At 42.4% G+C, this 72,089-nt stretch overlaps 1 protein-coding gene across 2 annotated transcripts; it reads left to right on the top strand.

Moving 5' to 3' along the window:
* Positions 1–32,972: 32,972 nt before the first annotated feature.
* Positions 32,973–39,911, top strand: irx6a (iroquois homeobox 6a). Of its 2 annotated transcripts, XM_086106809.1 has the most exons (7): positions 32,973–33,337; positions 34,175–34,480; positions 35,342–35,451; positions 35,676–35,971; positions 38,061–38,708; positions 38,798–38,900; positions 39,485–39,911. In XM_086106809.1, the coding sequence occupies exons 1-7, from the start codon at positions 33,272–33,274 to the stop codon at positions 39,486–39,488; spliced, it is 1,533 nt and encodes a 510-aa protein (XP_085962935.1). In that variant the 5' UTR covers positions 32,973–33,271; the 3' UTR covers positions 39,489–39,911. The 2 variants fall into 2 exon arrangements, with proteins under 2 accessions (XP_085962935.1, XP_085962936.1); XM_086106810.1 differs by lacking the exon at positions 39,485–39,911 and having other exon boundaries at positions 38,798–38,904.
* Positions 39,912–72,089: the final 32,178 nt, after the last annotated feature.

The raw sequence follows: 72,089 nt of genomic DNA, 5'->3' as shown, positions 1-72,089 counted from the left end.
ATAAGATAAGAAAACTTTTATTAGTCTCGCAATGGAGAAATTTCCAATTCACAGCAGCAAAGTTATGAAAGGAAGAAGTAGAACAACAAAATACAGGAGCTGCTGGAAAGGCAGCCACCCTCGCGGCGCCAGTTTGAAGTCAAAATAACAAAAATAACACAACACAACACATAGGGCACAGACAGTTGTGCAATCTTCACCACTTTCCTGCATACACTTGTCCCACGTAATCCGCTTCAAACTCCAAGCCGCGACTCCCAGTTCCAAATCCGCATCGGCGCTCCGTGCTAACGCTCCTTTCTTCACCACTTTTCTGCATACACTTTGTTGTCTGAAGCAGTTATAGATGAAAGAGGAGAGGATCAAAGTGTCCTTTCACCGGTGGATCAGAGACATCATGCTGAAAATGTGCACACACAGACAGTCGTGCAATCTTCACCACTTTTCTGCATACACTTTGTTGTCTTATATGGGTAATGATAATATTAAGCCGAAGAGGAAAAGCTCATTTACAATAACAGTCTGTTATGGACATGAGAATAAACAATCTGATCCAGATTTAGATTTCTTTCGACTTTGGTGGGGCCACTGTGCTTTGAGGCTGTATAGGAGTGTACATCGTGCTGATACAGAATGCCCCTTTGGCATGTTAAACATGCCATCCAGGTGTCATCGAGCACACGCCACAATGCTTTGCTACAGTAAAAGCCCCGGTGATGCTCGGGATTCACGGGCGACTTAAAGGGCCAGTCAAGGAGCTGGGGATAAGTGGGAGCGGTGAGGAGGCCAACGACAGCGTGGGTACCGGGGCGTGAGGATCACAAGGGGAGCTAGGTTAAGCCAGTTAAGGGCATTAGACCTCCAAGCTGATGAAAGGGGACCCTCGCAGATAAAATTGAAGTAAATCTAGCCTAAATCCTGGCAACAAAGGGAGTTTAGAGTTTGCCATTGTGGAGGCCAGAGTAAACAGGGAGGTCCTTGGGTAAGCCTTCCTTCACGGGGCTAACAAAGGCAGGGTTGACGAACTGATTTTAGCCCAGTAGGCCAATGTTAGCACACAGATCACAGGGTTAGACACACTCAAACCGATCAGCTGCGTCACAATGTGCTCGCAAGCTTAAAAGAAGCCCCAGTGGTCGTGACACTTGCTTTCGAGCGCATTTTGCGTCCGAGCAGAAGTAAAAGCAAAGCGACATATCTTGCGGGGTGCTTGCCTCTTTCGCTGAACAGTATCACGCATCCTGACATGTTGCTTTCAAAGGCTAAATGGATTGAGATTGCATTGTGGCACGGGGAGAGATGACGAATGGAGCCTCCGTTTTCTTCAAAGTATGAGAACATTTTCACACATGGCCATTGGGTGCTTGAACAACAGGATCCGATCAGGCGGGGATGAAAAAAAAAACTCTTCCTTGTTGACTTTGAGCGCAATCATCTTGTTAATGGTTCTAATTGAGGCCTCATCATAGCCGTCACACTCCAGCTGAACCTAGCATAATAAATGAGTGTTCAATTAAAAGCCGTCAAGTGCTCACAGCCACAGCAAAAACAAAGAACTCCCTCCCCACCCAGCCTTACCAGGCCCATGGGCCTTGTTTAATTCACCTGGCAATCATATTAAGATGCTCTCATTTCTGACCTGCTTCAAATTATCTCAGGGAGAACAAAAGCCTACACCTCAGCATTTGTGCCAAGATGATTGTTCTTCCTCTGCAGAGCCAAAAACTTTGTCTTTGGTGCTTGAGAGCTACTAAAACAAGTGTCAGGAACTATTACAGTCAAGTTCCAAAAAGGTTAGAGGCCCAGGAGGATATTTGTGTCAAGTCCTAAAACAACATTGCTTTGGCAATTATCAGCCGAGGAACCCATAATAGTGTTCACACAACAGAAGAATGCGAAAACAGAGCAAGCTGTTCACAGGCAGTAACACCAGAGCTGCTCTCATAGTGACCACCACCGTCATGCGGGCTGACACGAGCAGCTGAACAAAATGAAAGATAACCACCGCAGGCTACCAGGTGCTGCTTCCTTGCGCGTATGAAGCAATAAAAGACCACTGTTGGCTTTGGCTACTCTTTAAAAAAAATAAAAATAAACATGCATTTTGTCCACCTAATTATGTTGTGTAATTTGGTGATCTGGGGATAAGGTGCTGACTCCACATGTAAAAATACATTGCCGCTAATTTCAGCAAGGCAAAAATGTTTTTGTACAACGTACTGTAATTTTTAATATTTGGCTATTAGGCCAGGCAAAACAGCTTTATTTACATAATACATTTCATACAGAAGGCAACTCGGTATGCTTAGACACACCAGGACTGTATTAAATTGTGAAAAAAAAAATACAGAATAGAGCAGGGGTCACCAAACTTTTTGAAACTGAACTAATGATTAATGCGAACGGCTACCAGTTTGACATACTCTTCTGAAATGACAGATTTGCTCACATAAGCTTAATATCTTATTTATCATTAATCATAGTCATTTATGTGAATCTTACCTTGAAATGCAAGTGATTTTGTTACACAAGGCAAAAGTTTTCATCCTAGCTGGAGAGAAAATCACTTTTATCCACCCTTTTTCATTCAGTCGCAAACTACTGGAGACAGAATGAGCAGATATTTGTTGATTTGCACATCACTGGAATAGCTCAGTAAACATGCTTGGAGTGAGGGGAAACTGTAAGCTTTTGGGCTTTCGGGACTTATGACAAATCCACGTGTCAGCGTACACAGTGCACACAGACTTGAGCTCCAAATGAGCGAGAGCACAGTAGAATGGCTATAGGAGATGATAAATAATCCAGCTGTAGTCGGCCATAGGCAGAGTTTGCCTGTCAGTCCTGCTGGCCCAGAACAGCCTGGGGTTATCGTGATATACTGGCACATTTGGTCCGAGTGTTTGACTGCTTCACCTCCTAATCGTGCCTCCTCTGGGCAGCGCTCTCTGGGGAGAACCACCATCCTTTCCTCTTCCTGTGCTGCGCTCTTGCAGCACACTGCTATGTTGTACTGAGTAAACACGCACGTGTGGATAGAGGGCATTTGTTTAGTGAAAAGTTTGTCTTAAAACAAAATGCGGTACAGCAAAAAATCCTGATGTAGGCACCAGGGATGTTTATTTTCAGCTGCAGAGAGCACTGGGTTTAAGGGTGAGACTTAGGGAAGCCATATGGATGGATTTGCATTTTCTTGACCAAACACATGAATGTAAAATTATGTTCTTATAGCATTTCAAGTTGCCAACCTCAGCCTAAGGTGTCACGATCCTGTCTGGGTGGGTGTTTCCTCACGAGCCGCACCGAACACAAATCTGGCCTCATTACCTACTGCTTTTAAAAAGTGATGCCACGCCGACTACTGCTGTCGGAAAATTTGCCTTGCTCATGACTCTGTATCCCAAGCGCTCAAATTCTCTATACGCTTCATGTTCATGCCTCGCAGTTTCTCGCCATGTATTTTCTTTGTTCCAAGTAAGTAGTATTTTGGTTGAAAATTATAGTCCCGGGTTGTATCATAGGTGCTTTAGGTCTTTTATATTTGTCCTTGCCTTTTGCAAGTTTTTTTTTTTAATTTACTAGTTTATTGTGACCAGCGTCCTTTGTTGTACTTTGTCAATCCATATCTGAGTCTTCATTTGAAGAATCCAAGGGCTCAGCTTGTGAATGTCACACAACCAGAAAACAGATAAACTGGGACAGTGAGGAAGTATTGTTTGGGAAATCAAATAACACTTGGCTGAAAATTTTGCTTGTAAACCACGTTGCTTGTGAATGAGAATCCACAAGGTTCTCGCTTAATTGTTTATTTTTTCCATTTTACTGGAAGCTGTGGAGAGCATGAAGCTCACTGCTAACTCAATTCATTGCTAGCAAGTTAAGGCAAAAATACATTAATAAATAAATAAAAAAATCATCTGGCCAACGGCTCACATCAAACTCAGCTTAATCCTAGCCATTTGTAAATCAAGGTACCTTTGTACAGTATAATCTGCCGTGCTTCTGAAAGTGTCCTCGCAGCTTTATTTCCACACTGAAGCTTACTGACACGGTATTTCATGGCAGTCAGGCTGCCTTGAAGTGGCCCATACAGGCCACATCTTCCTCTGTGGCTTGTCGTTTCTAAACCCGCCCATTTATTTTGGTTTGTGTCTTAAAATATATATTGTCTTATTTCTCTGACAAGTGGGATGCGGTGTAAAGAACAAAGACTGAAAAGTCTTTCTAAAACAGCCAAAATAATCACAGAAATCCTACTGTTTGTGTATATGTAATGTAAGAAAAGACATGGAAGTTGTAACTGCAAGACGTTTGCCTGACAAGCTCAGAAGAACTGTGCAGACATTACAGGAAGCAAAAACCACAAAAAAACAGAAATGTAACTAACTTTAAGTTATTTGGTTTTCTCTCCAAGACAATACGTAAATGTTTAGCTCACACAAAAATGAAAATGTGTATTTCGTTTTGGCAAGGGTGTAGCCAGAAATTGTTTTCAGTGGAGTGGGCAGAGTGACCATATGCGCACGCACCATCATTTACATTCATGGAAAGCGAGAAGTCATTGTTTATCATAGCATCCACAGTCAGGGTTTCATGAAATAAAACGCACACATACACAGAAACTTGACCAACACACTTACAGTAAAATCTGGAACAAGTCTCAGTAAAAAGCAACATTTCGCTGATGTTATTTTCATTGATAATGAGTGTTCCAATAACAGCGGCCCGGTGGTCCAGTGGTTAGTGCGTCGACCTCACAGTGCAGAGGTACCGGGTTCAATTCCAGCTCTGGCCTCCCTGTGTGGAGTTTGCATGTTCTCCCCGGGCCCACGTGGGTTTTCTCCAGGTACTCTGGTTTCCTCCCACATTCCAAAAACATTCATGGCAGGCTGATTGAACACTCTAAATCATAGGTGTCAAACTCAGGTCCTGGAGGGCCGCTGCCCTGCTTGTTTTCCAAGTCTCCCTGTTCCAACACACCTGATTCAAATGATCAGATCATCAGCAAGCTCTGCACAAGCCTGACATTGAACCTGTTAATTTGAATCAGGTGTGTTGCAACAGGGAGACTTGGAAAACATGCAGGGCAGCGGCCCTCCAGGACCTGAGTTTGACACCTATGCTCTAAATTGTCCCCAGGTGTGAGTGTGGATGCTTGTTCGTCTGTGTGTGCCCTGCGACTGGCTGGCCACCAGTTCAGGGTGTCCCCCCCCTACTACCTGAAGACAGCTAGGATAGGCTCCAGCGCCCCCCGTAACCCTTGTGAGGATAAAGCGGATCGGAAAATGGATGGATGGATGTTCCATTCACCTTTCATGCACTTTTTATGGAATGTGGGTTGAAACCAGAGTAACTCATGAGACCTTAGTTCCAAACATCGTTAAGTGATGCACATATGCATTATTATTTGGCTTTTTTTCAACATATACAGAATATGGTCATTCAAAAATCTCCTGTGTAGATAGTGAAGGTTTTATGATGGCTACAAATTATTACCTGGGGGGAAATCCTGAAAAAAAAAAAAATCAAAGGTTGGCCAGCATCCTGGAATGGATTGCGCTTGACTTTAAAATAGTTTTTTTCAAGTTCGGAACAATGTTTCCTTTGAGTACATACTGTTGCAACAAAAATGAAGATGTGTTGAGTTTCAAAGGACTGTGCTGCTCACCTCTATTGTATTGCCTGTCTATGGAAGGATCTGTCTGCTTTTATGAAGTTGATCTGAGGCGAGGGCCGCCTAGATTCTTGCCGCTGGTAAAAGAAGCATGCAGGCTCAAAGAAAAGACACTGTTGTCCACCTACACAAACTTTCCTCTGAGAGCCCAAAAAAATTGACAGCTCTACTCGAGAAAGCATCGCGTAGCCAATACGAGGGAGCCACAACGAGAACTCAGAGACTTAAATCATGCAGGAGGGTGGGCAGCTACTCAGGGGGATGAATCAGAATTTCTCAGTGCATGGGTATACACTCTAAATATGAATTATTAAGGGGCTATCATACCCTCATAGTATGAAAATAAATCTAAGGATGGATGGAATGAGAAGGGTTCAAGTTGTGGACTGGAATACTGATGTGGGGAGAGCTCCCTGAGGAGGTAAAGGTACTAAAAGACCAGTAGAATGCATGCTTAGATCTCTTGCACTATTTACTTGATTGTGTCTTTTAACATGTGCATCTCAGGATCCTCACAACAGTGATGTGACAATGCACTTTCAAACTGGAATCATTAAGCAGAAACAAAATGTATCATTTGATAGCCCACCTGAGGCTCATGGCAAAATTGCTCAATCCAGAAGTCTGCAAACAACCTTTTCCCAACTGTCTGTCACAGTGGAAATAGTGATAGTCACTTGGAAAAACCGAAAAATGGATTTAATAACTGCACATTCATAGAATAGATAGTTGGACGTGTTCCGAAGGTGAACAACAACCATTTTGATACATAAACGGTACACAAATAATGAAGGCAGACTCACTTATTGTTAAAATAAGTCTGCATTTTCTCACCGTGCCTGTGTGGGTTTTCTCCGGGTACAGTACTCTGATTTCCTCCCACAGTCCAAAAATCATGCAGGGCAAACATACAAACAACAACCATTCACACTCACAGGGGCAATTTACAGCGTTCAGTCAATACACCATGCATGTTTTTGAAATGAGGGAGGGAACTAAAGTACCCAGAGAAAACCCACACCCATGCAGGCACAGGGAAAACATGCAAACACCTCACAAGAAGGCCAGAACCTGGAATTGAACCCTGGACCTCTGCACTGATGTGTGTGCGTGTGTGTGTGTGTGTGTGCCATACAAACATCGTCTCTATATTTCACTCGTATATGTGATATACTGGATGGGATTTTACGGTTGCTGCTTTTATTTCCACATAAAAGAATCTCATATAAGCCTGTTAAGAGAATAACCAGGAGCATCTTACAAGCTCAGTCCCAAAGCATTCTCACAACACAAAACAAAAGCCTGTACTGCTGCCCATGCCTGCCTGCCTGCCTATCTACTTTCACGTTCCTTGTCAGGCTCCACTTTCCTCTTTCACTTCAACCAACAAATGAGGACGCAATGCAAGAGGGGTTTTCTTTTTCACCCATCCTTTATCAACTGTATATCAACAAAGCAGAATGAGGTATGAGGCTTCGAGGAGACAAGCAGTATGAAGTTCAAAAAGACATTGATTTAGGGGAAAAATAAAGAAAAAGTGATAAGTTGACTGAAGTTGACTTCTGTTGTGATGTATTTTACCAGAATATCCTCATGTATACTCTGTGAAGGTATCACAAGAATCTTCAAAATCCAAATACAGAAATGGTTGCATAACTTACTTCAGCAACCAGAGTAAAGCATTCTCCAGTGGGTGGAGAGATCATCAGACCCTTACGAAAGCCAGGAGTTTTCTTTTGCTACTGTTCTGTATAAACTGACATACAAAATGGTGGGATGAATGTGTGTAAAACAGGCTACAGATTGGCTGCCTGGTTATGTGGAGAGAAAATGGGATTTGCCGTGGTGGACAATGGTGTATGTGCCATCCAGACTAAAACATACTGATCAGCTCCATTTACCAGAAGTTTGATTAAAATGAATGCAACGTGATTGCTTTCAGTGTTGTTTGTTTGGTCAATTGTGAAAAATATTTCTCAAATCTGGGTGCCAATCAAACAAGAGGTGCAAATATTTGAGTTCTTTTCACCTAATACATCACAACTACTGTGATTTTGAATCTACTTTTTCCTCCGTCACTTTTGGTCCAATGGAAAAAAAAAATAGCCGTGAACTGGACCAAACGAGCTCGCTGTGCATCTTTCTGTTTTACATTGGTCTGGATCAGAGTAGTGCCCTGTACGAGAATGCCGCCTGAGAGAACAAGCCATCGCAATTATCCTGGTCAGGTTTGATTTTTACCTCATTCCAGATGATCCAAGGCAAACAAGTCATGTTGAGGATGAATCCCTGAAAAACGTGGTCTTCAGAAAAGATGTAAATTGAGATCAACCTCCCGGATGGGAGCCCTTAATCAGCCGCCTGACTTAGGCTGTCTCGGAAGAGGGCTGAAGGCCCCTCATTGGAGGAGAGTTTAACATCATTGCGTGTGATTGACTGAACTCTGAAACATTGGGTGTTAAGGGGGCTCCTGGGGTTAGCCTGGTCAGACAGAACAAGTGTGAGCGAGAGAACGGCAGAGAGGAAGATGAACAGTAAATAGGTGGTCCGGAGAGAATAGGATGTTGGTCTAATGGGGCTTCATCACAGACTGCCTGTCATTCTGGTGAAATGAGGTCGAACGGGGTTGTAATGAAGAAAGTTTCACACCAGGGAAGATAAAATGCCGAAAGACTTAACTCATGAAAATTCACGAACAATGACATCAATCTGCTTGAAAACTAAGAATTGGCTTGTCTTCTTGAAAAGCACTTGTATCACCTTTAACCCTTTCATGCACCCTGTAACCTGATCACATAATAAGCTGTCCACTGTAGTGACCGCTGTCCCTGAAAGGGTGACACAGGAAAGCGGTAGAAATGAGCGCCAAGAATGCATAGGTATAACAATATAAAAGGTAGTGGTTCAAAAAAAGAGGTCGTAATTATTTGGGGTAGGGCGCCCACATAAAGCAAGCACAAAGTCACATGAACCTTAAATGTGAAATTTGTGGTCCCGCAAGATCATCTTTTATACTGTGCAGGGAAACATTGCTGTTTTAAGTCTTCACATTTTAAATTGTCCGCGTACCGCATGTGCTTCTGTTTTCGTTAGCAGTATTAACTGCGGAGAATGAATAACGGGAAAAGGTAGCCATTTATTTCAGGGGGACACTAGTCTCAAGGCTAACTCAGCCATAAGTGGAGTCCAATTTACATAATCACTGAAACTATTTAATGTCACGTTTGTGTGGTGGTGGTGGACCCCAAAAAGCAGGCAGGAGAGAGGAGCAGGGTGAACTTGAATAAGTGTGTTGATAAAACACAGAAAACTAAATCCAAAACAAACAAAGTGATAACAACCAAAACTAATCTAAAGTAGCAAAACAAAACCATGACTGCAGGAAAAAACTAACAGGAACAGAACCATGACAGCAACAAACATGACAGCAGCAAAGGGACAGCAAACAAACGAACATGACAGTAGCAAGAGCAAACAATGACCCGACAATGAGTGGTCGGGCTGGGAGTCCTTTTAAAGCACTAATTACCTAATGACCAACAGGTGTGCAGCTGCAGGGGGAGCCCTACAGTGCCACCTGTTGGTCCCAAACCGAATCATGACATTTAATGATTGGGTATTCATAAAAAGACCAACAAAAAAAAAAACACAATTGCGCAAACTACTAAAACAGTGTTTCAAAGCAGACAATTCGTCATGGCAACAAAAAGGCCAGTCAAGTCATTCCTACCCTTGCCTTGATGCATGCTGAATTTGATTCAAAAGCCATCACAAAATTCAGGAAATGCTTTTCGGTTGAGCCGGGAACAGGAGATGAAAATTCAGCAGCCAGCCATCCTCTCTGTCCATCCCAGCCCAGTAGCATTGCCTCGGGACACAGCCTCTGGGTGGGACCTCACCACAACTTGGCCTGCCATCTCCACGGTAAGTGCTTTGTCACAAGAACTGCCAGGGGGCTTTGCATATGCCACCAAGTCCCGGGTGTCTGCACATGTGCACTGTTAATGGAGGCAAGATTCCTGAACAAACTTTACAGTATATTTGTCTTCGAGTTTTAGTTTACCTAAACCAGGGATGTCAAACTCAGTTCCTGGGGAGCCGCTGTCCTGCATGTTTTCACAAGTCTCCCTGTTGCAACACACCTGATTCAAATGATCAAATCATCAGCAAGCTCTACGGAAGCTTGACATTGAACCTGTTCATTTGAATCAGGTGTGTTGCAACAGGGAGACTTGGAAAAAACATGCAGGAGAGCGGCACTCCAGAAACTGAGTTTGACACCCCTTACCTAAACTCTTCATCTCCACCAAAGGGCTTCATAGCCGAAGGAGGCCAAACTATTTCATTCACGACAGAAGATATGCAAAAATATATTGGGTTTCACTCTGTCCAGAGCAATGTTTGCGTTGGTTGGTTTTACACGTCAAAAGAGCACCGCCTGCGTATTCTAAGCAACAATCATCCCATTTTGAATGTATGGATGATAATGGCAGTGTCCAATATCTACTTCTTGGCACATGGCCACAATAACGAGCCAATCATGAGCTGTGATGTTGTCATGTGATGTTGTCACTGGGGTGGAATGTGCTGCCGTCAATCACAAACCTCCACTAACAGAGTAATTAAGTAATACTGTATTTTTCTACCTTTTCTGCTTGGCTCTCGACGAAGGCGGACGCTTTCTGCACAGCTCCCTGCCCTCCCACCTTTTATTTTCCCTGCTCGCCACTTAGTCTTTTTGTGCTGTCTTTTGTCTAACTTTTTTTTTCTCCCTAGCCTCCTACCGTGTTTTCATCCGAAGAACTAACCATGGAATTAGTTGGCTGGTCTCTCGATGTAATCGACAAAATTTTTTCGACGAAAAGAGCGGGCAGTGGGGAGCCTGCTTGCCCTCCGGGGACACTTGCTGCCGGATACGCCCTGGATCCATGGAGAAAGTGGAGACCAGTGTGCCTGACAGTACTGTCCATGGAGGATGTGGAAGACATCTACATTATTGGACTTTTGATAACAAGTATGCTGCTGTTTGGTGTTGGCAGCTTGCTGTTCTATCGCAAAATTCAACCGACGGGAGCGGCTCTATTGGAAGTGAAGAAGCTGCCGGTCACTCTGGATGGCTTGGCGCGAATGTCCAACACTCAGACTCAAGCGGTGACTGAGCTCAATCGCAATATTGTTGTGATTTTGGAGCGACTCCGCGCGATCGATAATACCATGGAGACGTTGGAATCCACGCTGCGGAATGAATTTCTGGATCAGACTGATCGGCGCCACTGAGGAGATACAGACCAAGGACTCAAGGCTGTCTGGAATTGTTGGCGGCCGTCTCTCCAAAACAAACAACGCTATCTGGCCTTTCCCCTGGATGGAAATACGCACGGAGTCTAGGGCCCCCACCACCACCCCCCTCCTTCTCGGCCATGGACTGATAAGCCGGGACCGTCTTCATGATGAGCAGACCTCGACGATGCAGCTATGACCTGTACACGCATACACATACACAACTGGACAACCACACGCGCATACACATCCTTGTTATCACCGTCTTCATCGCTCCGATTCTTTTTCCCCCGTGACGTGGTTCGATAATGCGGAGCGCAACGTGGACCGTGCGGCTGGTCATTTCGGCTGCGTCGCGGTTACCTCCCTCCCCCCCCCCCCCTTCCCATTCATCCTCCCCCTTATTACATGTTATGTCTTGTGACTTGTTGTAACTGTCATATGCTTATTTTATGTGCTAGGGTCTTTTTTTATCCTGGACTTAAATTATCCTCGGAAGAGGATAGTTCGAGCGTGGTTTTTTTCCCCCTCTCCCTACTCAGCGTTTTTCCTTTTTGAATTCTGATTGTAATTTCCCCATTGCGGGACAAATAAAGGATATCTTATCTTTTCATTTATTTTTTATTTTTTTTGCATGAAAAAACTCTTCTAGCTCATAGATATACAATAATCAAATCCCAAATAATAATTACGGCAGTAACTGAGCCTGCCTTCTTGGCCACATATTCGTATACTGCTGCGCAAACTACATGATTGAGCTAATGTAAACATGAAATGTCGTATGTTTTCACAGAAATAAACAGAGGACCCCCTGTCGTACAATTCTTTGTTGTGTGGACTTCAATTTTACAGTGATGCTGAATTTGTGAGGCTTGGAATCCTGACTGACAAGGTACTTGTAAAGGTACCTATTTAGTGTCTGTTTTTGACAATGTGGTATTATCAAAAGATTACTTTTTTTTCCCCCCACTCAATAAAAATCGGCATTTCTATATAAGAATTGGGGCAAGTTTAATTTAGCATGAATACTTTCATATATCAGTGACCAACCAATGGCTAAAATAATCACAACCACGTGTTATCTGTTCTTTACTCGGTTAGCTATACCGATAAAACAGCATCAGGAAATATTCATTTTGTTGGCTATCATACAGACCAGTCATATACGTAAAGTTTGCAAGCAACCATGACTTCGTCTGGTTCGTGGTTGCAACAGAAGTGTGTTCCCCAAATGCTACGAATCAATACACGTACATGTGTTTTCTCTATTCTAACACCAGTCTTGGGTTGGTCATAAACACACAAAGAAGAGGAAATCCTAGGCTGGAAGCCCCTGCAGCTTCCCAGAGAGCATTCATAATTGATAAGTTCAGAAATCGATTAGATAGTGTATAACTAGTCATGAAATATTGAAATCAGCTCCAGGGTTGTGTGTTAACACGTTGATTTGTCTGACCAATGGCGGCACGTAGGAACCATTTTAAATCAGACAATGTATCCACAGTATTACTGTACTAACATTCTCAGTAGCCTTGCTCACGAATGCAGTTACCCTGAAAAGATGTAAAAGAAAATGTCATATAGACTGGACACAAGGCCAGTGTAATAAAGATGAATCAGAAAATAAAGTAAAGGCCATAATATATGGGAGTGCGTGCGTGTGGGGTAGAGGGTGGTAGTGCCCATGTTGGTGTTATCAAGAGATCTGAAAGAAGCTATCATCTTGGGTTCGTGAAACAGAGCGGTTTGATTTCTTCATCTTTTGCTTTTATTCCTTTGAAAGAGCACTTGAAAGCCGTCCTGAGGTGAGGGGTATGGAGAAGCGGGGGTTAGGAATAGCCAGGGGAGTGTGAAATGGCTACCTCTTGGAAGACTGAGAGGTCCAAACGCGCAGTGGTCCACAGCGACTGTACAACCAAACATCTCTCAGGATCCTTCGGTTAGAAAGAGAAGAAACCGATGATGGCATCAAAACGCAGTAGAAGTGAACTGAATCTCCTTGCTTGGAAAAAGGAAGACATTCTTGCATACTGTATTTGAAAATACCCTCAGCTTCCCCTTAATAACTATCCTGACACTTTTCTAACTTTGCAATAAGTTAACTTTGCTTATACAAAGAAACACAATTTGTCCCTGAACTTTGGCTTGTTCACCCTTAGAAATGCCTTTTGGTGGTCTTCTTGTGGAAGTCTCACAGTCAAACTTAAACATCCATGACAAATCCAAACATGGTTACTTTATGATACTATTAACGGAAGTTATAATACATTAATAGTTAAGATGCAGCCCTTTTTTTTCCCCCATTAAAAGATCAAAAACAGCAAGACCGCCTTTGAACCGCTGGACATGCAAGAGCAAGTTAAAACTATCAATTATAGAAATCGGCTTGAAAGCATGGAGTCGATTCTCTGTCAATGGAATTCTCTATGGCCAAAAGATGAGAGAGATGAGCTAAAGCCGCTATGTGGTAGACGACTCACGAGCTTTACTTGATCAAAGTGAAGGTATTTCTGCCCCACAGAAACACCAACACCACTATTTTTATTTTATTTTTTTTAAGCCTTGACAACTAATAATGTATCCAGTGAGTATACCGTATTTTCCGGACTATAAGTCAGTTTTTTTTCATAGTTTGTCCGGGGGTGCGACTTATACTCTGGAGCGACTTATGTGTGAAATTATTAACACATGATTATGTCATTTCACCTGTTATTTTCACATTAAACCACAAGATGGCGCTCTGGGCCTGTGTTGATAAATCAACGATGAGTCTGATGTACCTCCCGAGTTGGGGGAGTTGCTTAAAAGTGACACAGAGGATGAAGATTTCATTGGATTTAGTGATTTGGAGTGAAACTGATAGTTTGGTAAACTTGCTAGCATGTTCATTATGCGAGAGTTATCTGAATAACTCTTAATATGTTACGTCGTTGCTGACATTACCAGGCATGTCAGTCATGTAACGTTAGTATACCGTACACTTATTCAGCCTGTTGTTCTCTATTTTATTTTTATTTTAAATTGCCTTTCAAGATGACATGTATGTTTTTGGTGTTGGATTTTATCAAATAAATTTCCCCCAAAAATGTGATTTACACTGCAGCACAACTTACAGGTATATATGTTTTTTCCTTCTTAATTATGCATTTTTTTTGGCTGGTGCGATTTATAATCCGGAGCGACGTATAATCCGAAAAATACGGTAGATGATTTTTAATCTGCATTGCAACATCCTTTTATTGTAGAGGTGCATCAGCAAAGCCACGCCACACGAGTGACGCCTTCAATCTTGACCGGGTTCGCTCCCCGAAAGCCGCTGTTATGAGACAATCATTACAAATTGATTGCAAAATAGCTAACAATCATGATTAAATCATTAAATTCTCATTTATGGTTGGGAGAATGGGGCGAAAATTAACTTCCCGCAACCTCTTTTTTTTTTTCTCTAAACACGAAATAATGATTTTCTGCCAGTCTAATTACAAAGCCAACATCTTATCACGGCTGCATCCAGAGGGGATTATCACATGCGCCGGTATTAGACCTCATTACCAGGCTGAGTGCAGAATTATTACATCTTGTAATTGGATGGTGAGATTTATATACAGATCAGGCCACTTTCTGTAAGATTGTAATTACAGGCTCCGTTGGTTAGCTACTTATCACTCAGCAGCGGAGTGCCGGAAATCTCGTTTGATTAACCTCTCACCCTGTCGACGGGAAGGAGGGGAAAACCGCTGTAGCTTCCATGTCTGTTTTAGGGACAACAACATCAAACAATTTTATCGCCATCTCGCTCTCTTCGCTGCCTGATTACATCCAACAGCTGGCATTTGTGCCGTGAATGTGAAGAGTGCGGAAATGATCGGCTAATTCGCCACTTACTCGGGTTAACCTTAAAAAGGCTGTGGAGGTGAAGCAGTGTGCTCCAATTAGCTGGTAACTTTTCAATGGCTACAAAGGTAATTGCACCAGGCTAGAGTACGTACTGGTCTTGTATCCATTCAGTTGACTTCAACCGAGTCTATATCTATTGTTTCTTATCATACTGTTAAACTTGTTGAAGTTTTTTATCATGAGAAAAGCATTATAAATGTCAACAAATTGGGTCGACTGGTGTATTTATGTTTGAGGCTCCACTGTAACAGCTGCACCGACATATGCTCATAAAGAGTGAAAACAGGACAAATGCGGACACGCGAAATGAAAAACGACAAAAGGGGAAAGAGAACAAGACGCGCGCGCGTTGTAACGTGAAGCTGATGGACACCGCAGCTCATTTAGGGTGCGGCATCCTGCAACTCAGCAGGAAAAGCTTCAATCCGACATGTCGGGATGACACCACGGTGAGGAAAAAGGAATGCATCAGCACCTCCTACTCACTCCCCCCCCCCCCCCCCCCCGCACTCGGTTACAATCAATACAGGCCTCCATTTTATGAGACAAGGAGTTAACTTGTTCAATTATGCTGCAGACAGCTCTATTCTTTTGTAACAAGTAATCTGGATAGTGAAATCAATAGTGACAGGCTTATGGCACGCTAGCTAATTACATATTAGCTCCAACCAATGGCGTCGAGGCTCATAATGGAGATGTAGTTCCACTTCATTATGGGAAAGACTGTGGAGGAAGCGAAGGCAGGGGGTGCGTGTGGGGGGCGGGGGGATCAATACCAGCATAGACTCACACATGTTACAACACACATGTAAAGGGTCTGCTTTTCTCCAACTCTGCTACTTCACAGGATCCCTCATGGGACCACGTGGTGTTGTCTGATGGCAGGCAGATGGGGCGGGGGCATTTGAGGGTCCTGGGGTCGCAACCTCCTCCACCCTCTCTGAAATAAATTACTCTACCAGTCTCACACACAAATGTGCCACGTTCTTTGCCAAACTGTCAAGCAATCAGGAAGGTAAATATCCCCTTTTTTTATGCTTGCCTTCCAAGCACACACACACACACACACACACACACACACACACACAGACTCACACACACACAATTAATGCCGCACACTTCACAACAAGGTCACATTTTGAATCAAAGGTTGACCACTAAAGGGAGGATTTAAAACAAACAAACTGCATAACCTTTCGAAACCAGATTGTATCTGTGACCTCTGCAGCTAATTGCAAATTAAACTGCATAGTTTCTTTTGTTTTGCGGGGGGGTTGGGGGGGGGGGTCTTTCCATTCATTTTCCTCCATTATTGTTATCAGTTTGTAGGATTAGCTGGAGACTAAAGGCGATGATGCCGTCCAAGCCGATGTCAACTGTACAAGTACGCATCCGTCCCTTCTGTGAGAAAATTGTAGATTAAGATAAAGCATCTTGAGGGAGAATGGTGAAGCAAAGCCTTTGACAACCAAGCCAGATACAGTCGTGTTTATAAAGTGGCAAGGTCAAATGGCAGAAAACCCTGAAAATTTGGAATTCAACCTCAAATTTTCAAAAATGATCCACCTTAAATATTACACAGTTTGTGGTCACAATGCGGCTCCAGTACACATGCGTCCCTTGTCAGGATAAGTGGTCGTAGGATGGATGGATGGTGGTCATAATGTGCAATGACATCATATCACACGATATTGAAGTCGCCTGTGGTGATCACTTGCTCATTTGATGAGGGTTCTTGCATACGTTGTCTGTTAGCAAACTGGCCAAGCGCCGTGTCATTTTCCGCAAAGAGATTTCTCCTTGCGGGATACAAGTGTGCCACATCAAAAAGGAATGAGAGGAGCCGCTTTGACTGGCAGCAAATGAAATCGGGTGTGTTCACACCCGCAACAGCGCAAACTACCCTGCTTAAAATGCTTCCGCTTTCGCACGTCTGTAAAAATACCAACTTTCGGCCGATCACACCTCACAGATTTACATCACAATGATGTTCCGCTGGTTATGAAAATACAATACAGGTTGTTTGATTTTTTTGTTTGTTTGTTTTTGAGTGCATTAGGTTCACTTGCACTTGTATGGATTAAAAAAAATGACTAAATCACGACCTACCTTAAATCACAATCACTCTGTCACAGAAGGGAGGGGCTGACTTTGAGGTAGCCTACTACCATACTAAAAGTACAAAAAATAAGAGTAATCCCTTCTCATAATGTCTTATGATGCAATTTAGATTTATTGAAGTCATTAATACACTTTAGCAGGTTCGTCGACAATCGCCGTGACAGAAGCATCGTTTAGTGCTCGCGGCGGAACAATGAGGCGACACGAGAACACAGCTCAACTGCATTAGGCCAGAGCTCAATTAGATGCATTTTAATCTAAATATGCCTCAATATGCTTTATTGTTCCCCTCTAATTTCCTGGCTCTTATTCCATATGGAGCTGCTGGTTATCAAAGAAGCAGGCTTTATGACTTGTGAAACACTGCTGCTCATCAGTCTTCAGCCCTTAATGCGCTAGACATGAATAGCTCGGCAATGAGGGCATGGGCTCGGAACAAATGCCTGGGATTTCTGGTGAGAATGTGTTTAAGGCTGTGAACTATTAGCTGGAGGGATCCAAGTGGTAAACAGGATTAAAAATGTGCAGAAAAGTGCACATAAGCTGCCCTTCATCGGCAATGACGCATGAGGCATTTGTTCAGAAAGTGGAAATGTCGCTTGTACGTTATGAATGAAATACTTTTCTCACGAGAATAAATGAATCAATGGTAAATCAATTCTCCAAAGATATCAAAGGTTTTCTGGAGGAGCACTGATGTGACAAAATACTTTTGTGTCACATTGTTTGAAGACATCAGACTGAATGTAAAAGTAATTAATGGCTTTCGATGATGAATACATAAGGCGGACCTCTTCGGTTTGTGTTCCTTTCAGACTATATCACCCTGGCTAGCAGATGGAGGAACAAAGTCGTGGCATGAATTTTTCACCTTGGAGACGTTATTTGAGCCGTAACAGTGACGGGACAACAAACAGAAGCCGGAAATGGGGATGTGACGTTTAACACTTCTTTAATGAACGCCACACCATTCCACTTGTGTTGTTCTTGCAGGTATAATACTCAGCTTGCCGGATGCCATGCCGCTGTGTGAAAGCAAACAGAGTTGCGGCAATTTCCCATCTTTGCTGGGTTTGGTGCAAAAGGCAAAGGTGGCTGGATATTTGTTGCATCTTTTATTTTCCTCCCTTATTAAATTCATTGACCTGGATGAGGAGGGTGGAAATGGTCAGCCCAGGTGGGGTCTGGTGAGAGGGCCAAACCATTTGAGGCAGATGTGGGGAGGGAACTATAAATCAGGAACAGCGGGGGCGAAGAGCAAGTCCGGATTTATAAAGACTTTGCGCTCGGCCGGCCCACTTGTGGACGTCATGATGAATTGGCGAGTGTGGTGCCAAGGTAAACTACTTCATTATGGCATGGCCGAGTGGTCATTAATCTCCCCGGGAGGCCGGCATCCTAAAGGGATCGCCAGACCAGAGAATTTATTCAGGCCTGGAGGTAGCCATTTCATTAGGCATTCAATCTGTTCACTCTCCCTCTCACTCACTCTTCTGGCTTCATCTCTCTCTCAGCACGTGTTAGCCATCACGACCGTTTAAATAATCTCTTTGGTGACTTGTCTTTATTTTTGCAAGTTAGACTCTCCCAATTTCATTCGGTTTTCTTTTTGGGCTTACTTGAGTTTTGATACACTGAAAGTAGCCATTTCATCAACCTGTAGGTTGTCACATAATGACTCCCATCGCATCGTCGTCCATCAGACGATATATATGACAGCTACTTACAGTAACTCTCATTCAGGAAATAGTTGCTTGTGTACATGAAGCAAAAGCATTTGAATGACATGGAAAACGTGGTTCAGCAAGTCACAATGTTGACAGGATGACGATTATTTTTTTTTCCATTTTAGGTAAATTCAGATGGCAATTTGCCATCCCCGCGAACACGGTGGACACGCAGCTTACTATTTGGAGCACTGTGCATGTTCAACGGTGGACTCGAAACTGCATCTTTATTCACAATACAATTTGTTGGTATGGGACATTTGGTTTAGTACTGTACAGCGGCACACCAAATTCCAAAAGTGATCATATTGTGTAAAGAGAGAGAAAATGTATTTTGCCTTGTGCACACTCCATCAATACAGTGCAGCTCAGCCTTTGGCTCACTAATATCGTAGCAATATGCTTTTGGTAGCTCGTCAAACTGCATCATGCAAATGTGAATAATAGAGCAGAACATAAAAAAAATACACAAGCAAAAGCAAATTCCATTGATGTATTTGAAAGACAGTTCATGTGACCAAAAATAAAACATAAAAGATGTGATCCTGAGTTAACATTGTATTTGACATGTTTCTCAAATGTCCTTCGGTCTACAGTCGATCATACAGTATGGTTCTTGAAGTAAAAATATCAATGTCAGAAAAGCATACGTTCTTTAGTAGCTACTCTGTCATTAAAAAATTAATTATGAAAAAAATTAACAGTCAAATTAATTGGTCACTCTCCACAGCCAAATTAAGAAAATGTAATCCATATTGCATCCTCGAAAACAACCCATACATACAACTTTGTAATCCAAGCGTTGATTTTTCAACTCTTTCAATCAATTCTGTTCCATTTAAACCATATAACAAGAGAGGCTTAAGGTTCTCATTCAGATGGGGTGAGGAAAAGGTGAGACACAAGAGGGACTTCCCAGTGGTAAACAAGTACTGGCTACTTCCAAATGTGTAATGGTGTTGTTACATGGGGCGAAAGCCTGAACCAACATCTTATGGGAGGGCCGACACACACTGTTCAATTATTAATGGCCACTATTCAACATGTACATGGCATCATAACAAAAGATCCACAACAGCTCTGACCAAACATGCACAAATACATTCATCCGTCCATTTTCTCCAGCCTTCTGGACCCCAGCTGACTTTGTGAAGGGGCGGGGTACGCACCCTGGAGTGGTCCCCACTCCATTGCAGAGCATACAAAACAAACAACAATTCACACGTTACAACATTCACACCGTTGGTCATTTGGATTCTTCAAGTAACCGAAAATGCTTCTTTGTCAATAGTGGAAGAAATCCTGAGTCGGCTATCCGCGGATAAAAGCCAAAGAGTGAGAACAACTTGAATCTCCTGCTGTGAGGCAGACACCACTGTGTCACATGTTAAACCACTCTACCACCAAATACAGAATCACAGAACGCTGAATTAATGTTGCATAGAAAACGTCGGTAACTGTCTTAAGCACGACTGAGGTGGTTTTGTGTGAAACCGCTAACATGCTAATGTGGTTCGACACCACCGATCCTCACGCTTTATCCCTGCCTGACAGACGCATGTTGTGGTGTCTGTAGTTCCACCATATCAGACTCGGTGTCATGTGACCTTGAATCTACAAACGCAAGAAAAGAAAGTTTTCATCTCCGTGTGTTTCCTCACTCATCTCCCGAATGGATTTAACCCTATATATGTGTGTGTGGAATAATTTCATCAACGACGCCGCGTCCCGGTGGGTCCTTTCCACTTTAAACACTTAACGGGTTAAATAAATAATGACAGGCTTGGGCGCCGTGTGCGCTAACGTTAACCAGCCACTAGCTCGGGGTCCCACAGCAGCAGGAGTCCTTAAAGTGAATCATTCGCTTCCGCTAAGGCCGTCGTGCCGCAGCTATTCCGCCAGCAGATTATGGGCCTTTAAGTAGCAGCCGTGCCTGAAATGTGACTCGGGGGGCTCGCGGGCTGTCAGAGAGGAGGCGAAACCCTCTTGAGAGTGATGCAAGGATATGGCAAAAAGCAAGGACAGACGATAAATCTATCGATAAGAAGAAATGAGGAAATGGTTCTCAAGGATAATCAAAACATAATGTTGTGCAGATTGGACACATCAAGAATATCCCAAACTGAAAAAGAGCCATTTCGACCCGGTCTCCACGGAAAAGACAACACTGGGAGCCGCAAACGCTTTTTGACATCGGAAGCAACGGTCTTGGGTGACTTTTTGCCGTAATGCGAGAGTGACTCAAACTTCCTTGTGTGACATTAACATACGGCACTTGGCCAATAAAGAGTCATTCCCCAAAAGACATTTTGACACAATAGGTTACACGAAACTATTCTGTGTGCATCGTCATGCAGTAAAGCATGCGTCGCTTCCTTATCCTTGCTTTAAAGCTGATAATCGTATTACAATATCATCATCCCATCAAAGAAAAATAAACAGTCAATAACATAAGTCTGAAACACACTCAAGTTTTCTCTTTAATGCGAGTGCACCGCTTGACATCTGGTGCCATCTCATTGCATAAAAGGGGAGAGAAACATCAAATCCCCCCCCCCTCTCCCCTCTGAAACGACACCTGAACATCAATATGTGGTCACCACCCATCCATCGTGAGAGTAAAAGCTCTATTGATTTCCTCGCAGATTAAGGATCCTGCTGGGAGCAATTCAAATCCTAGAGATGAACAAGGTAGCATGTATAATCTCAAATCTAGGTTGGTTCACAGGATGCGTACAGCCTTTAAAATACCCTTACATTTGACTCGACGGTAGAGAGACAATAAATTGGTGGTAATATTTGTACAAGTGTACAAATGTGTCTATATCCACATTGATAAAAGTAGAAACTCAGCTCTGCCCTCCACTGAGGCCATATTATTTTCAGTGATATAAATGACTAGGCTACAATAATGTGTTATTAATCTTAAGCATGTGCAAAATTCTTATAAAAACCATGTATCTAATTTTAACTATGTAACTTTAAGTTTACTTATCTTGGGTGCTCGGTTAGAAAAACAAAAGACAAAAAAACCCTGATAGTTTAGCATTCGCATTCGCATTTCATTAGTCACTAGCATTTAGCATAAGCATGCATCCAGTGGAACAAGATCTTGCTCTCCTTCTTTCTACAGTATTTCCACCGATCCATCCATCCATCCATCCATCTTCTAATCTTCTTATCCTCACGAGGGTCACCGGTGTGCTGTCTTCAGACAGGTACACCCTGAACTGGTTGCCAGCCAAACTCTACACAGGAAGGCCAGAGCCGGAATCGAACCCTGCACCTCTGCTCTGTGAGATGAACGTGCCAACCAGTCGAGCATCGTGCCGCCCTTTCTATCTATCATTCTAAAATGTATTTCACCCTGGAAGCTTTTCCTGTCCTGCTTCCTTCCTTCAGAGTTCATTTCTATTTTTGCTCTGATTTCCTTCCTTCTGAAACCTAAATTTGTGCCTATGTTCCTTCACTTCCTCCGTTTTTTTCGACCTCTTTTCTGCATTCTTTCCCCTGAGACCTGCTTTTTTTCCTCAACATCCTTTCCTCTCCAACCTCTTTCCTGCCTTTCTTCCCTCCTTACCTCTTTCCTTCATTCCCTCACACTTTGTTTTCACCCATCCATTCTTCCTTCCCTCGCTTCACTTAAACATGCTTTCCTGCACTTTTCTCAGTTCCTCTGCAACACTGCTTTAGAATTCACTTTCTTTGCTCTTGACTCAACTAATTTGCCAATTTCCATGGTGCGTGTCAAAATAATCATATTAATAAAGTGTCCACAGTCATTACTTTTGGCCACCCCAGTCATAAAAGTCAAGATGCTGCAGTTTCATTGTAAAAATGCAATCACAAACGAGTTCATTTCGACCTAAAAGGTTGGTGTATTTCATTTTAGATGTTTGCAGACATAGATGTGCAGTTCCCAGAGTCAGACACACATACACACATTTGCAGTCCTTTCGTCCTCCCTGCTTTGCTGTGCTGCTGAGCTCAGGTATCCTGATGGCATTGATGATGCGTCACGCAGTCAACTCCGATGACCTCTGTATCCTCTGCCTGCTTGATGACTGCTCTGATGGATAGACGGGTCTGCAAATGAAACCTGAGGCCAGACCGAATGGCAAAAACAGACTTCTGCCTGTTATTTGCTTCATCATCTGTTTAATTCCGGCTTTAGGACATCATACTGGTGCTCCAAGCTCATCGCCTTGACCAATGAATTTCTGCTTAGCATATTTCGGTGGGTTGTGGATGAGATTCTGAAATTGGAAATACATTCTGATATCCGATAGAAGTGATTTGAAGCTATGTGTTTCATTTTTAAATGGTGTCCTATTGCTTGGAATGCACATGAATTAGCGGACAGCGTTTCCCTTATTTACAAATGATGTTTGGTTGCATTGCATCGCTGGAGCTCTCAAAACAGAGACGATTGTTGAACATTACTTGCGGTAGAATCGAATTGCTGTTGTCACATGTAGTTATCCACTCCTCATATTGTATTTGCAGGTCTACATTGTGGTTACACAAAGCAGTAAATAAAGGGACAGGAATCAATAGCAGTCAGTGATAACGGCCTAAAGCAGCTAAATATGAAATACAACCTAACAAAATGGTATGGATTTCCAATGGGGGGGCCACGTGACGCGGGCTGCTTTGAAATGCAAATATTAACTTATGCACAATGTCCTTCTCAAGCCTCGCCACCTATTGATCAGCTAAAACAAATTCTATTGATCAGTGAATATTTAATAGGGATAATTAAATCTCTCCTGAAAGTACTTAGAGCCCATTTCCACTTTTCAGGATCTTAAAGCCCCCACACCCCGACGCCTGCCGCCAACTCACTTAAAGATTCAGTGCCGCTCAATTAGAAATAATGGATAATTGGGTTAAAAATAGAAAATGAACTTGGTTAAAGTCAGTTTCTTTTCAAAGTGGTGTACATATTATAGTATCGAAGTAGTTATCTATCATATGCCGTCTGCTTTTGTGTAATAACAATTTGTTTGCCGACATTGCTATGCATTGGAGTTCAATATTAGTAAGTTCAATATGCCCTTTGTGTGGTAAAATAACCGTTGTGTGATGCCATTTATGAATCACATACTCCACTAGGCAGCCAGATGTGTTCGTCGTCATAAATTCTATTGATCACACATTTTCCTCTTTATCATCTGCAGAACACCTCAAAATAACCAAAGAAGTCAAAACAAGTCATAAAATACATACTCACTGCGAAGATCTGTATTGTCTTGTAGTACAATCGCGAAATCTGTCATCCCCTTTTGTCAGCCACATTGCGCTTTTAACATGTTCAGTATTGATTCAAATTGTTTAATGGCGAATGTAACCCTTTTATCTGTAAGAATGTTAAATGGCAGACTGTAATTTTTCTCAAGAGCCTCATCTGAATGTGAAGGGTGGAAAAAAAAAACATCCCCTTCATCGAGCGACATGATTTATGACAATAGCAGACGGGCAAACAGGAAAAGGTTGCTGTCAGGATACCATGAGAGGGCAGCTCTTACTTGCATAGACCGCTGTTATACAAAGTAGCAATCAATAGCCCTTTTATTAGTGACTGCAATCAATGTACCTGTGACTGAGTGGGCCAATTAATGCGATCGACCCACGGGACAAGAAGAAAGCAGGAGAGAGCAGGGCGAAGGGGAAACACGGAATGGGAAGGGGACGAGCGGAATCCTACTCAGGTCGCGTTTTCTGTGGATTGCGGGGGAGAGATTCCCACAGAGTCTGCCGCCGAGGGTGCCCTGACAGAAAGCAGAGATCGCATATCTCCCGAGAGGAAGTGAAAGTGTGTGTATTGGCGCGAGGGGTGGGGTGGGAGGGGGGCACCAGTCTACAAACAACCCCCCCTTCCCTTGCAATGCCATCTCCGGATGTCGCGATGAGCTGCACTGGGAATGCACCACTCCGAGTCTTCTCACCGCTGCTTCTGAATAATAATGAAGTCATCAGGTCAACACTGTGACACGTTTCCTCTGGCTCACGTATTATATCACTTACCAACACTATGCATTTCATACAAAACTGCAGATCTCATTAAGATTTGCCGTCTTAATATGACATAACATCCATCAAGCCATGTTCCATAGTCTTTTTTCCTGATTAGGTCCTTGGGTGAGCTAGCACCTGTCCCACATGACTTTGAAAGAGAGGTGACTCGTAGGGCACAAGGACATATAATGCATATTATGGGCATATGGGATAATGCCAGTGTACCAGAGAAAATATGTAGGGCTCTATCGTGCCGGTGTGAGTTTTGTTTGGCATGTTTGGGAATTTGGCAGACTGTGTTGCGCCAGGCTAGGCGTTCCGGCAGACCGAAAGCATTTTCGCCCAACTGACAATTTGGTGTCTGAAGGTAGGCTGCTCTCAATGTTAGACTGTCTGAAAGCCGGTCTAAGTTGTGGCGCAGGGGGTGTAACGCGATTTTGGTGAATTTAATTGAAGTGTAGGCAGATTCTGAGCAGACGTGTGTGTGATGGATGTCATGATATTCCATTCAGAAATATGGCATCCGCATTATATTTTTAAAATCATCCCCACGAATTGACTCACTGGATTCCATGCATGAGACTGACGCGCAAAGTTGATATATTGATCCCCACTAGTAGACCAAAAAAAAGGTTGGTTAGGGTGATCACAGATCACCGTTGTCAAGTGGGCACTTGGAGACAGCCTTCCAGCCTGATCGTGCATCCCTGTGAGGCAAGTTTGATTTTTAAGAAACAATATCATGAAGTCAAAAGAGCGTCAAGTTTGAAGTACAAGGCCATGGCGGAGAGCTCTTCAGACATGAACCCCTCTCTGTATTTGCACATGGGTGTCCTGTTCCAGAAGAATCAGAGGTCAGGGGTTGCCTGCCTCATGTCAGATGGCAGCGTAACACTCGCATCTACGCCTCCCTCTATCAGCGTTTCACTCTGAAACACCGACCTCCCCTTCCTGCAGGAAACTCTCTGGGCCAGCGTGACGACGGCTTGAGGAGGTGTCATGGAGCGAGAACCGGAGCGAGGTGGAAGGAAGAGGTCATGGCGGAGGAGGACGAGGAAAGAGGCTGTAGGAAATGACAATGTGTGGGAAGTGATAAGCCCGCGGCAAAGACCCCAGCACCCTGAGGGAGGACTGGGGGCTACAAGGCTTTAGCCTCAGTGCTCAGTCCGACCACATTCCCCAATGACATCGGCCAGTCTTCTTATTGCCAAGTAGGTATAGACCAGACAGGGCTTCTGTCTGAGATGTTGTGTTTATAAGAAGATCCATCCATCCATTATCCAAACGGCTTATCCTCACGAGGGTTGCAAGCTTTTTCTCCGTGTCGAAAAAGATCAGTCTTCCCGTGAAGTACGAAGACATTCTAAAGTATTTCCCTCCACATATTGTACACACAGCGTTATAAGAGTTACAGAATTCTTGCACAAAGGTACTCTATGTAGTCTTGATTGAATTCAGTCCCCAAGTTACTTCTTTTGAAAATATGACTTATCTGTAAGGAATGTTATGACGTCATCAGAACAAAAAGTGAGTGCACTTTATCTGAACTAGCACCTCCAATGTTTTTGTTTTTGTTTTTTAATAAGGACATTGCACAACAAATGTGTTGCACAAACCAGAAATAGCTGCAAGCCAATTTTCATCTGTAGTCCCTTGCGCAGAAACATTGACAGCATGTTTATGAAATGAACTGATGAAGTCCATATACAAAAACATTGATAAAATATTCCAGAAACGCCAGCAAAAAGATCCTTTCAACATTAGTCCAAATACATCACAGATGCACACTTAATGATTTACATATTGACAAATATTTACCTATTCACCATCATTAACTACATTTACATGCAGTTTATATTCAGGTTAAGGTCAAAATGACGATTTTTGAAACAATTGGCATAACATGAATGAGCTGACAGAGTCAGTCCCGAATTTGAATTACTCGGTTTAAAAAAAATAAAAATAAAATGCAAATAGAAATCATTTCCGCTTGTTACTTTGTGCCATCAACAAAACACACATATATATATATATATATACAGTATATCAGCCCGACATGCTGACAGTGACACCGGGCACTATGATGTCAAAAAATGTCAGCACTATTTTTAAACGTTTTTTTTCTGGTCGACCATGAAATTTTTGGCTTTCGAGAATTGGTGTTACTTTATAGTTGAAATGTTTTGCTCTTTTGTTCACAGCATCGTAGTATGCGCTGGAAACAAAATAACACGCCTTGTGGCACTTGGTGCACATTTTACTTATTTGTCCTGTCAAGTCTGATTTACTGAACAGCACAAACGTGCTTTTTGTATGTTACGCTGAATAACTGTATGGCACAAACAACAAACCTCTGAACTCTTCATGGCACGTTGAACATGTGTTAAATATTACCTCATCAAATTAAAACTGATGCCACAATGCAAGAACAAATGCAGAAATATTCGCATGAATGAGGCAGGAAGAGGATAATCCCAAACAATCCCTTTTGTTTTGCAAAACAAGAACAGATCAAACACTCAATTTGGTGAGAATTATTCCCACCAAACCTGGCTCCCGTCTTTATCTTGTAATCTATCCCAACTGCTATTTATGATGTCTTTCGAAACAGTTTGTTCAAGCAAACATGAAGCAAGGTAGTTTTTTGGCACCACTTTTCATTCGGCTAAACACGAGTGAACCGAGACCAGAAGGGACCTTGGGGTTTTTTTTTTTCCTGCTGCACCTCTGGAAACTTCAGAAACGCTCATGTGTCCATTGAATCAGCTCCTTGAATGAAGGCTTTCAATACTTAGGCGAGCTCTCATCACATTTGCTCCTTCTCAGTGAACAGTTGCATTTGGTGCAGTTCCGCATGTATCACATGTCAGTGGCGCCTCAAAAGTAACACAGAATTCACAGTACATAAAGGTAGAAATGGGAAGAGTATGACTGCAAAGTCGTAGCAAATCTCATCATTCAATATTGCCATCACATAAGAGGTTGGAATAGACTCCAGCAATTCAGCTAGCATCAAACCATTGACCGAATTTGTACAGAAACAAGCTAGCATTCCAAACCATAAAACTTCAGCATTGTGTTATTAGTTATTTTTACGATTAGCCTATTTATTGATACACACATCCATCCATCCATTATCTAAGCCGCTTCTCCTCACGGGAGTCACGGGCACGCTGGAGCCTCTTCCAGACTATACATCTACTAGAAAAAAAAAAGTGTCTGGATCCAGATGATTTTATTTTGCGCAACATATTGACAAAAAAACTAACTTTTATAGCATATAGCAGGTAGTGCCTTAAAGTGCACTACGTACATTTGCAATACCACCACAGCATTATTGACACCACACAAGTCACCAGACAAAGGACCAAGACTCCCCAAGATAAAAGCCAACACATGATCAACTCACACAAGCAGTGGAGATCTCTCTCGAACAGACACACACACACACACACACACACACACACACACACACACACTGGGGAGAAAATCAACACAATTTCACCCTTTTCATACTCCATCTCCTTTACACACACACACACATTCTCCTGAGAAGCCATTTCGCACAGTGACTGAGTTTGTGCGCAAGTGTGCGTGCATATATGTGTGTGTGTGCAGACATGTTTGCATGTGTGTCTGTGTGTGTGACAGAATACAAATCCCTGACACGACCACTGATGGGAGCTTTACAGTAGAGCCTGAAGGGGACTCTGCCAGCCAGCTAGCACACCATACATAAACAAGGTGTAGTCTTTTTCACGCACGTACACACACACACACACACACACACACACACACACGTCCCTCTGTCATTCTCACCTTTTCCCAGGAGCCCCCGGGAGCCCTCTGGGATGCAACACAAAATACCTTGGGTTTGTTTGAGTTAAAGCACGACACTATGAGCCGTGGCAATGACAGCACTACACATGAAACAAGGAAGGATTATGCCTCTGCATTGATCCACGGATTGTTCAAGGAAACGAAGAGAAATAAATTTCATGTGCAATGATGTGCTTTCAATATGCACCTCCTTGTCTTTTTGGTGTCCAATCAAAGCGATTAACAGTGGAACCTCTAAAGTTGAACATCCAAAAAGTGGTACAATGAGTTGAATCCATTTTTCAGGAAAACTATCCTTCAACAGGTAAAACTTGGAGTTGAAATAGTCATTGCAATTCAGCAAATAAAACACAACTGCGACTGGCTGACTGTATTGCTTTGAAAGCACATCTTCAAGCCATTTCCTGTCTGTCAAGCGCGAGTTGTTTTACTTTATTTTACTTTTATTTCTATGTATTGTACAATAGCAGGCTTCTTGTTATACTTTGAAACATTTAAATAAGACTTCAAATGAATAAAGTTATTTTGATGGTGACTGGTTGAACCAAATTGGTTCACTTTTCATCATATGTGATGGAGAGATTTATTTTGGAATTTGAACAACAGGGGAGTCAATCAGTGTCACAGAACAGATCGGGGATTGTGTCCGACTGTCACTTGTGCTGGGAATGCATACAGTGATTTTTTTTTAATCATTTGACATCAGATTCATTGAGACATTTGTCGCATTTCCACATGCGCAATAATTAACGCCACACCGCGCCGATTGTTTATTTTAGCATTACAGGCCACTAATCATTGTGTTATTATTTTTCATGAGAATATTTATTACTTTTTCTTTCCACATTGGCTAATTTCGATCTAATCTTCACGAATCACCTCTGTGCATCTAATAATTCCACATGACGAGGGGCCTCCTGGTTTATTTGCACATAGCAATTTAGGATGTAATGAGATCACACACCTCTAGGTAGGTGCTGCTCCTTCCCCTGCTTGGTTTCATGCGTTCTGTGCGCTTATTACCATTCCATTTTATTAAAAACTCCCCAAAAAGGATTTGTAGTTCCCTAAATCCGCAAAGGAAATGTATTCAATACTGTAGGAGAAAAAGGACCGAGTGCTATTGAATGTTGACTTAACCTTCCCAGTATTTGCACAGCGACGCAGCAATGCTTTGATTGGAAGACAGCAGCATCACTCAACCTCATTAGTCCCCACCGGATCGAAATAGAACAGTAGTTCGTAATCAGTGAATCTGATGAATGAACTTGCAGCAAAATTGGTCGACCTTAAGCCTGCGACTGAGGTGGGCCATCGCGGAAAAAATGAGAGTCGGCAACGCTTCCACACCAAGTAGCTGGGCGCCGCGCATCTACCACACACGCTTCAGTGGAAAAACTGTGATACTGTATCGGATCTTGAAGTTCCACATACAATATGTTGTACTTTGTTATATATCGTTGTCATATGTTTCCTCGTCTATCGGTTTCACTGAAAGCAGTTGAATCACAATGAACTCACGTTGCATAACAATTTTGCATTGATAACATCAATATCTACGGATGGAAATTATGATGCATTGGCAGTTAGGTCAAATATATTCTTACTTTAATCCAGATTAAAATGTGCTCTTGTGAGGTTATGAAGTCATCAAGTCCAGTGGCACAGGCAAGCGAAAAGTTTTTTTTTTTAGTAGAGGGAAGGGCAGTGTGGTCAGTCTGCCATTACAATTAGTGTTCATTTCAGCCAGATTCGGGGAGATGTACGCTGACTGCTGGGCATGCATTATGCATGAGTGTCCATGAGTCCATATGCACTTGGGCACACTTGTATGCCCTTGTGGAAGTGTATCGACCACCGTTGCGAGACATTACATTTGGGTTGCTGCAGTCTTCTCTCGCCGCATAATTGCTGATGTTACTCTGTGTAAAAATGCCAGATTTTCATCAAGAAGAGATTATTTCTGAAGAAAGCAAATTTATGACTTTGCGGTAATTTTTGGTGATTTTTGTGCAAGTCCAAGCCTCCTTTAGCGTGTTTGTAACGTTCTGGCAGAGGTGACTATTTTGTGGCTGATAGTAGACTACCGGTACATTTTATGCCTGTTGAGAGTCGGTCTAAGTTGTGGCGCAGGTTGTGTAACATGATTTTGGTGAATTTGAATTCGGGGTATAGACAGATTCTGCTCTCCCGGTACGTGTACGGTGGATGTCATTGTATTTCTGTACCATTGTAGAAATGAATTCAGTGAATGCATTATTATTATTATTAATGTTATCATTAATTCATTTTTAAAATCACCCCTCTGGCTGTGGGACAGCTATTGGGTCGGCGGTGGTGGATTGGGTCACACACGGGCACGAACGAAGCAAGTGGAAGACAGAACTTTTCAGCGTTGATCTGTCTTTAGTTTTCACTTTTTAGTATGCTTTGGAAAATGTTGAAAATCTGCAGCTGCAGTCGTAACACAAGTCCCATTTTGCAATTCCACATCACATCAGAGCTATTGCTCAAGATGGATAAAAATAAATGTACAGGTATATGACAATATATTCCATTGATACCTCTTCACAATCTAGTATCAATTCACCTAATTCAGATATCACTCCCGCTGTCATCGAATCGCTTTCACATTTTATAGTAATATGTGTGTTGCATTCTTAAAGACCAACCCTACCCCAACTACAAGTGGGCAAGTTAGATTGGATCATCTTTTGAATAAAATAAAACCATTTATTGGTTTAATGTAAAAAAAAAAAGTGGTCACATTTAATGCTGCATTTTGATTTGACACTGTCAGAGTGTTATTTGTCGTATAATCTTGATTCAAAATATTCTAAACAGATTTGTAGAAATGCGGTGTAATTCTACACTGCCAACTCCAACCACAATAACAAACTTGCTGTTACATCTCTGATAGCGTCAAAAAAAAGTACTATAAGTATTAGCTAAACTTCAGAACTGAAAAAAAAGGAAGACTGATAAGCTACACAGACAAGAAGCATTCTCTGGAAAGTCTCATTGGAGGTTCCAGTGTACCTAATGTTGTGTCCCGATGTGTGCGCTTATCAAAGGAGATCTCGATTCCTTCTTCGAGGTGACTCTTTAGTGCCGCCCGAAGAGAAGCTTTATAACTGCAGGACTAAAATCATGCAAGGAGGAGGGAGAAACATACGTCAGTCACGGTCATGCCCACGGGACACTTTTTTTTTTTGACACGTCCACGCTGTCTTTCACAATTGTGGCTCACGTGACTCCAACTCTGGATCACAGAGTGTGCGGAGGAGGGGATTTGTTTACTGGCGATGCTTAATAAAGCTTAAAATGGTTTTCAACGGTGCGAGCATCATTCAATTAAAACGCATTTTCATCCACTCCCACCTCTTATTTAATTAGACCGTCTTTTTTTTTTTTTGGTCTCCTCAGTCTTCACCTCCAAGGCATATTTTCATTTTTACTCGTTGGTTAAACAAGGGGCATGGTGTCATTTTTTTTTAATTGAGACAATTACGCACGTGGCGCATAATGGTCACGCAGGTCTCCAGGCACGCATCAATCACGACTCTATTGACCTGTCAAAGTAAATAAATATTTACATAAAGAAATAAATACCAATAATCCTACTAGGGGGAATTCACCTCTAGCTAATAGAGAGCCAAGAGAGGTGAAATGCATACAAAAGTGTAGTTGTGCATCACAGCAAAGTGCAACAAAAATCATGCACATTGCACATTTTGTTTCTAAATTACTTCAAAATAAGCATTATGTGTATTGAAGCCATAGGTGGATCTATTGTTGGAACATTTTGCCACTTCGGTCATAAAGAACTCATTTAAAAGTATATTCAGTGTTAACATGTATACTGATACTCATATTTTAAAAAATGCTAAAGACATGAGAATGAATAGTCTTTTTATAAATCACTCGAATCTTAAGAACACCATTTTGTATGATACCGTGCATTTGCACGGCATTGCAAACTATAACTGCAATCAAATATTTTAGTTTCATGAGTTTCTACCTCTGCCAAGTTTAAAAAAAAATCTTTATATGCAAAGAAACCATTGCATCTATTTAGTGGGAGCTATCCTAACAGAGACTCATCTGAAAAGAAGAAAAACTGCATTTTTTCATCATTTTTATCACAAATAAAGGTTAAAATAATTCATGTTTTTTTCTTCTAATTTGTCAAAACATAACGAGTGAGGAATATGTTGCCATGGGGATTAATTGTCGCTTTGTATGTGTGCACTTTAAGGAGGGAGAGAAAAGCACATCTTTGTATTGGACGTGACTGGCAAAGACCCCCATCCCTGGTACACCACCGTGGCGTTCCGGGATTACAGTGACGTCACGCCGCTACCCTTGCATGGATGAATGCTAAAGAACTATAGAGGCACAAATAATAGCACAAGCACAGTCCATATCTTGCAAGACTTACGTTATCCTTTAAGCCTCCTTCGCCGAACATAACATTTTTTTTCCCCCAACTAATGACGCTTAATTTCATTTCTCATCAGATCCACGGAGGGGATTATTCATTCGTATAAAACAATCTGCGGCAAAGTCTCCCCTCCTATATGGGCGAAAGTCATGTATTATTGAGAGGGGCGAAGAGAAAGGCCGTGCGCGCGTGGAAATGCGTGGAAGAGCGCCGATTTGAAGTGGAATTGGGAGCAATCGATCCGGGCTGCATGAGGAGGAATTATTGCTAATGGTTACAAAAGAAGGCGCGATGTCTTTCTCCCAGTTTGGATACCCTTATAACGCAACTTCACAGGTAAGAGTTTTTCCTCCCCCTTTTTTTAACCCTTAAAAAAGGACTACATATTTCCTCGATGTAAATATTTCTCTTATTTAAAATGTGTGATTTTGTTGACTGTCCCCACCCTCTGCTTTTTGCTTTGTAGTTGTTGTGCCAAATATTGACATACACGCGCTCGTGTCCAATAACACTGAATTATGAATGAACTCACGTGCTGTCTTTTTTTTTTTTTTTTTCTGGTGACAAAATCGAGATTGATGTCACCCTGCGTGGCGCGCCATGCGTAATTACGCATCTTTCTGATGAAATGAATGATTCAGGAGTATGTAACTGTGACCAAAACTCTCCACTAACTCTTCGTTGTATGTTTTCATTTCGAGTTTTGATGGGGAAAAGTTAGTCACCGGAAAGTTGTGAGCTCTTTATTTTCCGCCAAGAATGAGTTAGATTTTAACATATAAATGCTGGTTATCTTTAAAAAATAAGTAATAATAGTAATAATAATAATTTCAAGGTATCTGAATTTACAGCGGCCAAAAATATCACTCTGAATTACGCTTGATTTAACTTGCAAATAATGTGTCACGAATTAACAGCAAAAAAATGTCACTTACACGGTGCAAACTAAACTTTGTCATAAACCCGTATTGTCATTTAAAAAGTGACTTACCTCGAATCAAGAGAATTGCTGTTTGTTTGTTTTTTGTTTTGTTTTGGTAACAATCTTATTGACCTTCATTTTTGCAGAAGTATTTTTTTTAAATTTTTGTTTTTAATTCTTACGCTTATTCTTTCTTTCCTTCCCGTTAAGACTTTTATCCAATTGTTTTGTCCATCACTCTCTCTGTGCAGTTTTTCGTGTCGGCAAACCCCAGTACGACTTGCTGCGATTCGATTTCCAGGTCGGTGCCGCCGGACGGCTCCGCCGGAGGAGCCCAGACCCCCGCAGCCGTAGCGGCAGCCGCCGCCGCCGCCGCCTCCTTCTGCTGTCCCGCGCCCTACGAGAACCGGCTGCTGGCTGGGAGCCGCAGCGAGCTTAACGCGGCTGCTCTGGGCGTGTACGGCTCCCCCTACGCCGCGGCGGCCGCAGCCAGCCAAAACTACGCCAACTACTTCCCCTACGGAACAGACCCCTCCGCCGCCATCTATTCCTCTCTGGTGGGCTCACCTCTGCCTGCTTTGCACGCGCCGGAGAGGGGGGGAGGAAGGGAGGGAGAGAGGGGTGGTGGGTGAGCTTGGATGAATCGATGCATCAAGAAAAATGTGGTGACAAAATGCATCAGCCTTTCCTTTTACTTCACTCGGGAAAGTTCTCCGAAATGTCGGGGGGAAAAAATGACCCAATAAATGTCAGATAAACAATATCGCCGTAAAACTGTTTGGATAAACATTTTAATTGGGAAAGTGCGTCAAAAATATCATACATAAAAAAAAAAATCTTCAATGCAGCCACAATAACAGTCCTGAGTTACCTAATAAAAATACAGACAATTATCATTTGAACATATCATGGTAAAATTAGAAAAAAAAAAGTTTTAATGTTGCAATTCATTTTAACAATTGATGTTTTTAAGATCATAAAATTAAACCTCTGAAGTTACTTGTAACAGTAACAAGTTAATCCACGAGTCTTCTCATTAAAAAACAGAGCAAAAAAAGAAAGTTTGCCCTCAAGGTCTTCTTGTACTTCAATAAAAAAATAAAAATATATATATTTATATATTGGTTTTTGCTATAAAGCAGTCATATAACTGAATGAACAATCACACGATTTAGAAATTGTTTCACATTATCATTGGGGTGTAGAGAGGTAATATAACTGATAGAACAACAAATGTGTACATTCAAAAGTTCAAAAAACATTTTTTGGTATAATTTTTCTGCAAATAATACAGTCATCTTTTCAAATACATTTTATGTTTGCGATTTCAAACAGTCACGACACAGCTTTTTTTTCTATTGTAAAATGTGTTTTAAAAAGTTTCATAACATTGAAATATCTTTATTTTTGTGTGGCAGAATCCGCAGTACGACATGAAGGAGAGTGCAGGCACTTTACACTCGGGAATCAGTCAAACGGCTGCGTACTATCCGTACGACCCGTCGCTGGGCCAGTATCAGTATGACAGGTGAGGTTTTTGCCCCACTTTTTTGTCCACTTTGTGCCATTTGAGCTCAGGTGAGCTCGCTTGCCAAAATCTGCTACGTTCCCACTTTTTATAAGCGAGCCGCATCGAGGTCAACGGTCGGGGGTGTTACTCGGTTACCTGGCTTCATTTAAAGCTGTATATCGACTTCAAACATGAGAGGGTGTGTAGTGTGCTGTCCTTAAACCGAATGCCTGTGTGTACAGATACGGGACGGTGGACTTTAACAGCACAGCCAGACGAAAGAATGCCACCCGAGAGACCACCAGCACCTTGAAAACGTGGCTCTATGAGCACCGCAAGAACCCGTACCCCACCAAGGGCGAGAAAATCATGCTGGCCATCATCACCAAGATGACCCTCACCCAGGTCTCCACTTGGTTTGCCAATGCTCGTCGGAGGCTCAAGAAGGAGAACAAGATGACGTGGTCGCCCAAAAACAAGGCCGGCGACGACAGGAAGGATGACATCAGCAAGTGTGACCATGACTGTCTCACCAAAGGTTTGTCCCACTTATGTATTCAAATGTCTATACATTTTTTTGCCGTTTTTGCACATCATCATTTTGAGAAGTTATTTTTGGTCTGTGTTGGATAAGTTAGTCTGAACTACATCACAAATTTTTGGGGGCATAGGTGGTGCAATTTTGGGGCATCTCCATGAACCGCGGAGTACAAAGTCAAGCTACCCAACAAAAAGAAAAGTACAGACATCACTTTGCACATTTATTTGTGGAATTCGTTGTCTCTCATGACCGTATAGTTAGAATAAAACCACATCCGGAATGATCAAGACTGAGACTGTCTACATAATACTGTGTTACGTTTAATCATCCTCGGTAGAACAAGATGTAGCCTAACAAATAAACACACAAAAATTTTGTATTGCGCTGCACATTTTTTTGCTTTCATCTAAGTAATCTATTTTCTCTCTTCACCGTTGCTTCTATAATGGACCACTGACCCAGAATGGTAGCGGTAGATTCCGATCTGCCGAATACTTGTGCTATCCCGCATAAACCAGAAAGTAGGCTACTGGCTAACGGACAAAAATACGCAGATGCAAGAGGAATTAATTTTCATTTTTCAAGCCTTTTGAGTTGGACAGAAAGTGTCCAGCCTCACCGTGCCCGGGATGAACAGCTTATGTCGTCGTCTGGAGACCAGGATGATGCCTGCTCGATGTGTTGCTCCAGAATTTCTTTTCTCTTTACATTGTTTAGCGTTAGAATTCAACAGTGCCTCAGATTCAATGTTCCCTCTAAGGTAGCATGCATGAGCAATTGTGCACTGCTCTGACCTTCTCTGCGCACACGGTGATGCTAGCTAGCATTGCGTTTCTGTACTCATTCCTTCATTTCCACAAACAGAACACCACATTATTCCCACTTCCCTTAGAGTTTCAGAGGTCATGTGACCAGAATTTCTTGTGTTTTATTAAATTACATGTTTTCCATTATTTCGGAGTGGGATAGGTGGTTTGAATTTTGTTGTTGCTTATCGACATCGTGTAACTTTGTTTGATCTCAGGTTTTGGACAGGTGTGCGAATGTAGTGGCCGCCGTGTGCATGTCTGATGTTGTTCATTGTGGTCCAGGGGATGCTCAGGGAGTTTGTGTGAATGCTCACATGCATGGAAAATCAGAGGGAACATTGCTAGGAATGCTGTTGTTCGCGTCCTCTCAACCGAATACTAGATTTCATGTCATCTACTACGAACCACAAAATATCTTTCTTGACTTTGGTGGAGGTCTGTGCTTGACCGAGGGCACACACTTGTGCTCGTCTTCTTTGCATAATCTGTGAAAGTATGTCCTTATATTAGCCAGTTGAAGCACGTGACAGCTGATTTTTTTCTACCTATTTTGATAGCATTTTTTTCATGTGTTTGTCACCCCTTATAAATCAGTGTAGGGTGACTCGTTAATCTCAATTTGTTAATCAAATTGGATTTAGTGGCATGAGTAAACCAGCTCCTACTTTGCACTCTAAGTAAGTATGAAGCACCGTCATTCCAGACAATCTGGCTGCAATCTGCTTGGTAGCCCGCGAGCTTGCAAGCACGCAGGTAGACCACTATGTTTTGTTGAAGCATACATGACCCCAAATCATGGGAAAAAAGGTATTAAACAACAATATAATAACAGTTGAGGGTTACAGTGTGTGTTGCTGCTATGCACTCAAAAACCTGAAAATTCGGTTTCATGCAGACAGTGTAATGGCTGGAAAACATTTTAGATCAAAGGGTTGCCAAAAACATTTCACTTTCGACACATATATGGACATACAGTACAGGCATGACAATGAATCCCTGCATGTACATGAGTGAGCACTCACAAATTCACAGATTTGTAATATTTTCTCTTTGGGACTCTATCCTCTGGTATTTTATGAAAATACTCACTTTTTTTTTTTTTGTGCTCACTTAAAAGCAATGAAAGTATTATTTTGTCATCATGATGCCAAGGATGTTCAACTATGTTGAAGTGCTTTGAGGAACTTCGGTTAGACAAAGTCGTGCTTTGCTGCCACCTACTCGATTATGCTGAATTATGTTGACTCTCATTTGATCCGAGTTTTTATTTCTTGTAGATTCCAATGAGTGCAAGGAAGAAAAAGATTTGCATCTGAGCGATTTGGAGGACATGGACGAGGATGAGTGTGACAAGCTGGATGCCGATTGTGAAAAGGTGGTCCCAGACGAGACTGTGGCACTCCCCGTCTCCCCCCACAAGAGAGACTGCACCTCTGAGCTTCACTTGAATGTGTCCAGCGGCTTCCAACATGCCTTCCCCTGTGCCATCAAAACCTCCCTCCCCGCTCTTCCTGCCGACTTCCTGGATCCCATAGCGTCCAAGACTCCGTCCTCCACGGGAACCTTGACCCTGTCTCACTTTGAAGCGTCGGACAAACCTCGGATTTGGTCTCTGGCCCGTACGGCGGCGTCGGGCATCATCCTGAGCCCGCAGCACGCCTCCGAGCCCAGGACGAGCAACTCGAGCGGCGACTGCCAGCTCCAGAGGTTGGCGGGAGCCCCCGGTATTCCCACTGAACAATGCGGGCCTATGAGAGGTCACCAGGAAGCCAATAACGTCTCCGGTACTGTGAACCTTTTTCCTGAGGGCCCCGCTTTGCACTCCAAGGTCTATGGCCCAGGCAGCTTCAATCACAAAGGCCTCCAGCTGCACTGCCCATCCTACGCTGCCCTCCCAGATACATGCCAGTATTCCATGACTGAAGGTTAACGGCATAACTTTACAACGGTAATGGACGTTTCACAAAAAGAGAAGCACATTTCTTAGAAGCTTTTTTGTTTCTCGGTTGTGCAGGATTTTCCAGCGCCAAAGCAACGGAGACATCCTCAGACATCAGTCAAGTGTGTGTGACCTTGCAGGATGACAAGGTCACTGCGTTCAGGCCTGTGATGAAGAGGTGACTGCACACGCTTGAAGCATAATAGCATTGCATGTAAAGTGCATCTCAGTCGATTTGCATCTAGTGGAAAACATTTATTTCCATTGTTGCATTCAAAAAGTGAAGCACAGATACAAAATGAAAACACTTGCAATGAGCATTGAGAAGACACTAACACAGAACTAGCCAGGTGGTTCATGGCCAATCTGAGCTGGAATCAGAGATCCTGAGATCACTCATTAGTTCACGCCTCTTAAAGGCATGCATCAGCAAACAAATACTATGTCGTCAAAACGTTTCATTTTTATGTAAGAATGTTATATTCATATTTTACAGTACACTGATTTTTTTGTTGTTGTTGTTGAAAATTTCTTACAAAAACAGCATTTTCAGAGGGCTGGAATGGATTCATGGTGTATTAAATAATTTCAATGGGAAAATACTTGAATATGAATGAACTGAGTGATAAACTTGCTCACAGAACAAAAGGTATCACTGTACTATATACAGCCATTTATTTTTTGATTACGACTTACTGGCTTACTTACTTTCAATTGACATTTTAGTGATTTTAATGACCTATTTCTTTTTTCCCCGTTTAGATGAATGGAGGCCGTTCAACAAATAGGAGGGTAATTATGCACTAATGGGCACAGGGGCCTCATTGGGACAGTTATTAGCGCTGCACGTTGCAGCCCAAGCTATCAAACTGTGGAACATTTTGCACAAGTTTTTTTTTCCTTTTTTTTTATGGTGTTGAAAAATTTATGCAAAAATCATACACACACAATAGAATTTTGTCTGTGGCAATCGTGCATCATTTGCGAACCAATGTATTTATTTGTTTGCTTTTCATTGCGTTTTCTGTGTCCCTTTTAAACATTCTGTTAAAAAATGTGTATTGTCGTGGCGGTAAAAATGGTTGAAGATTAAGTTAAACGTTGTGTGTTGTCATTGTGTGAAAATGTGAACTGTGTTATTCCCTTTTTATAAAGAAACAAAACAAAACAAAAAATATTTTTCCCCCAAGACTTTTCTATGTGTTGTGGTTATTTAAAGGGCTTTGGGGTGGGGTCATGGTGCCTGTATTCAAACAATACAGGATGCAGATTTGATCAAAGGTGACCGCCTGCGCTCTATGCGCGTGGGCCGAATGTATAAGTTGCAGAAGAAAGGCGTTGTCGGCGTGGTTTTAATCACCGGTGACGATGAGCGCTTTGTAGCCAAAGTGCGGCAACGCATGCCGAATGACGGCGAGTCCCCCGTGCGCTGCGCTAACTTAGCACTGTGTTCATTAAAAGGTCATTTGTAGCATCAATCCGTTCACACGGCCCATCAGAGTGGCTTTGACTCTGCTCGTTTTCAATCCGTCTTGTTGTGACTAACTAGTAGATGATGAAGATGAGTAAAAGGACGATGACAAGATTTAAAAAAAAAAAAAACAATTTAATCCTACTGATACATTGGTGGACAGTAGCACAGTGACAAGTGATTTGCGCGTCTGTCTCGCTGTGTTCAGGTCAAATGTTTGAATCCGGGCTCTGGCCTTCCTGTGCGGAGTTTGAATGTTCTCCCTTTGCTTGCGTGGGTTTTCTCCGAATGTTCGGGCTTCCTCTCACGTTCTAAAAGCATGCATGTAAAGTTCCTTGAAGGCTCTGAATCAGGGGTCACAAACCTATTCGAAGCTGAGAGCTACTTTGAGGGAACTAAGAAATGCGAGGAGCAGTTTGATACCCCCTTCTGAAATTAGAAGTTATATTATTTCTTCTTCTTTTTTTTTTAAATTAATCGGTTATCGGAATTTTGTCCTGCTAAATATCAGAATCAGAAAAAAAAGTAGGGCTATTTGTTATAATTCGTGACTAATGGTTTTTGTTTATGTGAAGTCACTGATCATTTTAGTGATTTCTCATAACATTAGAAAACAGAAAAATGTCAATATATATTTTACTTATGTAAATATTTGCCAGCATTCACATTTTCAAATGACAACATTCCTCCAAAATCACAACTGTCCCTTCAGTAGTGAGTAAGTTTTAAAACAGACCTGCAGGTTAGTAATGTGGGCCTTTGGCGCTGCCTGGTGCCACGTTGGTGACCCCTGCTCAAAATTGTTCATCGGGGTGCATTTGAGTGTGAACATTTTGCCTCTAAGACCCTGTAATTGACAAGCAACCAGTCCAGAATGCACCTTCATTTCACTTATTTGCTAAGAATCACTGCAAACAGTAGGTAGAGAAACCCTGTCGACAGCCTGGCTAAAATATTAGAAGGCATATTTGAGGAATTATTTTAGCATTAAAGGTGTCATACATTTCAGGAGAGTCATTTCGAGGTGCTGTGGTGATCATCCCGAGTGTCCTTGGCCACGATAAATCCTGGCAAAATAGATGAAAATGAGAGGTGGACCAGGGGGCGTTATAATATAGTCGGCTTACTTAGTCGGATGATTTCACCTTATTTTCCCACCGATGTCAATAAATAACCTGTTGAGGTCAAAATAAATACACACAATTATATAATGGTGGAATATTCAAATTTAGCTGATTAGCAAACATAGTGGATGGAACAGCAGTCATTTATAGCAGGCATGGGGAAAACCTGCGGCCATATTTTAAATGTGAATAGGTATATATTTTTTTGAATACAAAATAAAATTATGTACATTAATTATGTTTTTTAAAAGTTATTATTTTAGCTCAAGTAACGTCAACTGAAAATAAAGTGTTGTTTTACAAAGAAAAATGGAAAGAAATCCTTATTTTGGGGACCGACCCTTTTTGCTCCAACGTAACTTCAAGCAATACTTAGATAGAAGAGTTTGGTGCAGAAGAATTTCCAAGCCCTGATCTCAAACTCCATCTAACAAAGCAGTCCAACAGCACTAAAGGTACATACAGCACTTAAACATTGGCTGAGATGCCAATGCTACAATCAAATGAGATGTGTCCGTCCTCGTCCTTAAAATGCTAATGTTGGCCATACAGTCTCAGTAATCTCGATTACAAGTCGCTGTGGCACTCCAAAGCGTCTGAACATTACAATTTAAAAACAAATAAATGACATATTGTATTGGGAAATTTTTTTGACCCCTGCACACAAGGCAAGGTGGTTAAACCATACTAGGATGAGTTGGGTGTGGAAAAATCTGTGAGCCCTGACCTCAAACCCCTTCTAAAACTCAACCTAATATTGTGAGCAGCTTTAAAAGGACAAAAGATTGAGATATTTTAAGCACATTGTTAAATAGTGGTATGGGGGGTTGCACAAGAGGGGGGGGGGGCGTAGTATTTGTCCGACATGTCTAATCTGAGGTCAGACATGAAATCTGTGATAAAGTTCCATGTTTCCCCATAATAAATTCCTTAGGTAGCTTCAATGCGGATGGGCAAATCTCCCCATTACACGTTCATCTTGGTAAATTACATTTTTCATATGGGAGGGGAGGGGGAGAAGAATACTAGGCCAGAGGGAGTGTGAGTTGGGTGGGGTCTCCACCCTGCATAATCCAAAACAGATTTGCCATAATCTGAGAATGAGGCACAAATTTGCAAAAAAAGAAAAACAAGTAAGGGTAAACATGAATGCTTAATATATAGGTTTGACAAAATTATTCGTCTGTGGCATTGCTTGTGAAATGTGACGGCGGACATCAGCCCACCACCATGCAGCCCATCCTGATGACATCAGTGATTTTATTGTAGGTGTCATAAACCATATTCTTTTCCAGCGTCACAAAGCATACTGTTAGATTAAGCAGATTAGAACGATTGCCCACTTGTTTATTTTATGGCACATGCATAGGTGTCAAACTCAGGTCCTGGAGGGCCGCTGTCCTGCATATGTTCCAAGTCTCCCTGTTGCAACACACCTGATTCAAATGAACAGGTTCAATGTCAGGCTTGCGCAGAGCTTGCTGATGATCTGATCATTTGAATCAGGTGTGTTGCAACTTGCAACAGGGAGGGAGACTTGGAAAACATGCAGGACAGCGGCCCTCCAGGACCTGAGTTTGACACCTATGCACATGAAGACCTCTCAATACTTTGCAAAAGTCGCTGATGAGATCCAATGTACAAAAGCTGGTAGGTCAGGGGTGGGCAATGTATGGCCCGCTGACCGCCCAAGGCTTGCTCAGTTCTTTAATTTACGTGATCAAAAGTCCTCTTATGTGTGTTGCATTCATTTATTCATTGTCATCTTGAAATTTTCGGGTCAAGTAATCATGTGAGGAAATAATAGAAAATAAATATTGGGAAAATAAACAATTTTGTTTCAACGGTACAGTTCACGTTTGATTGGATAAACAAATTGGAATTAAATTGATTCTAAACAGGTGTAGCCCGACCTCTCGCACACTGTGATGGTTTCTTAAATTAACAGTTATTGGCCAAATTGTGAAAAAGGGGCTCGGAGCTGGGCGTAATGTGGGAAGAAGCGTAAACTATTTGTATTGGTCCCGCGAGCCGGGTCACGGAGGGGTCGCGGGCGCTAACACAATGCCTGTTTGCATCGTGTGGAGAAATGATTCATGTCCACGATGGGTTAACTTCTGACAAAGTATTGTCAATGGCCTCCCGCTTAATGAGCTGGTGGCCACCGCGTACAAAGAATCTGAATTATTGTGACAGGACAGCGCCAGCCTCTTGGTCGAAATAGTAAGCCTGAGTAACAACAACAACAACCTCGCAAACAATCGTTTTGGCCCGAGGACTGACAAAAGTGCCGGCAAAGAGGTGCCATTTGATGTGTCCCACGCCGGGCAGCTCGGGCTCTTTAAGTTCAATGTGCACCCTTCATTACATTTGCTCAATGCAATGAGGATGCCATATTGTTTTGGTTCATGTCTCTCTCCGTGGAATTTCACATTGCCGATGTCGCTACAAGGTCCCTGCTAATGAGTTTTGTCAAAGACAATTACAAGCTCGCCGGAATGAAAAGCTGGCTTTGTGCGCTTTCCGGGGTCGGATGTTCTCTAGCCTGTCTTTGACCCGCTCCTCGTGTCCCAAAACATCCCGGCCTCCATTCCCGAATCAGCGCCGGTCTCTGATCTACTCCAACACCTTTGTCTTCGTCACATTTGTCCGTCGACATGACGCTAATTGAGCGTGGCACAAATTAATGCTGGTGTGACGCCATTTCCCAGGAACCTTGTTCTGCGTTTAAACCCCCGGCCCTCTTACGCTCTGTGGGGCATCGCCCTCCTCTGGTCCGCTATCTGACCTCCAGCAGCAAATCAGATCATTGACAAACTCTTTATAAATCGGTTCATAGGTTAATCAAACTAGTTGCTTATTTCTTAGATGGGTTTAAATCAGGTGTAGCAAAGTGGCGACAGTCAAGATTTTGAAGGATATTCCATTTATTTGCATTCAAAAAGTCTGAAGTTCAGCCATTTGGGTTGTCTAATTGCTAATACAACACGAAAAAAGTGGCTGAACTCAAGACTTTTTGAAGGTAAATGAATGAAATCTTCCACAGAAAAATTGTTGCTTTTTGACTTTAGAATGTTTGGAGTTCATCCACTTTCATTGTGTAACTGCTACTGTAGCACAACGAAAGTCGATGAACTTTTTGAAGGCAAATAAACTGGGTATGCTTTAATAGCCAACCAAGTCACCAGATAGCACATCACAAAAGTATGATAGTCAATGTGACTAGATTGAGGTGACTGACTTGTCCGTTGGAGAATATTCAATTGCTTTGCCTTCAAATAAGCCTTGAGCTGCTTATTACAGTGTAAACACGCAATGTGTTTTGCTGTTTGAGTGCAATTTAATTTTCCTGTGAGAAGCATCTTAAAACTCATTCACTCCCAAAGACGTTTTTAAATGTCTTTTTAGACTTGGTCTAGAATTGGCTGGTCCTGAATGAGTTAAGACTTTTCCAAGGATGGAGTTTGTTTTTCATGAAGACAACCAAGAGGGTAGAAAATATCACAACCAAGCAACAACTGAAAATGTAGGCATGGAAGGTTTGGCAATCAATCTGTCTGGAATTGTGAAGTGTTAACAAGTTGGAGAACACAATTTGAATTTCACATGAATTTGCAACTCAAGACTTCCTGAAGGCAAAATAAATAGAGGACTTCTCAATCATGTAGGCATGATCTTAATCCAACAGTGCATGACCTTCACTTACTGAAGTCAAAAAGTAATGCAGCCAGACCTACAAACCCTGGTAAAGCTTCTCCAAGGAGGAAATTTTGTGTTGTTTATTTTTACATTCATTTATGAACTACCAATCTGCCTAGCAACAAGTGACATTCAAAAAAAAAAAAGGAACCAAAGGCAGATGCAGTGACGGTTTGAAGAACTCGTCATTTGTATCTCTGAAACGGTTAACAAGTTGAAGCCGCAAGTGAAATTTTCCATCTGTTTTCAATTTGAGACTTTTTGAAGGCAAATATATTAAATAATTCTTATTGGCCAAGTCAGTGTCCAGATCTCAACGTAATAGAACATGATTTTTACTTACCCGAAGACAAAACAGAGGACAGGAAGACTCACAAACAAGTAGCAACTGAAGCTTGCATCGGAAATTATTTTCTGACAGCCTCTCACCTTTTTTTTAAACCGTTTCTGTCAATATTAGGCCATCTATTTGTTTCTATAGAGGTTTCTTTTAAGCAACTCAACCTGTCATATGCTCTCCCTCTTGTCAGTGGAAGCAGTGAAATGCAGTGAGAGGTCATTTACGCTGCTCGGACTGTGTAACTACTGGAAGGAGTGCAAATGGTTCTCTGGGGACGCTGAGAGTTTGGATTGCCATGTTTTCTTTGAAAACACGCACAGCAGCTTACTTGCAGACACTCGGCGAGTTCAGACCTCGGCTCGAAACCAATAGAGCTAAGATCACTCCCTTAAGAAAATATAGTTTGTTCCCCTGCATGAGTCCTGGTCTAACTCTCAGTCATTTTTTAAAAAAATAAGTCTATGTAACATTTCCTGTGGAACAGTGAAGAAGTCAAAATATGTTTTAGAAATGCACAGTAATAATCCCAAATATGTTTTTTCCATGACTATGCCTTGTAAAAACAAAAAAAAAACAACCATACGGTTTTGTATGTACTTCAGGTCCTTGGTGGGGGTAAACAAACCTCTCACACAGTACAAAGCAAACAATCTTGAATTTCAGCACCAAAGAGGCTTTGACTTCTCTGTTTAGTGTTAAACTCCTGTTATCTTGTTTGTTCGGTTATGTTTGTCCGTTTTGCTGCCGCTGACCTTACCGAGGATGGCGTCACGGGCATCAGCATAATCTTCTGTGTCATTTTAATGCCTTTTCATAATCCCTACTCCACACACGCGCGCGCACACACACACACACACACACACACACACACACACACACACACACACGCGCGTCTCCTTTTTAATCTCCATCGCTCCTTCTGTTTTTCTTCCCCGAGATGTTAGGCATCTGCTTCGCTTTTACGGCCACCAGTGAAACAAAACATAACTGCAATTGTCCAACTAAAAATCATGGTCACATCATTGATGGTATGTTTTAAGAGGAAGGTCCAACCTACAGTCGTAAGCCAATTTTAATAATAGTGATTTAAGAGTTAATAAGGCCTATATTAAGGTACTTTCTTAAAAACATGTTAGAAACAATTTTGTGTGATGAAATAACGACATTGCAATTCATTTCAATGTGGAATATTGATTTGTTAAACAAATAAATTGAGCTCGGAGATTGGTCATTGAATGTATTAAAGTTTGGCTACCACGGTCGAAAATAAACAGCTTCAGGACAACTGAGGGAAAAAAATCTGTCACAATGGCCTTACTCATTGTCATCATTATGAAAAGTGAGGTTCTGCTGAGCACTGCATTTGGCCAGCAGACGGCAAAAACCTTGCAATTGTCTCCAATTTATGTCTCCAATTTCCTGAGCCCGCACCAACACCACCGGCGCACTTTTGATGGCTGCAGAGCTCCGTGCAAACTGTTTTTTCCTCCACTCCTCCGAAATGAGTCGGTAGTGGCACCTATAATGAAGTGCCTGCGCTACCTGCACACCCGCTACTCCTACCGGATTAGCTTCATTGGCAGCACCGCAGGCAGAAGAAAAGCTCACAGTGGGCTAAGGGTGTAACGGTGTGGTGTCGACAGCACTTTTCCGCACTGTTTTGGGCTTCTTGCTCACGCTGCTTGCTCCAGTGCAAGATACTTGAATGGAATCTCCACACCTGCTTGATGGCTGCATCAATTCTGCTTACTGTTGGAGCAGCAAACATACCAAAGAAAATGTGAAATCAGTGCAGCCACTTCGCCAAAGAGTCATCCTTTACATGGTGCTGGAGGAAGATGTAATTGAGTGAACGTTCACAACTTCAACAAAACATAGGATGTGACAAAATGTCAACGAAAATTCCAGAACCGGCCGGGGAAATGTGTAAGCAACCCGACCACAATTAGAGAATGAAATCAGTATGTTTGGGGGAAAAAAAACTGTGTAAAGTTCCTGTTTATATGTTTATACACCATTTTGGATAAATAAAATCATGCTTAGAACATGACCGTTTTCAAAGTCAAGTAAAATATCAACGATAGATGACACAAACTTGATCTCCATTGAACCCTGAAATTCTTTTATCGCTATGTTTCGCAAGTTAGAGAGAATAAAATTGAAATGCACGAGGAGCAGCTGCGGCTTTCGTACGGTGCCAAATGTTATTAAGGTCAAGACTGAGGGCTCTATTTTCATGCCCAGTACAAGTCTGGCACGAGGTGCAGTGTAAATCTGCGCAGGAGGGGGTTAGACCAAGTTCTGGTATTTGCAAAGACCCGTGCAAGCTGGTTTTGCGCCATTGTGGGCATCGCCACCAATCGAAGGTGCTCCACTCAACCATCTATTCATCATCTGAGCCACGTATCCTCACGCGGGTATGCTGAATCCTATTACAGCTGATTTCAGGCAATTGGCGTGGTGCGCCCTAAACTGGTTGCCACCCAATCGCAGGGCACACATAGACAAACAACCATTCGTGCACACAATCAACCCGAGGGACAATTTAGAGTCTTCCATTAACCTACAGTGCATGCTTTTGGAATGTGGGAGGAAACCGGAGTACCCGGAGAAAATCCACACAGGCACAGGAAGAACATACAAACTCCACACAGAAAGGCCGCAGCCTGGATTCGAACTTTTGTTTCACTGTTAACATTTTTACACTTTAAATATTTCTTCTACGGTTAAAAGTTAATTATGGCAACAGTTGGACGCTGGGAATTTCAGAGTTTCAGAATCAGCATTTAAACAGCACCCAGGAACAGGTTGTGTTCAACTTTGACACTATCACAGTCAAAGCTACGAAAACGTGCATGCAAACGCACTGAGTGATGACCCCACGACGATTCAAATCACAAGCGGCCCATGTCGGAACACAAACAAAAGTAATTTACGAGAGGCGGCCAAGCCTCCCCGCCTGTAAATCAAATGGGCCCTTCTTTTAAATTTGATGCATGGCGGCTGTTGTGTGTCTGCGGAAACAAAATGGCTTTGTTTATGGCAAACAAACAAAATAAACGGGCTGGCATAAGCACGATAGAGACGTCGGCCACAACTCGTCGGCGAGCTAAAAACGCTTGTTTGTGGCACATGCGCGCCAGCTGTTGACGTGATTTTGACATGGAGGCGGCGACGACGACGGGGCAGTCCCGACATGCTCCACATTCTGCAGCAGCAAGGTAAACAATGACGAAGAGGGGCGGAAGAAGAGGAGGGAGCATACAAAGACCACACATTCTCCACTTTCACCCATTTATATAGGCTCATAAAAACACAAGCCTCCGGTATGTCTCTTGCAGCCCGGAGCTATGTGAAATGATGGCGCATCATGATTATTTTTATTGGCCCATCTTATTCCCGCTATGACTGATGCCTGTAAGCGTTCCCATTTACACTTTCATGTTTGCTGACTGATATTTAAGCCCCCCCGTAGCCTGCGTCTGACCTGTTCCTCAGGAATCTGGACCCTTTATCTCCCTGATGCTAATAAATGAGACTTCAAAGGGGCCCCACCATTCGCGCATTATCTAAATATAATAAGTGGCACATTGCTTGGGCTATCAGTCATAATCATCAAGATACACAAGCAAGTAGCAACAGCAATCACTTCCCTCTGCTGGTCTGAGGCCAAACTACATTCAAGTCTATCAGCGGTTGGAACAAATCAAATGGCTTTGCAATTTGTGCCCGTATGCAATTGTTGTTCAAATAAATTGGTATCAAATGGCAGTCACTATTTTGCTCTTCAGTATTTATAAATTTAAATACCGTATGTTATTTAACAGTGACCATTATAAAAGGCCACTGTAATGTATGGAGGAGTTTATGTTACAGCTGTCAAGAATAAAAATCTGAGAGTAAAATAACACGAAAATTAAAAATAGAATATTTTAGTAAATATACAATTAAAGGGATATGCAAAGAATGTTTACATTTCCAATTTTATATATTAAAAAAAGAAAAGAAAAGAAAGCTAGGTGGCATGTATCCATCCTTTGTATGTACTGCTTACCTTCTCTTGGCTCGTGGGTTAATGTCATACATTACTTAAAGGAATTAATAGCAGAATCGATGAGCTCTGACAATGCTACACTCCATATTACATGTACAAGGTATGCTGTTAGATTACCGGTACCTTACATTTTATTTAACTCTAGTGTAACTGCTTGTTTCTTGCCAAAGCACATAATAGCCCACAATGTTACCCTCCCTGGTTCAGATTTTCATCGAGTTTTAAATATCGCACGGTGGACCGATTCAAATAGATAGAGGGCCCTATATGGACCACTTGAGATAGGTTTGCAACCCCAGTTTCAACTCATGCTTATCGTTTATAGTTTGTGGCTTGCTGTCGAGGCCTTGCAACAATAATAGAATGCTGCCAAAAGACATTTTAGCGCTCGTGTTAGCACTTCAGCTTGCTTAGCCTCATCGCACTCGTCATTTTCTGCATCTGCTCCGGATTTTCATTGGGGTTTCTATATCGGGCCCTTTGCACCGGATGCCAGTGGAGCTCATATTAAATTTGGTACTAATTTTGAACTTGGCATGGCGGCCCACTGAGCTGCCGCTGCTGCTGCCACGACCACAACACAAACAAAGCATGTGGAAGAGCAGCTTTCAGTGTAATACACTGTACATGTTTAGACATTTTCAAAATAACTCTGGGTAATAGAATTAGTGGCAGAGCGGTGCCCCGCTGCATGTTTTTGAGGGCAGGGAAACATATAATTCGGCCTTATACATCATTAACGGTACATTTTAATGCATACATGGAGGAAGGCGGGAGGTGGAGGGGAGGGTTGAGGCGGCAACACTACAGCAAAAATAACTGATTCTTACAAATCGGTGGAAACAACAATGTGAGGGCTGACAGCATTGTGCCCCTGATCAGGAAAAGGACAGTCCAAGGATAATTTCAGTGTTTGCCCATTTTTTGGGGAGGTAACCCTATCCGGCATTATTCATTGGATAACTCATTAATTTGTACTTTGCCATCATCTCTTTAAGTGTGGTGTCAATCATTCGCAGATTTTCACCATTCTGTGCAGAGCTCGTTCTCTATCCTGCACAAATAATGTACCCTGTACTTTGACAATGAGAAGGAAAGAAAGCCACACAAAAACAACTAGTGTTGATCGAGAGGTGGGCACAGAAACTTTGATGTGTCATGTGGCCACTTGTTGCCAGGTATTGCAAATACACACACACACACACACACACACACACACACACACACACACACACACACACACACAATCAATTGTGTTATACAGTATATATATACTGTATATGATTAAAGATTTGTTGTTTAATACATAATGGTTTAAATCCTTCAAGTCTTTTTGAACTCAAAAATCAAATACTGCATTCAGTATACTTTTGTCCCCAAGGTTACTCTCATGTGACTTTACTCAGTTTTCCAATGCTTTAAAAAACAAACAAACAAAAAAAACAGATTCAACACATCCTGTAGCCAATAATAAAACAACATCCTGTTCTCGTGGACACCTTTCATTTCCCACCTTGTGCATCCGCAGAGATTTTGCGGTGTGTTTGTGACCAGTGTGAAATCACTGCTATTAGCGTCCAACACAGACGCATGTGGATTTTAATCTGCAACCTCTGACGACGCGCGCGCACGCACACACACACACGCACACGCACACGCACGCACACGCACGCACACGCACGCACACACGTATACACACGCACGGACGCATACACACACAAACACACGCACACACTTTATGAGGTGGATCGAAATGAATGTTGTTGAAAGTGTCACCAATGGAACTGCAGTGACCTCTAGAGACAGCTCCCTCCACATACAATGAGCAGGTTTGCTGAGGCGTTATTACACCCATCAGGAGAGGTGCGTGTATGTGAGTGCGTGTGACCTAAGGCAAACTGGGACTGTGGGCAGGCTGGAGGCTTCATTCTTGTCTCTTGAAATGGCATTTTTTGTATGAAAAATAAACAGCATCGCAGGTCATATTTTGATATCGGTAATCATCATGAGAATATCCTTGGCCCATGTCAAAACTGACCAGGAACACTTCTGCATGGAAAAAGAACCGTAGGTTAAAGTCTTAGACGCGTCCAAATTCAACTTTGTCTGCCAATGGCAGTGTTATGACCAGCAAACTATTTGTTGCTCACTGTAAAAACGTCAACAGAATTGATCCCGACATGTTTGCCCCGCCCATTTGTTGCTCGGCCCAGTTTGTTTCCCATCGCTAATGACAGAAATTGCCAGCTACGCCCATTCATTCCCAAATGATAGGGAAAGAGGACACCGAAAGTGCTATTAAATTGATAGTGATAAATGAGACCACAAATAGCACAGTAAAGGTTTATTTATACTCTTTGCAGTTGATTTTACTCCTGTAGTGAAAAGAAAATGACACAACGGAAGCTAATAGAAAATCATTCTAAAATGTTCCAATTGATTGCTTGTGTTGTCGTCTGGCAGACACAATGACGTATTTCAACAGAATTATCACGAGTTTGTATGCCCGCTTGTTGCTAAGTAGAACTTGATTGTGACACCGCAGTTCTGCCTAGCAACAAGGCACCGTTTACATTAAAATTGATGTTCACCTTTCATGTTTTCACTATTCTCTCTCATTGCCAAGAGAAAATACAGGGAGAGTAGGAAGTCACAAAAATATCACTTTCATGTTAATAGAACACGTTCATTGGCAATATAATCACTATATTCAATATCAAATTCAAACGCACTGGTGGTGCACTAACTCATTTGGCCATCATACAAAATCTCCACTGCCTCCATAACATATCATCAAATTTTAGTCACTACCCAACATTGCAGGAGGTTTAGACTTATAAAGAATAGGTACAAATGCACATTTTTTTTCATCATTTCCAAAACAAAAGCACCTGTCTAAACTTGGTTCAACGATTTTCCGCCAATGCAGCCGGACTAAATGATGTTTTATGGTTCATCAGGGTGAACGGATATAACTTTTGATCATGTTGCAGATGGCATATTCTCTCACAGCCGACTGGCATGGGTGTCCACATTACCTCAAGTTGCACTACGAAAGCAGCTTGGTCGCTTCAAAAATGATTATACGGCCTCTTCAAAAGCGCTGAATGATTTGCTATGGAGCATCTGTGCAGCCCAAAATCTCACCCCAGAAAAATCCCAAGGGAGAAAATGATCCTGAAGAAAATGTTCCAAAACATAGATATGAATCAACATTTGATGCAGATTGGATTTCAAATGCTTGCATTATAACGTTCAGTAGAATGAAACTCTCGATTATGCCACAGTGCCTGTGAAGAAATGTGAAAATATTCTAGGTCTGCGTGGTATGTGAAAGAATTACATAATTAAATGTTCGAGCTGTGCATTATCTTACAGTGACTTAAACGTTATTATAAATATCCAGTGGGCCTACAATACAATTGTCAAGTGTTGTTCAGTTGCGTTTAATTTTTACAAATCTTTGGTTTTAAACATTCATTTAATTGTGCAACAATAGACTTGAAAGATATTTTTTCTGACATTTAGTCTCAGCATTACAGTTTAAACTGTTCATAAAGATAACCTGGTTTATAACTACATAAAATAAAATTAAATCATCGAAGCTTTCTGACACCAAAAGGTGTGTTGACCAGCGTACCGTATTTTCCGTATTATAAGGTGCAGCTAAAAGCATTCAATTTTCTCAAAAGATGACAGTGCGCCTTATAATCTGATGTGCCTTATATATGGATCGATTTGCTGATTTCTTGAATGTAGTATTTGAAATGTTCTGTGAAGGGCTTTGTTTCAACTGCAGCAGTTGTGAAAGCTTTTCATAAATAAAGCTGTATTGTTTAATAACCTTTAGCATAGCTTCATCTAGTGGATGTATAGTGCAACCGCAGCCACTATTGTAGCTTCGATTCTATGCACCTTATAATGCAGTGCGCCCGATATATGAAAACATTTTTAAAATAGGCCATTCATTGAAGGTGCACCTTATACTCCAAAGCGCCTTACAGTGCGGAAAATACGGCAATCAAAAGTGAAATTTCAAATAGATTTGCCATGCCACGTTTCTTCTTTGCTTGTGAGTTAACCGTCAAAAATATGGGACAGCGTGCTGTATATTTGCACGATCCCCCCCACCCTTTTTCCCAGTAAGCTATTGAGTACAGTCGCGAGGTCGATGCACAGATGCCCTGAGTGGTGCCATACGGCTGATGGTTCATTAGAGCTGCGAAGGAAGACATGAATCAAAATGGTCGAGGAGAGGAAACAATCAATCTGCCTAATGGGAATTCCCTGTGAGGAGCGCGGGCCAGCCGTCCCCCCGACATCATGTGGCTGCAGACGCTTTTTATATGTGACCCCCTCACTCCCCCAGCTTGGCATTCCCAAAAAGACACCAATGAAGCCCCAAAAGATGCCATTAGCACAGTGGGTGGGTTGCTCCCGTCGGCTGATGTGGTTTCCCAGTGCGACGCCCCTCGCACATGTGTCCTCATCCTTCACGATTGTAGGCCGAGGGTAAAGGAAGTGATGGGATTTACGGCGTGGATGGCAAGCATATGTGCGTGTTTATAGAGTGCAAGGTCAAGGACAGGACATCATTGTAATGCTCTTCAGAGGAACTTTATTGAGGACTGCTCATCTATTCAGCGCCTTTAAATTGGAGTTACGCTAAGCAGAGGCTGAGCTTTGAACCGAGCTTGGGGGGTAATGTCCCAGGGAAAGCAGAGCAAAGTCTTGTTAGCGACCATGAATCAGACCACACGCTGACATTATTTGAAAATTGCTTAGTTGCATAGAACTCCCTTTAGTGCTGAACGGACTTTCATAAAATTGATTTTCCGAGCACACCTTTTAGCAGCTATAAGCTTGAAATATGAACCCTTCATAGCTGAGAGCATTTCATTTTTTTGTGGCCCGCTGACTAATGATCCTGACGAAAGGGGGAGTGTGTTTGAAATTCTCCTCGGCGAGCCATTTCCATAATTAAACACTGCTAATTATAGAGCTTCGGATGACTTTAAACAAACACTCCCTGCTTTTCACGCCTTCAATTAGGAGATTTATGCAAATGGCCTAACATTGGTGCAGATGTCAACCGTCACCATTTCTTCAGGAGTCGGAAATCGGTACGATTCCCGACATTACATTACAGTTTCCCAATAAAACATCTGCGTGCGTCTCATTGTGCTCTCTCATGATCATTGATTCTCCACTCTACTGTGAACTGAATTAAGAGTGCACTCATGCCTCATACTTGGACTTATTCGTACATATTGAAGATAACCAGACCAGACAGGCTACTAACTTGCTGTCACTGGAATAACACGAGCACATGACTAGTCGCTAACTAGCTAGCAGTCACTGGAGGTCACCTGTAAAGGCGTACCGACACCCGTTAGCGCTGGGAGTTCTATTGCAGGAAATAGCGTACATTCTTATGGCGTTGCAACAATGTCAGAATGTAAATCACCTTCCTTGTATGAGATTCCTCACATTTTGGCCTTGTAAATATATCAGAGTTTCAATGAATTTATGAACGTGCATATGCAGAACATATGCAGAAAAGCAATTGTTCATGAAAGAAGTTAAAAAGCACAACCTGTATCGATCGTACTTGTAGTTGTAGTTTTGGCAGGGAAAGATGTACATATTTATGATGGTTCTGACAATCTCGCGTTGCACATATATGAGACAGTTATTTAATTCAAATTTGAATATGCCAACAGTGTCTACAGTGCGCCTCATGGGAAAAAAATGCTGTTGGCAGTTTGTCGGCAAATATATCAGATGATTAATGGCGTATTTATTTGGAAATGTGCATCTGATTGTCAGCATGCTGTGCAGTACCGCATATGAAAAAAGTAAAAACGTACTTCCATTGTTGTTGGTTGTTTGGAGTGGAAATACCCTGCATTTTTATATTTCTCACAAAGAGGAGTCGCAAGAATATCAGATGATGGAACGTGTATTAATTTTTGAATATGAATCCATTCTCCACCACGACTGTGCGGAAAAATAGCCGACCAACATCCACACGTGGCGGATAGCGGCTGTCAATTTATCTAGCCTTTGACAGCAAGCCACTAGAAGCCATTATATCAGACAAATTATATATGAAGATTAACATCAAGTCATTTGTTAGAATGGGAGCAAGACCAGTAATTCACACATCAACAGTGTTTAAATTATTAAAAAGATGGAAAATCATAATTGGCTGTATATTTCTCAGCCCCATTCTTCTCTGCCCTGGATACTTGACATTCACTGTGGGTTTGTAATGTAAATGACTGGGGGGATGAGGTGCTATTTTAACACTGGAGAGTGATTGACTCATGAATGGATGCGAGGCATCTACAGGTGGCGGTCAATTATCATTTCAATAATCGAGTATCGGCGCGCTCCACTGCAGAGTGTGACACATTTTTATCTCCATGCATTTCAATGAATTCTGAAGACCGGTACATAAAAGGTTATCACCTAGGAAACATATTTGCCCGGGCGCAAGTTAAACAGGCGAATGAGATCGGCATAGATATTCAATTTAACCAGTCAACCCTGACCTATAAATATTTTAACAAAAACCCCGGTGAGGAAACACCCCAACCCCCGCCTCTTCTTTCACGCAATTTTATTTCAACGGCGGGAGATGCAAGGAAGGACGTACGATAGAAAGTCAAACACATTGTATCTTATCTATTAGAAGGATTGTTTAATGCATCTGCCTCTTGCCAGGTGGATGTGCCTAATCTTAAAAAAAGAACAGATTTACACTAAAGCGGCCCCCGAAGTTGAGCTGGACTAATCTATAAATGGTGAGCTGACAAATCTGGCCTGACACGACGGCGCGTTCGCAGGGAAGGCTCGCGGGATGGGCATTAATCACAGCGAGAGCTCGGGCACACTGGGGACGCCTCAAAGTGAGCTGGAGGTTACGCAGGCGAAGGGATTAATCAATACGGGCCCATCACGGGGGCGCACCGGCAGCACTTAAAGCCCCCCGCGGTACCCCGGGCGTGACGCACTCAGCTGACGCTCTAGTAGTCACAGAGAAGCAGCTCAGAAGCAGTTCATGATGTACTGCAGTTCACAGATGGATGCTGAACGGCATTCACTTTCACTTACTCAACATGTAGTCCAGTTTCTTTGCATGATTTTTAGGTAGGGAGTTAGAGGATTATGGTGTGGAGAGTTAAAGTTAGGATTAGGAGTTATGGTTTCAAATTGGGGTTAGGGTGGAGGGAAAAAAGGGCTTGGCAATGAGTGCCACATTCATCGAGTGGACGCACATTTTGGCAACAGGCACTCTTGAAGCTTCACTTTTTAAGAATTATAACCAAACAACGAGACAATGGTCGGCCACTTATGAAAAGTACCGGTACAGTACCTGTAAAAGTACGAACTGGAGCTCGTAGGAGGGAGCACATAACTCCAATTCTGCTCTCCCCTCACTGGCTGCCTGAACACTTTGGATTTCATTGTAAGATTCTTTTGTTAGTTTTTAAATCTTTAAATGGTCTCATCCCACTTTACGTCTCAGAACTCCTCCATTCCTACATACCAGCTCGGGGCCTCAAATCAGCGAACCGTAGGGTACTGGAGGTTCCGAGGGGTAAGCGGAGGCTCAGAGGGGATCAAGCCTTTTCCGTTGCTTGTCCCTAACTTTGGAATGAACTTCTGTTCAACATTAGGCAAGGCCCCTTTGCTGTTCATTTTCAAAAATTGTCTTGAAATGCATTTTAATGTTTTTTGTACTGGTTGTGTGTTTTTAATGTATTGTTTTCACTGTATAACTTATCTTTACTCTCCATACAACACTTTGTATACAGCAAAGATTGTTCTAAGTTGATATATAAAGTTGAGTTGACTTGAGTGTATAACCTCGCCCATTGAGCGCCAATGCATTGCCGTTCAGTTTCTTTGCTCGGTGCACGGCAGGCTTTAGGGTTGTAGTAAGGATAAGGAACGGGACATACGGCTTCATAAAAAGGTGTTTCATCTTCCTTTGACTGGTATGGGCTGTGATATGTACGGTACTTCACTCTCCTACTTGTTGATCTGACTGCCTCCAAATAGATTGTGCTGGGATTTCTATTGACTCCTTCACACACTGATTAGCTTAAAATCCGAGTTCACTGCTGCGTAGCGATGACATACTTGTGTCTCGACAAAGGCCAGTGCCACCCGGTCCTCCTTTGAGATTTGAGTCTTCCACCCACTCACCGAGCTACCCACTCTCACATCCCGACAGTAGATCTGTCAACCCCCATGTCCACGCGGAAGCCCCCCCCCCCCCCCTCCAGCCCCTCATTTCATTCAGTCGACGAGGGCCGCTGTAGCAGAAAGCAGACAGGAGGGGAAACCTCCAGCTATTTGTCAACTTGGCGCCCGTGTCAAGATGTCATGCCCAGGGACATCACCCCCCCCCCCCGAAACTCCTCCCACCCATGTAACATGCAGCTGGCTGGCATGTTAGTAGAGGAGACAGGCCTTATGGTTGGAGCACCGGCAAGCTGTCAAGAGTGCTCCAGTCTGGCAGTCACTGAGCACTTCCTCTCCCTTGCTCTTTATCCATCGAGCGATCGCCACTTCTTATCCACTCCGCTCATCCGTCATGACCAATTTTTCTCTCCCAGAATACTTCAAGGGCTGCTTGTTTTGATGCTTCTTCCACGAAATCAATCTGCTCTTCTTTATCTACATGCCCTGCAAGAATGAAAACGAGAAATATTTGTTTAAGTCGCTTTTCCCTGAAGTGGCCGTCATTTTTATTTTATTTTTTTGCCTTCTTGTTTTTATCACTGTAGCATCTTAGCTTTTTCTTGGTCCTTTTAAATCAGTTGCAAAATGCGGAAAGTGGAGTCAGAAACTTGAATTGGGTTTGATTTATTTCCAGAACAATGACGGCACACCCTTAGTTAGTCGTCAGCCACTTGCAGGGCACATATAATGAAGCAACCATTCACCCTTACAATCTATTGACAATACGTATATACAAGTGCACTCGATTATTTTTCCTTATTTCATTTTTTATTTTTTAAGGGTGATCACATGTGTGGGAGAATCTCTCTTTGAATTTTCTGAACTCCTGTTTCCACAACACTGAGAAAAATGATGCAGCCCAAAGGAATTTTGCCTGATCTTATGTTGTTGTTTTCTAAACAGTGTCGACTGAATCAACAGCGCTTAGTGGACCAAGTGTTATTGTTGGGCCTTGCCGGCGGTCTGCTGCTGTTCAGCGGGATGAAACAAGCCTTCCTCTTGTTGTCTTCTCTGGGAAAAAGCACAAACATCCCAGGAGTGGCTTTGAGCAACATCGGAGGGGTTGAGGGTGGTCATTCCATTTTAGTTGTCACACCACCCAGGAGAACTCCAATCCGGCCAGATTATGAAACTGAAATAACAACAACAAGAAATCAAATCAAGTAGCATATGAGACATACAAAACAACATTTACTCGACATGTATGAGCAGCAAATTGATCGCTCTGGTTTGTCTTTAAGCTCCTTTTGGACATTTTACAGTAAGAGTGCAGAGGATTTATCTGCTTTGAAATGCAAACAGCATATTTATGGGTCAGACATGAGAGATTATATCACTTTTTTTTCTTCACTTCCATAGTGGGTTTGATAACATTTTACAATGTTTCAGAGTAAAAATCTTATTTGCTCATTCAGGTTCGGCTGCTCTTTCTTGATAACTTTGACAGCTCTGTCATTGTTTATGTGCTTTGTTTTTTCAAGGAGTTGTGCAGTCCGTCTACCACCACCCCTCCTGCCACCACGTTTTGTCTATTTTTATTTTCCATTTTTACCTCGACACCCCAGCCCGACTCCATCTGCTACTTGTGCTCCTCCTTCAAAAAAAGAAAAACTGTGGAATTCCCAGGCCTAATTAACGAGCGCACCCTCACAGACGGCCAAGGGGTTGCCCCACCTTGCCTCAAGAGGCCCTTTTATTGAAAAGGTGAATAAATGAGAGTGCGACTGGACATGGCGCGCCAGACAACAGTGGGAAATGGCACACTGTTTGTGTTTGTACTTTTGGGCGGAAGGCTGCAATATTCAACAAACTGGACACAATATTAGGCACACAAGATTTCATCTATCTATCTATCTATCTATCTATCTATCTATCTATCTAAATTGTATTAGTTTTGAATTAACTAAATTGGTTGTATGTTCTTAATTTTACAGCATTTAAATAATAATCTATATTATATACTCTGTGTGTGTGTTTGTGTATACATATATATTGTATGAATGCATTTAATCAAAATTTTATTTTGTAATTTCATGAGTTCATGTATTCATGTTTTAAACTTTGTATTCAATGTATTTATTTACATATTGTGTATTTATGGAATGTATTCACATAAAACTATATCACACTTGCTTTATTTTAATCATTAAATTTAAAATTACAATTTTATTTCTGTACATAAAAATTTTAGTTTTGATTACTTGTATTCAATATACTTTAATTCAAAATTTAATTTCATTGTTTACAGTTTGATCTGATTCTTTGTTTTCAGGATTATTTAAAAAAAATGCACTCCTCTAACGATATAATATCTTTTATAACTGTGGATTTTTATGACAGATATTTTACTGGATCGAATACAAAGTGTAGGTGTGCCTAATGAAATGGCAACCACAAACACTGGAGCGGGAGGGTGGACGGGTGTTCTTTGGTGCCACCATGCTGTGCCTCAGCCAGACATCCTGGACAGATCTGCGGCCGGGCCTCACGCCGATCTGCTCCACAAGCTCACATCAAAGTTGTGGTACTGGCACGTCTGACTCTGCGCTCTCTCAAAGGCATCTGCTGAGCACGTGGATGATCGTCGGCTGGGAGGCAGCTGAAAGATTCATGGGGCTGGATGTGACATTAGCTAACTGCTTGATTGATGACCCTCATGAGTCACCATTGGAGACCAGTTTAAATGTTGAAGTGTGGTTTGGTGGCGCCACAGATAGACTTCGATACAACATGGTATTTGAGCATGGAACTCCACCCAAGGTAAAAAATAGAATAAAATAAAACAAAAAAATACTCCTGCCATTGGCTTGCAACCAGTTCGGGATGTATCCTGCCTACTGCTTGAAGACAGCTGGGATAGGCAACAGCATGCCCGTGACCCTCGTGAGGTTAAATGCCTCAGATAATGGATTAAAAAAAATGGTCATACGGTCGAACCTCTTTTCAACGTACCCAGTTTACATTTTCACCCATATCAGGTCTACATTTCAAAGTCGCGATTTCACATCATTCATTTTCCATTTGCCAATTTTGCTTACAACGAACACCTTTATAACATAAACTTTCTTATAACGACCAGATTTTACCCACAAAACTGTAAAAAGGCCTTTGTTAAAACAATCATTCCTCCATTTTTAATTGTGTTTGTCCTTGTTAGGAACTGGAACCGAACATGCATGCTTTTGGAAATGAGAAACCCCATGTCAACTCCAAACTGGATACTGTATTTGAACCTGGACCTCCTGACTGTGAGGTAGACATGCTACCCACGATATCTCAAAAATGCAGTTCTACACTTGGAATTAAGGTGTCAGTATTTTCCATTAGTGCCAACTGCCAAACACATCAAGAATATTTCACCTCAGCTCGATCTGCTGAACTTGGTGGGTCACTGCCATTAGCCAATCAAGTCTAGCTCCAACGTTATTTATAAAGCACTTAAAAAACAACACAGGTGACGAAAGTGCTGTATACATATCCAAGAGAAAAAGCCACAAATAGGCAACAACAATGAGAAAGGGAAACAGAAGATGAACACCCGGAACAGTAAAGATACAATGAAAAAAGCAATGGACCAAGTATCAATCCCTGGGGCACTTCACCAGAAAGAACAGGATACCGCATCACCAACCTGCACTGAAAAAAACAGCCACCAAATATGGTTTTCTACCACTATACTGTAAATATCATTACTTAGTCACTGTAGCACAATATTTTAGAAATAATGTACTCGTGACACCAAATGAGCAACCTCCCTTTCCTGATTGTCATTCGGTTGTCATTCCTGCCGAGCCAGATTTTAGGAACAGCCTGCACCATTCACACTCCTCCTGACATTCTTTGCCAGTTAATGGGGGCTCCTGTGGGCCATCGCAAGGGGTCCCGTCAAGCCCGTGTCTGGTGAGGATGCAGACAGCACAGGCGGTGACCAGGGTGGGTGGTTGGTGCTGGGCATCTGTGACTGGCACCGGCATGAGAGCGCTTTTATTTCATTTCCCCAAACGCACTCACACACACTCACACACACTCACACACACGTGCGCACACACACGCAGTGCAATGGGCACATACAAGAGAGGCACCACAACACTTGTCATGAAATACTTTTTGTGTGATCTGAGCTGAGTTGATGCTCTTGAGACACTTGGAAGCTGCTGAGAATTCAAAAGAGAATCTTAGAACTTTTGTCAATAGTGCTAAACAATTTTCAGCCACCACAAAATTTACATCAGAAAACCCGCATCACTCCATACTATAGACAATACATACAGTATAAATGTGCAGTACATTAATTCAAATTGTGTGACTTCGTTTTCCTAATTAAAACGTTAGTTGTGCATTTATATCATTTACATTTAATTAATGTGTTGGTGAATTTAAATTGTATTTGTTTTTCATTCTTTACAATTACAGTTCTGTTATATGATCACCTATTTGTATTATTGAATTAACATTTTGGTTTTGAAATATTTTAAATGTCATTTACTTCATTCATTCAATGTAAATTTGTTTTAATTATTCGGCTATACATTTATTTAATTAACATTTTATTCATGTATACATTCATTTAATTTGTTGCTAATGGCTAAAGTGTTATCTTTTTTAATTTCAAAATTTTATTATAATTGTAATCCTATGCATGTATCCATCAATCCATTCATTTCCTGGGTCGCGGGGTGTGCTGGAGCCTATCCCAGCTGCCTTCAGGCAGTAGGTGGGGTACACCCTGAACTGGTTGCCAGCCAATCGCAGGGCACACTTTGACGAACAACCACTCGCACTCACAATCACACCGAGGGACAATTTAGAGCGTTCCATTAACCTGCCATGTATGTTTTTTGGAATGTGGGAGGAAAAAAGAGTACTCGGACAAAACCCACGCAGGCACGGGGAGAACAAATGCCACACAGGAAGGCCGAAGCCGGAATCAAACCTTGCACCTTTGCACCGTGAGGCAGACGTGCTCACTAGTCGACCATCATGCCACCCCTCTGCATTTATTTTTATTTAATTGATCCTTCTCTAGGCGGCCTGGTAGTCCAGTGGTTAGCACGTCGGCTTCACAGTGCAGAGGTACCGGGTTCGATTCCAGCTCCGGCCTCCCTGTGTGGAGTTTGCATGTTCTCCCCGGGCCTGCGTGGGTTTTCTCCGGGTGCTCCGGTTTCCTCCCACGTTCCAAAAACATGCATGGCAGGCTGATTGAACGCTCTAAATTGTCCCTAGGTGTGAGTGTGCGCGTGCATGGTTGTTCGTCTCTGTGTGCCCTGCGATTGGCTGGCAACTGGTTCAGGGTGTCCCCCGCCTACTGCCCGAAGACGGCTGGGATAGGCTCCAGCACCCCCCGCGACCCTAGTGAGGATTAAGCGGTTCGGAAAATGGATGGATGGATGATCCTTCTCTATGGGAACACGTGAGAAAATCTGAAGGATTGTCTGCTTGGATACATTACAGTTGTCTCCAACCATGCATTCTGATTTAAATGTATAGGATACTATTAGCTGTACCGACTGATAAAAAATGCAAGACAGTGCAGTCAAACTCGCTAACACGGCATGCATACGTGTTAACACGCATTAACACCCGTAAAACATGCGTCTCTCTTTCTTCCCTTAATGGTCGCCCATTAAAACATTCATTAAACATTCACCAATGGCGAGACAACCTGCAACAAGTTTAATTGGCAAAAACATCAATAAATCAATGCTTCTAACAATAGAATTAACACTAAAGCGTACATGGAAAAGAACACATACCAGCTCGGTCAAACGTCTTTGAGTCCATGCTGTTATTTAAAGAATGCTTTTATGCATACATTGGACTAAAGTCTTAAATTTGCATGACATATGTTACAGGATGTGACCCAAGACACATTTTTGTAAATACTGAAGACACTATTCCTGTAAACAGTCAACACTGAACACCATATGGAGTCTTCAAAGCATGTGACATGTTTTTTGTAAATCATGAAGACAATCTTGGGATGCAACGTAAATGTCTTTTTTTCTTGTGCTGAGCATGCATAGCTTTTCTGTTAGTTGCGGCATTTAGACCACAGACATGTCATGGGTCGAATATATTGATAGCCTAAAATTATGCGATTAGTATTGATACAATTCATAAGTTGCCCAAAATTATTACATCCATGAGGCCTAATACATGTAGACAGGCTGTGAAACACACACACACGTATGTGAATACACACTTAGCTCTACGTGACTCTCCAAACACTCCATCGCATTGAGCGGCGAAACCTTAACCTCCATTCAGAACAAAGTGATGGCGACGCAGGCCCAGTTCAGAGTGGAGGGAATCAAAGGGGTGGGGGGTGCGATTTAGCAATTCAAGGGGATCAAATGCTCGCCTCATGAGAACGCTGCGTCGGGTGGAATGAAAGCGAGCTCTGTGGCGGCGCTTAAGTCAGGCGAGACACCCGCTGAGAGGGAGCAATCAGGCCTGTAGGAGCCTTCACACTGTCAGGGGTCAAACCCGTAGAGCCTCAAGTCTACCCGCCTTCTGTTTTCCCCTACTTTGCAATTTCTCAGCAGGTACAGTAACTCAACACCGATGGGAGGGATCACTCGTCACAGACATGGTGGCGCAGGAAGCAGGGGCATTTTTTTCATTATCGTGTTGGCATGGTTACCAATTTTCATCAGATCCATCCATCCACTTTCTAATTTGCTGATCCTCACAACAGTCGCGGGCATGCCTATGCCAATGGGCATCGGGCAGTAGGCAGGGAACACCCTGACCTGGTTGCCAGCCAATCACAGGGCACACATAGACAAACGACCATTCGCGCTTACATTCACACCTAAGGAAAATTTTGAGTGTTCCATTAACCTGCCATGCATGTTTTTCGAATGAGGGAGGGAACCGGAGTACCCCGAAGAAAACCCACGCAGACACGGTGAGAATATGCAAACAGGAAGGCCGGAGCCGGAATCGAACTCTGCACCTCTGCACTGTGAGGCGAACGTGCTAAACAGTGAATCACCATGCCACCCTGCATTGATTATTTGGAATTTAATTACATTTTGTGTGTGTGTGTGTGTGTGTGTGTGTGTGTGTGTGTGTGTGTGTGTGCGTGCGTGCAGGATTACATGTCTAAGTATGAACTCAACTTCAGCCAAACTCTGAAATGAACATTTTATTGGATTTAGTGCAACTTTATTTTATCAAGATGGCATTAGGTAGTGCAACTATAGTCATGACTTTCAGCCAGCCTTTAGTGAGTGTTTCAGTGTCATGATATTTGGAGAACAGGTTTTATTTATGTAGCTGTCTGGTTCCAGTTTTGATTTCATTCCGCTGCCTTACTAGGAATCATACTGACCAAGTTTTTGTTGATTTGCATTGGATTTTGGGTGACTCGGATTAGAAACCTGTGTTAGTTCTCCCACTAGCTGCTGACTGGCTAGCTGCCATATGTGTGACCAAAGTAGAGTGCTATCCATTTTGTGTTATGTTTTACATTGCATTTGGGTTGGCTTCTTAAATTTTCTACAATTTTTTTGCTTTTTTTAATAGTTTATTGAGAAAACAATGCCTTTACCAAGATGGGAAAGAGACACCAAGACGCAACGAATATTTTGCATTTTTGCAAGGTTATGCAGAACCAATCCAATTTATTGACATGTAAAGCAGGCCAAATGGGATATTGTTTGTAATTACTAGCTAAAAGCTCCCCCGCTGAGTACAGTAACAATGGCCTTAATTTCTCCGCTAACCTCAAAGTAAAAACATGGAAGATAAAAATTGGCATTGCAGCTCACGGCGACTTTGTGTGCCAATATTTTTCTAAACGTGCCAAGACAAATCATATTAATGTGTAACCAAAGCATACATTTGGCCTCAAACAGACCGAGTGGTGCCGGTAAACTTCATTAAAGAGAAAATGCTTTTAAGGGACCTCTCCTTAATGAGTGGTAATTATAAATAAGCTCCTTTGTGGAAGCCCCAGAACCCCCCCCCCCCCCCCAATCTTGGGTGGGCTTGCCAGCCTGAGAGAAGGGCCGGCTCCGATGACAACTTTGTCGCTATAGCTTACAAAGTGGACAAAGGACCATTTGTCAACATGGTTAAGCAATAAAAAGGTTCGAACTTTTGTGCTGATGGATGGAGGGGGGAAAAAAAGTCATTGGCTCAAATTTAAAAAGCATCAAAAAGGGAAACCTTGAATTCGTGTGAACACGTAAGACGAGATGATGACAACTACAATACCCGTTAATGACCCTAAATACCTAAACGGTATTCAAACAGTATGATGGTTGACCTCTGACATTTTAACCTTCATAATTTAGTGTAGCAATGGGGTCACTCCTTGCAATAGGAACAACTTAACTGTCTCAACGTAATGGTCATTGGGGGATTCATGTGATTTGTGTCGCAGAACCGCACCGCATACGAACTGCGTCAGAAATGTTCCAGGGCTAGTGTCACGAAAGATTCTGTTTAAATCCATATTACCCACTTCCTCTGCCACTCCTGGAAGGATTCTTCTCAGCCCTCCGTGTCTTCAAAACTAGAGTCGGCGATGACCCCTTAAGCTTCAGAAAGAGGAACCAGGTCAGGTGGGTCAGGATATCGCTCCAGCACGGGAATGTTTTTTTGGGGCATGAACTGGCAGATGCTTCGGGCATTTTGTCATGGTGAGGCAGCCATGAGCTGTGCTGTCAAAACTCTCACCTGCTCTCACACACTGAATGACGCAAAGGCTGCAGGATCTCTTTGTAGACTGAGTGATCGTCTGGCCCACACTGAAGGGGAAAAATGTGTAATTTGTTTACAATATAACTTTTGTGACACCACTCCTGAAAATTTCACACAACTCGCATGTTAAAATTCACATGGCTATAAACCGTTCCTCCTTGGCAGAGGTACCAAACAAATAGAAACATAACCTACTTGGGAAGGTGCGAGTTGTCTTCAATGCACCAACAGGAACTCATCTGAGACTGACAGTGACAAGGCGTTGATCCTTTCCCCTCTTAAAACACATTGCCGCCTCCTGACAACTTTCCCTCATTGTAGTCAGACGCCAAAGCGTGTGGATTTAAAGACCACGGTGACACGCGAGCACCCCGAAGATGCTTGGGAGTGCGTGCCAAAACGCAAACGATCGTTTGAGGTTCAACTCGCCGCTCAAGTTATTCCCCATGTCGGAGTGATGCTAAAATGACATTTCCTCGCTACGGGGGGAGAACGACACACTGACAGGAAGTTCAGAAGATGGCGATGATACGTGCTGATACGACAGCTCGCACCTGTGATACCTGCTTAGACAAACCCTCTGACGACAAGATAAGCATGGAACAACATGGATTTGTTTGACTTTCTCCTAGTCTCCCAGCCTCTCTTGTTGTTGCTAAGCTAGAATGTTTACACGGCCCCTCCGGGCTATTTTCACTTTCTAGCAACCAAAATAGCAGTCAACAACCCCCCACCCCCACCCCCACCCTCCCCATCACCAGCCACCTCCCCAAAAGACAAATGTGCATTGATGAGGATAAGAGGAGAAAGGGACAAGACAAGCTTGGGGGATTAGAGGCCCTAAAACTCCTGCAAAGCACTCTCTAGTCTACAGTCTGTCTTCATGAGGAGGTGGGTGCGGGGGGCTTGACGTTTCTTTTGGGAAGGTAAAATGGGGGGCTTCAGAGCGACGCTCGGTGAGGATTAGGAGGCGCGTGGCCCTGTTTGCTTCCAATCAGGTCGGATTCCAATAGAATAAGCAGCTTTGACACATTGTGAGGTTAATTCTGCTCTGTTGACGGGTAGCCCAAAGTCCACTCAAAGTAACATGATGTCCAAAATATGCAAATGTATTCCTCAACATAGGCAAGATGCATCGAGTACTTTCACTCACTTGTTCTTGTTTACTTTCATTTCTATGTAGAACTATTGACCCAAAAAAGGCCTATGGGTCTCCAATCTTGCTCTTTGGTTGGCTTTGAGAGGCAAAAGCTGAGTGCTTGGTTGCTTACGTAATTGCATTCTCTAATTCTGAGGACATACTGCCATACTTATAGCATATATTCAACTATAAAAGCAAAGTTAAAGAATCAGCTAAATGTGAGCCTGACTCAATGTGGGATTATTTGATTCGACGGCACAATCCCCAACTCTGAACCCTAACCCTTGATCTCAAATTTAACCCGACGCCATAACCATAACCAAAGCTGCTCACGACTAACCCCGCCCCATACCCATTCTCAATTATTTTCTGATACACCCCCACTCCCTTCTAGGAAGAAGAACACATTTTGCGCCCCAACAACTCTCTCCGACTATAAATAGTATGATTTGTCTTTTAAATTGTGATAGGCACAGGGCTGCGTAACACTGTATCCTGATAAAACTTTAAAAAAAAAATCAAATATTTGGGAGGGACTGATGTAATGGTAACACCTAACCTATAGACATAATCCTGATCTTGACCCAACCTTTACCATAACCCTAAGGTCTGTATTCTTCTTCTTTTTTTTAATCCATCCATTATCCGAATCACTTATCCTGACGAGAGTCACGGGCCTGCTACAGCTCAGCTGGCTCCGGGCAGTCGGCAGAGCACACCATTTTTGTCAGTATCGGACTATGTTCACTGAAAAACTTTTTTGTTGAATTTATTTGTATGTAACTATGTAGTTCTGATCAGACCCTTTATCGTTTCCATTTGCACCTTTCCAAACTGTTGCTATCGTAGAAACATGTGTTGGGTAAGAGCAGGACTAATCAGTAGACTACATGGAAACATATCGACCGCACGTGACTTTAGGACAAATGTGTTATGAGTTTGTATGAACTAATCTGGCTTGCAAGTATTTGTGAAAGTACGACCCGATCCAGTACAATTGAGGATAGCATTGATACACAATTCCTCGCTGTGATCGGGTCAGGCTGTTAAAACCTCGGACTTCGCAATCGGAACATGGTGAGCGCAAAGAGTGGTCCATGGGATCCTAAAAAGTGGCCTAATACATTTTTTCAAACCGGGCATATGGACTTTAGCTTCTCTTAGAGACTCACTTGAGAGCTCCTTAAAAGGTCTGGCTGTGTTTCGGAATTTGGAGGTGAATGAGCAGCACCAAGAGGAGTCTGCAGACACTTCAGAAGTCCGCAAGCCCTCCGTCTTCTACTTTTTTTCTTCCTCCCTCTGCCTCAACAAAGAATAAAGGAAAACCAGGAAAATTCAATAATGCCTTTGAGAGGAAGGATTACCTGAGGAGGTTTAAGCCCCTCCTCCTCCTCTTCCTCTTTCTCCCAACATCCCTTTTCCAGCTCCTTGCACTCCCCAGCTTGGCTAAAGACGCACATCAAAACTCCTCTTTGAAGCAACGACAGACAATTAACCTCCCCGGAGTCCGACAGTACAGATTGCTTGGGATGCGTGACACATGTCAGAAGGGTGGGATCGGTACGTGCTTGCTTGTTTGTTTGTTCGGTTTTATTTCTTGTTGAATTCTTTAATGAAGTGGCAGTTCGGAGACAACCCATTTCTGTCAGTGCTGAAGAAGTAGGCTAAACCTCAGGAGGGAGGTCCTCACTTTGCCGTAGGAAGCCTTTGCATGCTGGTAGTTGTACTCCTGAGCAATTGCACTCAAGAACGCGACGAACAAAAGGAGTCAAAATGTGGCCGCAGCCATGCATTGATAAGGTTGGGCCGAATTATACATTCACCCTCCCATTCACAACTATGGGCAATTTAAAAGAACAAAAAACAATCGGATTCAGAAACAATGACAATTTTTCCGTGTTGATGATAATAATCAAACTCGTTTGAGACGTATGCATTCTGTTGCGCGCTTGCGATGATCGAAAAACAACAACCAAAGTCACCAAGAGGCTGACTTGTGACAGATTTATTTATTACAGAATTACCTTCTTTAGCGCCCCCTCTTGGCTTTCATGATGACAACAATGTCGGATCTTGCAATAAAAGGAAATCACCCGGCGTTGGCCCGATTGCATGAAAGCTTTGAGCTCATTTTCAATTTTAATGAGTTTGCCATTACTTCTCTTGTCTTCGCTCCTCCGACAAAATGCGCGTATGTTTTCGAGAAACGTCTCACGCGGAAGACTGCGTCAGATCGCCTCGGGCCATAACCGACGCAGCCCCAACTCAGCCTGCCACGGTACCCTTCCGTGTGCACTCCTCTAAATATGAGGACAAGTGCTTCCTGCCGTGCTGCGGCCCTCCCCAGGTAGGGAGGCTGTGAGGAGACAGCTGTTCTCTGCTTCAAAGTGGGGAGGCTATCAAAAAAAAAAAAAACTGAAAAACCCCCCGACATAAATCATTCAGCTTTTGATCCACTATGCCACAGAGCTGCGATCACAAATCCTCCCCTTTTTTTCTTTTTTTTTTCCCGGGCTCCTTTTGTTTCCCAAAAGTGAAAGCGATTCGGGACGTGACAGTAAATCCGACTTGCTCTGCAGGGTTTTGTTTATGCAGCTCCATCATTTGAAGTCGTCAAATAAGAAACGACATTGCTGTCATGCTCCCTTTTAGGCAAGTTTAAGCGGTGAAAGTGCCCATTTAAGTCAATCGTATGCTGCTTAAGAATAATATAGAAATTGAGGATTCTTGAACAAACTATGTGCAAGTGTTCGCAGGGGGATGTGTAAGATTTAATGTTGGTTCTGTAACATAAAAATCAAGATTACGGAAGTGACTTTTTCGACTACTTTTTCCACATTTTACTGATTGATTACTTCAGCCTGCGTCTGCCCGTCTCAACACTGGTCCAGACATTGTAGTCTTGAACTTGTGTCGGCATGACATATTTCAACCAGTAGAGGGCAACATTAATGGCGACCTAATTTGCTTGTCAACTCGCGAGTGGCCGCAAGAAGTGTAACAAGGTGCGAAATTGTCGCGGCCCCCATTTTGAGCTTCGCTTGGCTTTTCATACTGCTAAACAATTGCGAGAATACAGAATATCGATAGAACATTTTTCCTTCTTACTGTACATACCGTTTTGTAATGGGAAGTTTATTTACTTGACTTGATTTACTCGCATCCATTATTCTATTCATTTATTGTCTTTTCATGAAGTTGTTAGTGCTGTTCCAAGATCGACAATGTCGCAGGTGTCTGATTGTTATGCCAACACAGAGCTTTTAGCAAGATGTGACTCAAATAATATTCTTCATATGGCACCTTTAATGTGTGGCAACCAATTTTTTTAAATCAAACTTCAGGGGTTTTGTTTGTATTTTTTGCCAGAAGTACTCGTTTAAATTTAAAGAAACATGTCAAATGTGGGACCTATTCCCTTTTTATCATGCCTTTTTTGTTTTTAATGATGGATTTATTGGCCTGCTACATAGCTGTTATGCAGCCCCCTGTTAAGGAAACCATAAATTCGGCGTGATTAATAGTAAAAAGAGACAAAGTGACAGGTTCCTTTGTTAACGTTTAATTAATTTATTCATTCAACGCTTCTTGTCTCACCCTCTTATACGTCGTTTGGTGCTGAACTCTTTTAGAAGGCACACAATACATATGGAACAAAACAAGACATTTGACTCTGACTTACTAAATTAGACACAGTATTTCGCAAATGCATAACTTGGAGATTTTTTTTTGTTTGTTTGAGCGGAGGCTCGGCGATAATTGAAAAGCCAATATTTCAATGATTCTAGGTGCAGGCTGGCATTAATAATGATTTAGTTCTTCATTTCCAGCATAACAATAGCGAGGCGTATAATGAGATCAAAGCGAGTGGGCTAATAATGGCGAGCCGAGGAGGAGTTGGGAAGGAGGCTTTTACTTTATGTCAGTCAAACGCTTTGAAATGGCGTCTAATTCCATCTCACTTTGTTCCACCTCCCCACATCAATGGCGCACGGTGCCCCTCCAGCACCCGCTGACAGCACAAAACTGTCTTTAATTTATTCATCACTGTTAATGTTGAAGTGTTTCATGATTACATCCTCGACCACTTTTCACGCTCATCTTACATTCGCGCAACATTGCTTGATTTTTAAAGATGATTTTTTTTTTAACACCTTTGTGTGCCAGTACGAACCTTTTTTTTCCCCCACTTTCTCGAAAAAGATATTCCCGTCATGGATATTACGTTGCGGAACAATCCAAATTGGAGTGGATCCCACAAACGTAGACAAAGATATATGACAAAAATATGTTTATGAACAAAAACAACACAGTGCCAACAAAGGCAAGGAACGAGAAAACGTAAATTGCTTGTCAACGGAAAGGACATGAGAAAACAAACCCGAGACTGCATCAAAAATTTTAAAAAATCGCAAAAATACGGGAACGTCTGGAATATGGAAGCACTTGGAAAAAGAGTCGTGCAAGGCTTAAAAATCCGACAGCCTGTGGTCTGTGAAGCAGAGTACATACAGTATACACGGGCGTCAGGTGCTGCTCATGAGGGAACGCCCTCCTATGCCGCCTACTG

This window comes from Hippocampus guttulatus, chromosome 3, assembly GCF_054856545.1.
Source record: "Hippocampus guttulatus isolate MCC_2025c chromosome 3, RoL_Hgut_1.0, whole genome shotgun sequence".
NCBI classification, from domain to species: Eukaryota; Metazoa; Chordata; class Actinopteri; order Syngnathiformes; family Syngnathidae; genus Hippocampus; species Hippocampus guttulatus.
This window is presented reverse-complemented; position numbering and strand designations above follow the sequence as displayed.

What these genes read in the sequence shown, in the direction of transcription:
- irx6a (XM_086106809.1), top strand. Translation starts at nt 33,272, where the DNA reads ATGGTTACAAAAGAAGGCGCGATGTCTTTCTCCCAGTTTGGATACCCT. An exon ending in GGCCAGTATCAGTATGACAG is followed by an intron (nt 35,452 to 35,675) that starts GTGAGGTTTTTG and finishes CTGTGTGTACAG; the next exon opens with ATACGGGACGGTGGACTTTA. An exon ending in CCAGTATTCCATGACTGAAG is followed by an intron (nt 38,709 to 38,797) that starts GTTAACGGCATA and finishes TCGGTTGTGCAG; the next exon opens with GATTTTCCAGCGCCAAAGCA.